Source organism: Trifolium pratense, linkage group LG1 (genome assembly GCF_020283565.1).
Source record: "Trifolium pratense cultivar HEN17-A07 linkage group LG1, ARS_RC_1.1, whole genome shotgun sequence".
NCBI lineage: Eukaryota > Viridiplantae > Streptophyta > Magnoliopsida > Fabales > Fabaceae > Trifolium > Trifolium pratense.
This window is the reverse complement of record NC_060059.1, coordinates 49,661,183-49,733,271: the sequence shown is the minus strand read 5'-3', so window position 1 is coordinate 49,733,271 and position 72,089 is coordinate 49,661,183. Positions and strand designations below refer to the sequence as shown.

The 72,089-nt window shown below is 32.9% G+C and overlaps 4 protein-coding genes and 4 long non-coding RNA genes across 19 annotated transcripts; 2 read left to right on the top strand and 6 right to left on the bottom strand.

Annotated features, from left to right (window-relative positions):
• Positions 1-13,501: 13,501 nt before the first annotated feature.
• Positions 13,502-16,011, top strand: LOC123896883. Its single transcript, XR_006804665.1, has 2 exons — positions 13,502-13,719; positions 15,232-16,011. It is a non-coding gene; the product is annotated as an uncharacterized LOC123896883 (long non-coding RNA).
• Positions 16,012-20,260: 4,249 nt separating this feature from the next.
• LOC123902994 (putative defensin-like protein 234) lies at positions 20,261-20,917 on the bottom strand. Its single transcript, XM_045952843.1, has 2 exons — positions 20,767-20,917; positions 20,261-20,551 (listed from the first exon to the last, which is right to left on the bottom strand). Exons 1-2 carry the CDS (start codon positions 20,837-20,839, stop codon positions 20,340-20,342), a joined length of 285 nt encoding a protein of 94 aa, XP_045808799.1. The 5' UTR covers positions 20,840-20,917; the 3' UTR covers positions 20,261-20,339.
• A 1,641-nt stretch (positions 20,918-22,558) lies between these two features.
• On the bottom strand, positions 22,559-23,215 carry LOC123902982 (putative defensin-like protein 234). The gene is made up of 2 exons (XM_045952829.1): positions 23,065-23,215; positions 22,559-22,849 (listed from the first exon to the last, which is right to left on the bottom strand). Exons 1-2 carry the CDS (start codon positions 23,135-23,137, stop codon positions 22,638-22,640), a joined length of 285 nt encoding a protein of 94 aa, XP_045808785.1. The 5' UTR covers positions 23,138-23,215; the 3' UTR covers positions 22,559-22,637.
• A 1,641-nt stretch (positions 23,216-24,856) lies between these two features.
• On the bottom strand, positions 24,857-25,513 carry LOC123902988 (putative defensin-like protein 234). The gene is made up of 2 exons (XM_045952836.1): positions 25,363-25,513; positions 24,857-25,147 (listed from the first exon to the last, which is right to left on the bottom strand). Exons 1-2 carry the CDS (start codon positions 25,433-25,435, stop codon positions 24,936-24,938), a joined length of 285 nt encoding a protein of 94 aa, XP_045808792.1. The 5' UTR covers positions 25,436-25,513; the 3' UTR covers positions 24,857-24,935.
• A 1,640-nt stretch (positions 25,514-27,153) lies between these two features.
• LOC123902992 (putative defensin-like protein 234) lies at positions 27,154-27,810 on the bottom strand. The gene is made up of 2 exons (XM_045952841.1): positions 27,660-27,810; positions 27,154-27,444 (listed from the first exon to the last, which is right to left on the bottom strand). Exons 1-2 carry the CDS (start codon positions 27,730-27,732, stop codon positions 27,233-27,235), a joined length of 285 nt encoding a protein of 94 aa, XP_045808797.1. The 5' UTR covers positions 27,733-27,810; the 3' UTR covers positions 27,154-27,232.
• A 15,563-nt stretch (positions 27,811-43,373) lies between these two features.
• LOC123885327 lies at positions 43,374-46,572 on the bottom strand. 2 transcript variants are annotated; one of them, XR_006801134.1, is made up of 6 exons: positions 46,098-46,572; positions 45,808-45,939; positions 44,965-45,072; positions 44,510-44,570; positions 43,876-43,987; positions 43,374-43,687 (listed from the first exon to the last, which is right to left on the bottom strand). It is a non-coding gene; the product is annotated as an uncharacterized LOC123885327 (long non-coding RNA). The 2 variants fall into 2 exon arrangements; XR_006801132.1 differs by having other exon boundaries at positions 43,374-43,987.
• Positions 46,573-49,252: 2,680 nt separating this feature from the next.
• On the top strand, positions 49,253-52,237 carry LOC123903075. 11 transcript variants are annotated; one of them, XR_006807804.1, is made up of 4 exons: positions 49,253-49,630; positions 49,805-49,875; positions 50,131-50,899; positions 51,965-52,237. It is a non-coding gene; the product is annotated as an uncharacterized LOC123903075 (long non-coding RNA). The 11 variants fall into 11 exon arrangements; XR_006807810.1 differs by having other exon boundaries at positions 49,253-49,875; positions 50,582-50,664; positions 50,835-50,899; XR_006807806.1 differs by having other exon boundaries at positions 49,253-49,875; positions 50,131-50,208; positions 50,582-50,899.
• A 7,267-nt stretch (positions 52,238-59,504) lies between these two features.
• Positions 59,505-60,123, bottom strand: LOC123902580. The gene is made up of 2 exons (XR_006807665.1): positions 60,063-60,123; positions 59,505-59,847 (listed from the first exon to the last, which is right to left on the bottom strand). It is a non-coding gene; the product is annotated as an uncharacterized LOC123902580 (long non-coding RNA).
• Between the last annotated feature and the right edge of the window lie 11,966 nt (positions 60,124-72,089).

Here is a 72,089-nt window from a genome sequence, read left to right as displayed (position 1 = left end):
TTCTCCAAATAAGAACTCCACTTCGAACAATGCTACTCAATCTTAAACAATCCACTTCAAGAACATCTCTATTCGTCCTTACTTCTCGCGTTCGAAACATCTTGGAGAGACAAAATCTTCTCCCCCACTTATCTCAAACCCACCTTTACACTTCCACTAGAACATTCGGTGTAAGCACCTAACCGTCCTATCGATTCCAAATCTATTACTCCCAAGAGAAATCTAATACCGACATCATTCACATGCATGTCGTATGCAAAGGGTAAACATAAGATATGATACCTAAGCATCTACTCAAAACCCCGGTGCAGTCCTCTTGACATACACATCACTACAAAATACATAAACACATTATTCCCATCTATGCTAATGTAACGACCTACGTAACAACTAGCATACATAATTACTACCACATGTCTATACATACATTTATAACTAAACTATATGTAAGACAATGAAACATCCATGTACACAAGACATCGAGTCAAGTACATGCATTACATTTCGTTTGTTCGCATACTTACAACATCTACTCAAACATGTATAAAACATAGCATGTTCTCAAACAAGTTCTCATCATGAGAATACATCCACATAGTTCAATTAAAGAACCACACTAACTACTAGTAATCAATCTACCACATGTTATAAACAAACATATAACAACACACATTAGGATCTACTTACATCCTACTCCTTTCTCACTCTAGTGAAAAATTCATTTTCACTTACTCAAAAGAAAATAATCTTATGTTTTCAACAAAATCCTCATCACATGCAGTTTTACATCATGCTGGATCATTAACATTACAGTTTTACATCATGTCGGATCATCAACTATTAGCAATAAGCATCTACAAACCAAAAGTTCAAACCACACAAATTTTTAAAACTTTAAGCATAAAAATGCTCAACCACTACTTGACTTGATAACTTATAACAATGATAAGTATCAATCGCGTCAAGTACACACAACAAGAAAAGACAGACACAACTGGCACACACGCTCACTCGATCTGACTGCACAGAACGGCTCTGATTGACACATAACCTCACAGTCCGAAGACAACTGCTCTGATACCACTTTGTAACACCCAAACCCGTTATTTAATTAACTCTGCCTTTATAAAATCTTTTTCGAAAATACGCAGCGGAAAAATTGAAAATATGATTATAGAGCGCTGGTTTGAATATCACAAACTTCATTCAAAGATAATACTAATACATTTATCTAGTAAAATATTCGAATGAACTAAAAACAAAACCTCGCATCGAACGATGCGTTATTAGTTATACAAAACGGATACTTTTCAAATGAAAGCTTAAGACCAACAGAGTATACTAAGAGGACTACATGCATATACATATAAAAACCCCTTTTTCCCGTGTCTCAATCAGAGCAGAGCTTCACCATTGCACTCGGACGAGGCTAACACATAACCTGTCAACCTGGACCCCCAAAGGTCCAGCAATTAACACAAAGCAGAGAGTTAGAAAACATAAACATAAATATAAGTGTGAGTAGTATACTACACACTTCACACGCTATCATACATTTCTAACTCACGCACATACATCGTCAAATACGACTACCAATTAATCATTCATTTACAAACACACCAATCATATAGTTTCACGTCTTCTCGGACACTACCAAAGTGTTCATTTTATAGTCATGACGGACTCTACACTTGTTCATTTTATAGTCATGACGGACTCTACTCACATATCAAGTCATGGCAACAATCACAGTATTAAACAATTAGTAAATACCAACGCTTAACACATACGGAAAACACATTACAATCCAACCAGATAATGTCACATAACAATTATCAAATACATGTGCATTTACCCTAATGCATCTAATGCCAATTATCCAATGTCATGTCATTCCTAGACACGACTAATGCATGTGGTACCAATTTTACATTGTTCAGATTTCAGTCATGACGGACTGTTCAGATTATAGTCATGCACGGACTGTTCAGATTATAGTCATGCACGGACTGTTCAGATTATAGTCATGCACGGACTGTTCAGATTATAGTCATGTACGGACTCTACATCAGCAGTTTTACATCTTGTTGGATGCGTCGGAACTTACCGAACCACCTTATCTCCCTTGGATAAGCTCAATAACAGTTTTATATCATGTAGGATATGGCTATCATCAACCATCTCTCCCATAAAGAGGAGTCACACAGTTTTATATCATGTTTGGATATGGGTTCCAGATCTCGGATAACATAATCCCATCTTCGACCACTTTTCATAAACCATTTTCATCAATTATTGGAATTCACATGATTCCCATAACACAATTATTCATGAATGCATGATTACTTTTAAACACATCAAATACATGACGCTATCTAGCTCGAAGCTATTCATATGATAATTATATGCATAACCATTTTTATACACATAAGGTTTCATTTACACTTATGTCATAAAACACACATCAATAATCCAATTGCATACATCATCACAAAAGCATAAGATCAAGTCATATTCCTAACACATATTCATGATCATCACAATCATATTTATTCTCTAAGATTACTCAACTAATCTCATACAATATGTGCATTATCCCTATTATAATCATATATGTCTATTACAACAATTAACATACATAATATAACATGTTAGAACCCTCAAAGCCATACAAATTCCAAAACAGCAAAGTGCTGTGCTGACACGGTGGCTAAGCGAGACTTAGCGAGCTGTAGCGAGCAGTTCGCTGAGCGAAGGCTTAGCGAGCTTCAGCGAACCACACCAGTGGGTTACCTGCTCGTGGCGAGCTTCAGCGAGCTGTAGCGAACAGCTCCTGTCAAGAACACGTTTTTCACTCAAAATCACCCAAAAATCCCATTTTTCATGTTATAAATCCCAAATAAGTTTATATTCAAGTGCAACAAGCATATCTAAACACAAAAGGATGATTCATTTCACCGATCTACCATTTTTACTACGAAAAAGTAAAGATTTAACACTTTTACTCAAAACTCTCAAGAACACAATGTTCTTGAGTTTAATCCTTTATAAATCCCGTTTTTATCCATTAGATTCGTTCATACATCAAGATAAGAGCATGTTAAACATGTTATGAACCTACGAATCGATTTCCATTACGAAAAATCCATTCAAACTAAACGAAAATGGGGTGGAGGAAGTTCGGGTGAGGAGAAATCGACATTCTCCCCTTCCTCGAGTCACCCACGAATATGAAATCTACTCTCTTACCTTAATCCGACGAAAGCTCGACGATTACTCCTCGAATCTCTCCTCCGAGCTCTTGCCCTAGCTCTCCTCTTCTCTTCCTTCTCTCTACTCCATAAGAACAAGAGAAAAATGAGTTCTTTCTCTCTCCAAGGGCTCATATAGCGCCCCCCACCTTAAGTCCAAGGCCCATTGGGCCTCAAGCCCAGTAGCTTGGCCCAACTCGCGTTAACTCTCACTAACTCGCGCGTTAACTAAAACTCTCGATAAATAACTTAAAGTTATTATCTTACTTAAAAACCACGTCACCAAATAATTAAACACTTAAATAGTGAATAATAAATTTGGGTCGTTACAACTCTCCCCTACTTAAACGATTTTCGCCCTCGAAAATTACCCGACTAAAACACAACTCCGGATAAACTCCCTCATCCGACTTTTCTAATTCCCAACTTGCATTCTAACCAATGGGTTTCCTCATACTACCTTAACCAAAACATACAAAACACCTCATGCAAATTCGCCCATGATGGCGGCAAAGCAATCCTATACGTCACTTTTCCGAATCATTTTACTTCCCTCGGTATTCCTTTATACCCTCTTCGGTCAAAATAACACTTCTTCCGGATTCACACCAACAAAACATACAAACTCCAAACCAAACCAAGTTTGACAAAATCAGTCAATCCCAATCGACACAATCTCGTCTACTCATCAACAATAGATCAAGGACAGCTAATCCCTTGATTTGTCGATAGATAGTCAACAATCGTGATGATGGCATAAACCATTCTCATCAAACTACTTAAAACTTTCTCTTAACATCTTACGGTACTCGCAGCACCACTCCAAAACAAAACCACTTAACCCAAAATACTCCGAAAGACCCTTCCGTTGCATATTTCACAACTTTTCAAATTCCATAAGTTCTTAACTGCGTCGAATCTCACTCCAACCATTCATTCGGTAGCACAACTTCTACACTCATCTGTTGTCCAACTTCTCAAAGTTCTTAACACATTCCAAAAATATATTATCTCCAACCGTCAAATTCTTTTCCTTCGCAACTCCCAAATCGTTGCGTCGAACCCCATCATAACTGTTTTATTTTCCAAACAATCTCTTATCCAAATTTCTAGGTTCCTTAACACGACATTTCCAATGTCACTTTTCCGTCGAGGTACTTTTATCCAAAATATTACCTTAAGTCACTCGTCAACTAACTATCATTTCATCGTCCATGATGAAAATATCCAAAATATTTTATTTCCTTACCACACAGTATTACTATACTACTCCTACATATACGATGTTCCCAACATCACTTAGTCTCCACCGACTTTTCCATTCCAAGAAATGACTACTCGGTTCAAACATACTCAACCTTTATGAATCCTTCCTAGGCTCTTCTTGATCACCTAGTAATTCTGTATTTAAATCTCAGCTACTATCAAAAGTTGATTTCCAAACAACCATGATCTCCGTCTTGTTGATTCCAACACAACTCTCATCAGATTCCTCTTAAAACTTTTCATCAACAAAGCTTCCATCTTTATCACTCTTCCTCCTCTTTGAGGATGAACCATCAAGTGAAAGACAACCAAACAATGGAACATTCTTGCTACGAGTTCCGCTAGAAACACCACCAGTCCCACTTATTGTAATCGGGTTTTCAGTTCCCTAACCACACCTTCAATCCTTGACATCAATCTCCCACTTAACTTAACCCTCAAGGTATCCACCATTCGCATACTCGTCGTATGATCATCACTAGGTTTTCTTACCCTCGACGCACACGTCTTCTCCGTTTCCCAGCAACGGTGTTCACTTAACATTCAATCTGCTCCATCGTTCCCCAATGGCCACATTCTCCCTACATCTAAACAACTTCATTTCGACTCACTCCGAAATGATCATCTGATACTTCCTCCAAAATATTCTCCAAATAAGAACTCCACTTCGAACAATGCTACTCAATCTTAAACAATCCACTTCAAGAACATCTCTATTCGTCCTTACTTCTCGCGTTCGAAACATCTTGGAGAGACAAAATCTTCTCCCCCACTTATCTCAAACCCACCTTTACACTTCCACTAGAACATTCGGTGTAAGCACCTAACCGTCCTATCGATTCCAAATCTATTACTCCCAAGAGAAATCTAATACCGACATCATTCACATGCATGTCGTATGCAAAGGGTAAACATAAGATATGATACCTAAGCATCTACTCAAAACCCCGGTGCAGTCCTCTTGACATACACATCACTACAAAATACATAAACACATTATTCCCATCTATGCTAATGTAACGACCTACGTAACAACTAGCATACATAATTACTACCACATGTCTATACATACATTTATAACTAAACTATATGTAAGACAATGAAACATCCATGTACACAAGACATCGAGTCAAGTACATGCATTACATTTCGTTTGTTCGCATACTTACAACATCTACTCAAACATGTATAAAACATAGCATGTTCTCAAACAAGTTCTCATCATGAGAATACATCCACATAGTTCAATTAAAGAACCACACTAAGTACTAGTAATCAATCTACCACATGTTATAAACAAACATATAACAACACACATTAGGATCTACTTACATCCTACTCCTTTCTCACTCTAGTGAAAAATTCATTTTCACTTACTCAAAAGAAAATAATCTTATGTTTTCAACAAAATCCTCATCACATGCAGTTTTACATCATGCTGGATCATTAACATTACAGTTTTACATCATGTCGGATCATCAACTATTAGCAATAAGCATCTACAAACCAAAAGTTCAAACCACACAAATTTTTAAAACTTTAAGCATAAAAATACTCAACCACTACTTGACTTGATAACTTATAACAATGATAAGTATCAATCGCGTCAAGTACACACAACAAGAAAAGACAGACACAACTGGCACACACGCTCACTCGATCTGACTGCACAGAACGGCTCTGATTGACACATAACCTCACAGTCCGAAGACAACTGCTCTGATACCACTTTGTAACACCCAAACCCGTTATTTAATTAACTCTGCCTTTATAAAATCTTTTTCGAAAATACGCAGCGGAAAAATTGAAAATATGATTATAGAGCGCTGGTTTGAATATCACAAACTTCATTCAAAGATAATACTAATACATTTATCTAGTAAAATATTCGAATGAACTAAAAACAAAACCTCGCATCGAACGATGCGTTATTAGTTATACAAAACGGATACTTTTCAAATGAAAGCTTAAGACCAACAGAGTATACTAAGAGGACTACATGCATATACATATAAAAACCCCTTTTTCCCGTGTCTCAATCAGAGCAGAGCTTCACCATTGCACTCGGACGAGGCTAACACATAACCTGTCAACCTGGACCCCCAAAGGTCCAGCAATTAACACAAAGCAGAGAGTTAGAAAACATAAACATAAATATAAGTGTGAGTAGTATACTACACACTTCACACGCTATCATACATTTCTAACTCACGCACATACATCGTCAAATACGACTACCAATTAATCATTCATTTACAAACACACCAATCATATAGTTTCACGTCTTCTCGGACACTACCAAAGTGTTCATTTTATAGTCATGACGGACTCTACACTTGTTCATTTTATAGTCATGACGGACTCTACTCACATATCAAGTCATGGCAACAATCACAGTATTAAACAATTAGTAAATACCAACGCTTAACACATACGGAAAACACATTACAATCCAACCAGATAATGTCACATAACAATTATCAAATACATGTGCATTTACCCTAATGCATCTAATGCCAATTATCCAATGTCATGTCATTCCTAGACACGACTAATGCATGTGGTACCAATTTTACATTGTTCAGATTTCAGTCATGACAGACTGTTCAGATTATAGTCATGCACGGACTGTTCAGATTATAGTCATGCACGGACTGTTCAGATTATAGTCATGCACGGACTGTTCAGATTATAGTCATGTACGGACTCTACATCAGCAGTTTTACATCTTGTTGGATGCGTCGGAACTTACCGAACCACCTTATCTCCCTTGGATAAGCTCAATAACAGTTTTATATCATGTAGGATATGGCTATCATCAACCATCTCTCCCATAAAGAGGAGTCACACAGTTTTATATCATGTTTGGATATGGGTTCCAGATCTCGGATAACATAATCCCATCTTCGACCACTTTTCATAAACCATTTTCATCAATTATTGGAATTCACATGATTCCCATAACACAATTATTCATGAATGCATGATTACTTTTAAACACATCAAATACATGACGCTATCTAGCTCGAAGCTATTCATATGATAATTATATGCATAACCATTTTTATACACATAAGGTTTCATTTACACTTATGTCATAAAACACACATCAATAATCCAATTGCATACATCATCACAAAAGCATAAGATCAAGTCATATTCCTAACACATATTCATGATCATCACAATCATATTTATTCTCTAAGATTACTCAACTAATCTCATACAATATGTTCATTATCCCTATTATAATCATATATGTCTATTACAACAATTAACATACATAATATAACATGTTAGAACCCTCAAAGCCATACAAATTCCAAAACAGCAAAGTGCTGTGCTGACACGGTGGCTAAGCGAGACTTAGCGAGCTGTAGCGAGCAGTTCGCTGAGCGAAGGCTTAGCGAGCTTCAGCGAACCACACCAGTGGGTTACCTGCTCGTGGCGAGCTTCAGCGAGCTGTAGCGAACAGCTCCTGTCAAGAACACGTTTTTCACTCAAAATCACCCAAAAATCCCATTTTTCATGTTATAAATCCCAAATAAGTTTATATTCAAGTGCAACAAGCATATCTAAACACAAAAGGATGATTCATTTCACCGATCTACCATTTTTACTACGAAAAAGTAAAGATTTAACACTTTTACTCAAAACTCTCAAGAACACAATGTTCTTGAGTTTAATCCTTTATAAATCCCGTTTTTATCCATTAGATTCGTTCATACATCAAGATAAGAGCATGTTAAACATGTTATGAACCTACGAATCGATTTCCATTACGAAAAATCCATTCAAACTAAACGAAAATGGGGTGGAGGAAGTTCGGGTGAGGAGAAATCGACATTCTCCCCTTCCTCGAGTCACCCACGAATATGAAATCTACTCTCTTACCTTAATCCGACGAAAGCTCGACGATTACTCCTCGAATCTCTCCTCCGAGCTCTTGCCCTAGCTCTCCTCTTCTCTTCCTTCTCTCTACTCCATAAGAACAAGAGAAAAATGAGTTCTTTCTCTCTCCAAGGGCTCATATAGCGCCCCCCACCTTAAGTCCAAGGCCCATTGGGCCTCAAGCCCAGTAGCTTGGCCCAACTCGCGTTAACTCTCACTAACTCGCGCGTTAACTAAAACTCTCGATAAATAACTTAAAGTTATTATCTTACTTAAAAACCACGTCACCAAATAATTAAACACTTAAATAGTGAATAATAAATTTGGGTCGTTACAGATGTCGTGTTTTAGCACATATAGTAAGGAGTTGAAGGCTATGCCTAAAGTAAGTGTCAGAGAGCATTTTGTAGTGCCCAAAAGATAAGAGTGAGTAAGTATTTGCTAAGGAATTTGGATTCATGGAATGGAAGAGTCGGTAGAGACTAGTTTTGTTAGATGCATCGTGGATGTTGATGTGGTATGGTCACAATCGGTGACAATGAAGTAAAGGATTTTAAATTGTTTCATCATGGATGATGGAACGGTAGTGACTTGGTGCATAACTTAAAATGTATTTGGACGAGAATTTTGGAAATTTTCTAGAGATGTCATATTGGGATTAGACAAGGAGTCATGAGTAAGAATACTAAGACAAAGGTTGATTAGAATTTAATGGATAGAATTAGATTGTATGACGAATATTTGGAGCTTTGTAGATTAAATTCAAGAGTTTGATTTTGGTATCGAACGTACTAAGGGAGAGTTTAAAGATAGCTGTCCATAGAGAGATGATGATTGGTAGAGGTCAGGGGTGAATAAGAATTCGATGAGTGAATAAACGGAGAAGAGTATGCTTGTTTCAATGCAAAATGATGAGGAACATCGATAGATGGATTATGGGCGAATTGAAGATGTCGTTTGGAATCAACGAGATAGAGGTTATGATTGTTTGGAGAACCAATTTTAGGCGGTAGCCTAATTTTGAAGTAGCGAATTGCTAAGGGATTAAGGAGAAGTGGTATTGGAAAATGTTTGCGTTAAGGAATGCAAATATTGGTTGAGAGATTACTTGGGAACAGAGTAGTCGTATTGGATTCGACTCAATGTGAGAAAAGGAATTTGACGGTTAGAGACGGTAGTTTTTAGCATGTGTCAATGAAGTTTGAGAATGTTGGTCATCAAGTGATTGTTGGAATTGAAATATCGAGTGATAAGTTGGAATAAGATTCGAATATGAATAAGTGATGTAACACGGTTAAGTGATTCATGAGGGAATCAAAGATTTATGAGAATTATGGAGTTGTGGAAGTATTCCACGGAAGTATCTTTCGGAGAGTTCGAATGGTTATACCTGTTTTGGGGTAGAGTTGTGAGTACCGTAGAATGTGAGTCTGTGGATGTTTCGTGCGAGGTTGACGTTTTAGAGGTTTGATAAGAATGGTTTATGCCGATATCATGATTGTTGACTATCTATCGACAAATTGAGGAACTGGCCGTCCTTGATCTCTTGTTGATAAATGGACAAAAATTGTGTTGGATGGGATAAACTAATTTTGTCAAACTTAGTAATGTGTAGCGTTTTGAGCGTTTTGTTGGAGGGTCGGATACAGGAGTTATCCGGAGTTGTTTTAGTTGCGTAATTTTCGAGGGCGAAAATCTTTTAAGTAGGGGAGAGTTGTAACGACCCAAATTTATTATTCACTATTTAAGTGTTTAATTATTTGATGATGTGGTTTTTAAGTAAGATAATAACTTTATGTTATTTATCGAGAGTTTTAGTTAACGCGCGAGTTAGTGAGAGTTAACGCGAGTTGGGCCAAGCTATTGGGCTTGAGGCCCAATGGGCCTTGGCATGTGAGGGGCGCCCATATAGGGCAAGGTAGAGAGAGAAAGCTCATATTTTTCATTGTTCTTGAGAAAGCTAGAGAGAAGGGAGAGCAAGAGGAGAGCTAGGGCAAGAGCTTGGAGGGGAGATTCAAGGAGCAATCTTCGTGAGTTCGTCGGTCTAAGGTAAGAGAGTAGATTTCATATTCGTGGGTGATACGAGGAAGGGGAGAATGTCGATTTCTCCTCACTCGAACTTCCTCCACCCCATTTTCGTTTTAGCTTAGGACGGATTTTCTTGATGGAAATCGTTCCTAAGGTTCTTAATATGTTTAACATGCTTTTAACATGATTAATGAACGAAAATAATGGTTAAAAACGAGTTTATGAAAGATTAAACTCAAGAACTTTGTGTTCTTGAGAGTTTTGATGAAAAATTGTTCAATCTTTACTTTTTCGATGTTTATGATGTAGATCTGAGAAATGAACTGTCCTTTTGTGTTTAGATATGTTTGTTATGCTTGAATACAAACTCTTTTGGGATTTATAACATGAAAAATGGGATTTTTGGGTGATTTGGTGTAGAAAACGCAAGTTTTGAACTGTCCTGACAGGAGACACTCGCCAAGCCTTCGCTCAGCGAACGTGTGGCGAACAGCTCGCCACAGCTCGCAGCAGCTCGCCACGAGCAGGTGTCTTCCTGGCGATGTTTGCTTAGGCTCGCCAAGCCTTCGCTCAGCGAATAGTTCGCTGATGCTCGCCGATGCTCGCCATGAGTCAGTGACTTCCTGGTGAGGTTCGCTATGTCTCGCTGAGCCTTCGCTCAGCGAAGGCCTCTGTGACAGCAATTTTTGTTGATGATTGTAAGTGTAATTAGGCACTTGTAACATGGATTTAAGGTATTCTAACATACAATTAGGTGTTTATAACCATGATTAATTGTATTGTAATGATAATTGTTGATTATATGTGTGGAAATATAATTGTGTTGATGATGTTTGTTTAAATGTCAAAGAAGTATATTAAGGTGTTAATCAACTTAATAAAGAAGGATATTAGAGTATGTTATTCTAATAAAGAAGGATATTAAGGTATAGTGTTATCTTAATAAAGAAGTAATGTTGGATAGTGTTCCACATTAGTAAAGGAAGAGCTTAATGCTAATTAAAATGATTGTGAGTGAATTTATGAAAAACATATACATGCATTCATGAATATATGTGATATTGGATATTCCAATAAAGAAGGATATCGGATTATATTTATCCGATAAAGAAGGATATTAGAGGTGAGATACTCTAATAAAGAAGATGGTACCACATGCATTAGAAATGTCTAGGGTGACATTCATGAAGTTGAAGCATTAGAGTCGCATTAGGCTATGTGTGCATTTTATGATAACTGATATGTGACACATGTTTGGCTAATTGTGGTATTTGATAATTGATAACTGATTGTGTGAGTATTCGATTATATGTGTTTATGTACTTATAATGGAATGATAGATGTTGATGAATATGTATAGATGTGTGATATATGCATGAATATTGAGAAGTGTTTAAGTACCATTTACTTACACTTGTATATTTTGAGTATGTTGTCTAACTCTCTTTTATGTGTTATGTGCTGGACCGTTGGGGGTCCAGATTTTACAGGTTATGTGTGTTTCGTTGTTCGAGTCTTTGGTGAAGCCCCGCTCTGATTGTGACACAGGAAAGAGGGTTGTATATAGTATATAGAGTCATTCATGACTCATGTATTTAGATTGGAAAAATGTTTCTTTTATAAGGAAATTTATATTGTATAACTTAAATTGCAATTTTCCGTTGCGTATTTTGAAAAAGATTTAATAAAGGTAGAATTACTAAAATAATGGGTTCAGGTGTTACACTCCATATTTAGCGTTGAATACTGTAAAGCATGTAGGAGAATTTTGACAATTTCCACTCAATGTCATACTTTGGCGACAAAATTTGAAATCATCTTTTTGCACCACAACTACAACATTGTATACATCAAAACAAAATCATAAAAGTTAGATCATTAAGAATGTTAATATGATTGCATGTAATTTGCTAAAGGTGCAAACAAATTTTTACATAAGAATTAAACTCTTTGAGAATAACTTACACACTTTAAGAAAGTTATCTATGAATAATAAGAACATAAAAAATTCTAATATTAAAATTAATAATGGAAAGTGATATGTTTACCTGAGCCGTAGTTGAGGTTGAAGAGAGCAAATAAAATTCCAACGGCTAAGAGAATGCTTCCTACTTTCATCATGATGATATTCTCAAATGAAACCCTAAAGATGCTGAGACAATGTGCAGAATGAGGAATTACGCTCTCTCACACATACACACAAAAATATATAGACATCGCTAACCACTCATATAGTAACTCTATATTATTTGCCAAATATAAATGTTCAGTGTATATTAGTCAATTAGTTCGGTCCACGTTTAAAAATATTTAGTAAATTTTTTATTATTATATTCTTTTGATAACATTAAATAGTAAGAAATTAAATTTTAAATATTTTAGGCCTTGATTGTAGTCCTTAAAAATATATTTCTTCGACTTTATTTTATATATAGGGTGGTACTGGTAGTCTCTTTGTTGCTCCCTTATTTACCGAAAAAATAAATAAATTTCAAACCAAATAAATAATTGGAATGGAAGAGTACTAACGCGGTAAAATTTGAAAAATTTAATTTAAAATTTTATAAATTTTAATTTTTAATAAATTATTTAATAATTACCACATAATTAAAAACATTATTGTTGAACCAAAATGGATTCTAGAACAATGTCTCTAAGGTGTTTATTGTAACGACCCGTTTTTCGTAAAATATATTCTATATGTTTTATTTTATTGTTTGACTTTCAAAAGAATTTTCTCGTAATCGAAGATTATTTATTTTGCGCGAGCGTAAGTTAGCGAACGAGATTGTGTGAGTTGGGCCTAGAGGGGGCGAAGATTTGGGCTTAGAAATGAATAGTGTTGGGCTTGGTTTGTCATGAGATTTTTATGAGCAAGTGGGCTAGGCAAGTTGCAAGACCAAGTGATCTAGTGTGTGTGCATGTAGTGAGCTTGGTTTGAGTGGTGGCTATGATCTTTCCTTGTTGAGCAAGAAGAATCAAGTGACCAAGAATTAAGCTCACAAGATATTTATGATCATGAATAGGAAATCACAATTTCATTCATTCATTTTTCTTTCCAAAACCGTGAGCCTCCTTTGCTTACTCCTAACCGTCACCAATTTTTCATTCCTTAGCCAAATTCAATTATTAGAAGCTTGTTGGAACCATGAGGGTTCATAGATCATCATCCCTAAGTTAGGGCAAGCAAGAGAGCAAAGCAAGAGGGTGCTAGGACTTGAGAAAGGGAGGAACTCATGAGAGCTAGAACATGAGGAGCTTGAGGATTCACCAAATTTCTAAGGTAAGAGATTAGAATTCATGATTCTTGAGTGGCAAGGAGAGGGGAGATTGTCTATGTCTCCATTCCCGAACTCTCCCACTCAATTTCTTTTAGACTTTTGATTAAGCTTTTGTATGTGAGTGTGATGTTCCTCATCATCACTTTGTATGTGTTAATCACTAGCTTGATTTCATGAAAAATATGTATGTGTTTGAATCATGTTTGAAAAGTTTATGAAAGTTGCTTAAAATCCAAGAAATTGGCATGATTTTGATTGTTTGAGGTATTTGGAGGTTTGTAAGGGATGATTAATGTTCCTTGATACCATATATGTTTGAAATAACTGTTTATAAGAATTTATAACATGTTTGAATGAATTTTTGAGCTGATTCAATGTTAAACTGCCTTAGAAAACTCAAGAACAGATATTATTTTCTGGTGTAGTTCGCTAAGCGACCAGGAGTTCGCTATAGCGAACATGTTCGCTGAAGCTCGCCAATGCTCGCCATGAGCAGGTGACTTCCTGGTGAGGTTCGCCATGTCTCGCTGAGCCTTCGCTCAGCGAAGGCCTCTGTGACAGCAATTTTTTGTTGATGTTTGTAAGTGTAATTAGGCACTTGTAATATGGTTTAAGGGTATCCTTACATGATTGTTGATACATGTTGATGCTGTTAATGCTTATTGTTAATCGTTATATGATTGATAAACGTGTATGCAATAAGTTGCAATTTAAAGTGAGTAATGTGATGTTTTGGCATTAATTTGTAATGTTAAGTGAATGTGTTAGGATTGTGTTCCCGCATTCATAAAAGAGTAGCTTCGAGCTAAAGAATATCATATGGTTGATATGTGCATAAATACATGCATTCATGATTGTATGTGAACATTGGAAACTTGGGTTCCAATAACGAAAATGGATTATGTGTCCATAATGAAGCCGAGGATCGGATTAGATGAATCCATGAGTCCAGAGCTGCTAACCAACAGGATATAAAACTGTGTTGGCTTATCCAAGGGAGATAAGATGGTTCGGTAAGTTCCGACATATCCAGCAAGATATAAAACTGTTCTTGGTCCACCGTTGGTGAGACACCTTGGTACCACATGCATTTAGTCATGTCTAGGGATGGCATGACAGTGAATTAATTGGCATTAGATGCATTAGGGTAAATGTGCATATTAATTGATAAGTGATAAATGTCATATGATTGACTAAGGTGTTGTCTGATGTTTATAATAGCTTTGTGCTAATTGATTGAACGTGTCTTGAACAAGTGTAGAGTCCGTCATGACTATAAAATGAACAAGTGTAGAGTCCGTCATGACTATAAAATGAACAAGTGTAGAGTCCGTCATGACTATAAAATGAATGATTAATTGGTAGTTGTATTTGTTGATGTATGTGTGTGAGTTAGAATATGTATGATAGTTCGAAAGTGTAAGACCTTTCTTATACTCATATGATATGCGATTATGTTTTCTAACTCTCTGCTTTGTGTTATTTGCTGGACCTTTGGGGGTTCAGATATCCAGATTGACAGGTTATATGTTAGCTTGTCCGAGTAGCGTGGTGAAGCTCCGCTCTGATTGTGACACGGGGAGAAAAGGGGTTTTGTACATATATATATATATATATAAATTCCTTTAGAAAATCACTCTGTAATTGCTTATGTTTTCATATAAGAATTATTCTTGGTGAAAAGTATTGGTTTTGTATCACTTATAACGCATCGTGTTGATGCGGAGGATTTTGTATTTTGTGTTATTCAAACCAGCGCTTTATAATCAGATTTTCAATTTTTCCGCTGCGTATTTTCGAAAAAGATTTTATAAAGGTAGAGTTAATTAAATAACGAGTTTGGGTGTTACATTTATGACAACAATGTGTAATAGAACGATTGGATACTGATGACAGTCACTTATTTGTTAATTTAATTGGAATTTTTTTAGTAGTTTTATAAGTTTTTAGGAAAAATGCATGGTCAAAGAGAAGAATATTGGAAGAAATTAACATAGCAGAAAGTTTGAAGACAAAAGACCACAAAAAGAATAGACTTAGAAAAATATTGCCAATTTTGAAGGCTTCTCACACCAGGAGCTACTGTATTTCTCGCGGCACGATCCAATTCAAATCGCAGCGCAATTTACTACAGCAGGACAGATATGACACGTGCTGATGCAATCAGTTTTTTTATTTTATCCCTTGAATGATGATGTGGCGACATGGTACAGGGCTATTCCTTTTATTGGTGTCACGTGATTGCTCCTTCTAAGCATATAAATAATAAGCTATTTTAACCTAAGGAACACACGCATTAACACAGAGACTTGGAGAGAGAGTTTCACGCCGTCACCGAGAGAAGCAGCAATTGAACTATTGGAAGCTTTATTCTAAGGTGCTTTTCACAATTAAATTATGTATAATTTTCAGAATTTAATTGTTATGTTGAGCATGAGTAGCTAAATCTCTATTGATTAGAATTAGTAGATGATCTTCCTTGAATTGATTTGAACCATGTAAATTGTTGAGGATCCTTGGGACCTTTTTAATATTATTGTTATTCAGTTATTTTTGTGCTTAATGTTTTTTATGAATTGACGAATTTATGAATTGAATTTAGGAATCGAATGATTACTAACCATAACTTTTGAAACCCGAATCTGAAATAATTGTTTGGTCAATAGTCGTTTTAGAGATATCGGATTATTGTACTATGATAAGGAGAATTAACGAGCATAAATCTTTCTATGAATTTGAATTGACCTAAGACATTAGGAAATTATTTTTATGGAAAAGGGTTCTTAGTCATTAACACTGGTCTGAACTATTTAGTTAATTTATCGTGACAATAAGAGTGAAAAGGTAGCCTAGGACCGCATTTACCAAATCATGAAGAGGAAGTGAATCGAAAATTCTAATCATCTCTTTAACCGTTTTGAAATCATCACTTTTAATTTTAATTGTTTTATAAACCAACTTTGCTTAGCGAATCCCCTGCATTTACATTCCTAAATACGATACAATTGTCTTGTCGAGATTGAAACAATCCCTGTGGATACGAATTTAATTTATTACTTAACGATAAATTAGTACACTTGCTAATTTTGTCATCAGATACTCTGATGTATGTTCTAGTGTGCAGGACCATAGATTAAAAATTTACTTCTAAAAGTATAGTTATGCACCTAATTGTTCGTGCACATACACTCTTGTTTGTTTTGAATGATGTCAAAAATAAGATTAAAATAGATTGATTTGATTAAGACAATTTTAGAATCACAATTTTCTAAATCGGTTTTCAAAAATGCATTGAACTTAGCTTATTTTTCAAATATCAGCATTATTTAACCAATGCATACATGGTATGAACTAGTGCATGTCTTCCGGATTTCATGCACCGATTCGTGGCTCATTTGAACTGGTTCATAGCTTGGTTTCTAAAAACCCGAGACATTCTTGCACCGGTGCATGAATTAGTTCACGGGGATCTTGAACTATGCATGGCCTGCTTGCATCGATGCATAAGTTGTTCAAGATTTTATATTATTAATAATTTGTCTCTGAACAAGTTCATACTTTTCGAATGCACCGGTTCATGTGCCTGTTACACCACTTACTAATGTTTATACTTACAGTAAAATATTATTAAGATATCAATAGGATTTATAATTTATATTTTTTTTATTATTATTAATTTAAGTGCATTGATGCCGATTTTACAATTGTTCCTGACAGGATTCGAACTTCACACCTTAAGATTATAATTTACATTTTTTTTAGTCAATTAGCCTAGTGAGTAGTGACTATAATTTCACCTTTAAATTGAGTGGATAGTCTGGGGTTCAAAAATATATCAATTTCCTACAAACTTAGATTTGCACTTGTTATCTTGTTGATATTTCTTATATTTTTACAAATGCCTTTTCAATCAATATATAAAGGCATTAGTCTTTAGTTTCTTTAGGTTTTGTTGCTTTTTCTTTTTCATTTGATAAAAGGGTTGAAAAGATAAGAGTTGAGAGTTTAATAATCTCACCCGCCAACATTTCTCACAATTAAACTATTTATATATTTATTGAAATGAAAATAAAAAAAGATAATAAGATCGTACCAAAACTCAAAACATAACAACACAATTATTGGGACGTCAAGACATTATTTATTAAATTACATTAATTTTTAACAATATTAATAAAGTTTTTATAAAACATTGACAAAGAAAATTCTTATTAATAATAATGATACTATTGACCAGTGTACAACTTGAATTCAACTTCCATGAGATTATAAGTTCAACCTCTCGCCACACTAAGTTGATAACATAGTGCACTATTTGAGATTCTAACAAGGAGTTTTACCATCTGTATAATCACAATTAATACAGCATGAACAAGTGTGGCTTTTACCAGCATCTTGACAATTACAATTGTGAGTGGTGGTGCTTGCTCCATATTTAGCATTGAATACTGTAAAGCATGTAGGAGAATTTTGACAATTTCCACTCAATGTCATACTTTGGCGACAAAATTTGAAATCATCTTTTTGCACCACATCTACAACATTGTATACATCAAAACAAAATCATAAAAGTTAGATCATTAAGAATGTTAATATGATTGCATGTAATTTGCTAAAGGTGCAAACAAATTTTTACACAAGAATTAAACTCTTTGAGAATAACTTACACACTTTAAGAAAGTTATCTTTGAATAATAAGAACATAAAAAATTCTAATATTAAAATTAATAATGGAAAGTGATATGTTTACCTGAGCCGTAGTTGAGGTTGAAGAGAGCAAATAAAATTCCAACGGCTAAGAGAATGCTTCCTACTTTCATCATGATGATATTCTCAAATGAAACCCTAAAGATGCTGAGACAATGTGCAGAATGAGGAATTACGCTCTCTCACACATACACACAAAAATATATAGACATCGCTAACCACTCATATAGTAACTCTATATTATTTGCCAAATATAAATGTTCAGTGTATATTAGTCAATTAGTTCGGTCCACGTTTAAAAATATTTAGTAAATTTTTTATTATTATATTCTTTTGATAACAGTATATAGTAAGAAATTAAATTTTAAATATTTTAGGCCTTGATTGTAGTCCTTAAAAATATATTTCTTCGACTTTATTTTATATATAGGGTGGTACTGGTAGTCTCTTTGTTGCTCCCTTATTTACCGAAAAAAAAAAAAAATTTCAAACCAAATAAATAATTGGAATGGAAGAGTACTAACGCGGTAAAATTTGAAAAATTTAATTTAAAATTTTATAAATTTTAATTTTTAATAAATTATTTAATAATTACCACATAATTAAAAACATTATTGTTGAACCAAAATGGATTCTAGAACAATGTCTCTAAGGTGTTTATGATAACAATGTGTAATAGAACGATTGGATACTCTGATGTATGTTCTAGTGTGCAGGACCATAGATTAAAAATTTACTTCTAAAAGTATAGTTATGCACCTAATTGTTCGTGCACATACACTCTTGTTTGTTTTGAATGATGTCAAAAATAAGATTAAAATAGATTGATTTGATTAAGACAATTTTAGAATCACAATTTTCTAAATAGGTTTTCAAAAATGCATTGAACTTAGCTTATTTTTCAAATATCAGCATTATTTAACCAATGCATACATGGTATGAACTAGTGCATGTCTTCCGGATTTCATGCACCGATTCGTGGCTCATTTGAACTGGTTCATAGCTTGGTTTCTAAAAACCCGAGACATTCTTGCACCGGTGCATGAATTAGTTCACGGGGATCTTGAACTATGCATGGCCTGCTTGCATCGATGCATAAGTTGTTCAAGATTTTATATTATTAATAATTTGTCTCTGAACAGGTTCATACTTTTCGAATGCACCGGTTCATGTGCCTGTTACACCACTTACTAATGTTTATACTTACAGTAAAATATTATTAAGATATCAATAGGATTTATAATTTATATTTTTTTTATTATTATTAATTTAAGTGCATTGATGCCGATTTTACAATTGTTCCTGACAGGATTCGAACTTCACACCTTAAGATTATAATTTACATTTTTTTTAGTCAATTAGCCTAGTGAGTAGTGACTATAATTTCACCTTTAAATTGAGTGGATAGTCTGGGGTTCAAAAATATATCAATTTCCTACAAACTTAGATTTGCACTTGTTATCTTGTTGATATTTCTTATATTTTTACAAATGCCTTTTCAATCAATATATAAAGGCATTAGTCTTTAGTTTCTTTAGGTTTTGTTGCTTTTTCTTTTTCATTTGATAAAAGGGTTGAAAAGATAAGAGTTGAGAGTTTAATAATCTCACCCGCCAACATTTCTCACAATTAAACTATTTATATATTTATTGAAATGAAAATAAAAAAAGATAATAAGATCGTACCAAAACTCAAAACATAACAACACAATTATTGGGACGTCAAGACATTATTTATTAAATTACATTAATTTTTAACAATATTAATAAAGTTTTTATAAAACATTGACAAAGAAAATTCTTATTAATAATAATGGTACTATTGACCAATGTACAACTTGAATTCAACTTCCATGAGATTATAAGTTCAACCTCTCGCCACACTAAGTTGATAACATAGTGCACTATTTGAGATTCTAACAAGGAGTTTTACCATCTGTATAATCACAATTAATACAACATGAACAAGTGTGGCTTTTACCAGCATCTTGACAATTACAATTGTGAGTGGTGGCGCTTGCTCCATATTTAGCATTGAATACTGTAAAGCATGTAGGAGAATTTTGACAATTTCCACTCAATGTCATACTTTGGCGACAAAATTTGAAATCATCTTTTTGCACCACATCTACAACATTGTATACATCAAAACAAAATCATAAAAGTTAGATCATTAAGAATGTTAATATGATTGCATGTAATTTGCTAAAGGTGCAAACAAATTTTTACACAAGAATTAAACTCTTTGAGAATAACTTACACACTTTAAGAAAGTTATCTATGAATAATAAGAACATAAAAAATTCTAATATTAAAATTAATAATGGAAAGTGATATGTTTACCTGAGCCGTAGTTGAGGTTGAAGAGAGCAAATAAAATTCCAACGGCTAAGAGAATGCTTCCTACTTTCATCATGATGATATTCTCAAATGAAACCCTAAAGATGCTGAGACAATGTGCAGAATGAGGAATTACGCTCTCTCACACATACACACAAAAATATATAGACATCGCTAACCACTCATATAGTAACTCTATATTATTTGCCAAATATAAATGTTCAGTGTATATTAGTCAATTAGTTCGGTCCACGTTTAAAAATATTTAGTAAATTTTTTATTATTATATTCTTTTGATAACAGTATATAGTAAGAAATTAAATTTTAAATATTTTAGGCCTTGATTGTAGTCCTTAAAAATATATTTCTTCGACTTTATTTTATATATAGGGTGGTACTGGTAGTCTCTTTGTTGCTCCCTTATTTACCGAAAAAAAAAAAAATTTCAAACCAAATAAATAATTGGAATGGAAGAGTACTAACGCGGTAAAATTTGAAAAATTTAATTTAAAATTTTATAAATTTTAATTTTTAATAAATTATTTAATAATTACCACATAATTAAAAACATTATTGTTGAACCAAAATGGATTCTAGAACAATGTCTCTAAGGTGTTTATGATAACAATGTGTGATAGAACTATTGGATACTCTGATGTATGTTCTAGTGTGCAGGACCATAGATTAAAAATTTACTTCTAAAAGTATAGTTATGCACCTAATTGTTCGTGCACATACACTCTTGTTTGTTTTGAATGATGTCAAAAATAAGATTAAAATAGATTGATTTGATTAAGACAATTTTAGAATCACAATTTTCTAAATAGGTTTTCAAAAATGCATTGAACTTAGCTTATTTTTCAAATATCAGCATTATTTAACCAATGCATACATGGTATGAACTAGTGCATGTCTTCCGGATTTCATGCACCGATTCGTGGCTCATTTGAACTGGTTCATAGCTTGGTTTCTAAAAACCCGAGACATTCTTGCACCGGTGCATGAATTAGTTCACGGGGATCTTGAACTATGCATGGCCTGCTTGCATCGATGCATAAGTTGTTCAAGATTTTATATTATTAATAATTTGTCTCTGAACAGGTTCATACTTTTCGAATGCACCGGTTCATGTGCCTGTTACACCACTTACTAATGTTTATACTTACAGTAAAATATTATTAAGATATCAATAGGATTTATAATTTATATTTTTTTTATTATTATTAGTTTAAGTGCATTGATGCCGATTTTACAATTGTTCCTGACAGGATTCGAACTTCACACCTTAAGATTATAATTTACATTTTTTTTAGTCAATTAGCCTAGTGAGTAGTGACTATAATTTCACCTTTAAATTGAGTGGATAGTCTGGGGTTCAAAAATATATCAATTTCCTACAAACTTAGATTTGCACTTGTTATCTTGTTGATATTTCTTATATTTTTACAAATGCCTTTTCAATCAATATATAAAGGCATTAGTCTTTAGTTTCTTTAGGTTTTGTTGCTTTTTCTTTTTCATTTGATAAAAGGGTTGAAAAGATAAGAGTTGAGAGTTTAATAATCTCACCCGCCAACATTTCTCACAATTAAACTATTTATATATTTATTGTAATGAAAATAAAAAAAGATAATAAGATCGTACCAAAACTCAAAACATAACAACACAATTATTGGGACGTCAAGACATTATTTATTAAATTACATTAATTTTTAACAATATTAATAAAGTTTTTATAAAACATTGACAAAGAAAATTCTTATTAATAATAATGGTACTATTGACCAATGTACAACTTGAATTCAACTTCCATGAGATTATAAGTTCAACCTCTCGCCACACTAAGTTGATAACATAGTGCACTATTTGAGATTCTAACAAGGAGTTTTACCATCTGTATAATCACAATTAATACAACATGAACAAGTGTGGCTTTTACCAGCATCTTGACAATTACAATTGTGAGTGGTGGCGCTTGCTCCATATTTAGCATTGAATACTGTAAAGCATGTAGGAGAATTTTGACAATTTCCACTCAATGTCATACTTTGGCGACAAAATTTGAAATCATCTTTTTGCACCACATCTACAACATTGTATACATCAAAACAAAATCATAAAAGTTAGATCATTAAGAATGTTAATATGATTGCATGTAATTTGCTAAAGGTGCAAACAAATTTTTACACAAGAATTAAACTCTTTGAGAATAACTTACACACTTTAAGAAAGTTATCTATGAATAATAAGAACATAAAAAATTCTAATATTAAAATTAATAATGGAAAGTGATATGTTTACCTGAGCCGTAGTTGAGGTTGAAGAGAGCAAATAAAATTCCAACGGCTAAGAGAATGCTTCCTACTTTCATCATGATGATATTCTCAAATGAAACCCTAAAGATGCTGAGACAATGTGCAGAATGAGGAATTACGCTCTCTCACACATACACACAAAAATATATAGACATCGCTAACCACTCATATAGTAACTCTATATTATTTGCCAAATATAAATGTTCAGTGTATATTAGTCAATTAGTTCGGTCCACGTTTAAAAATATTTAGTAAATTTTTTATTATTATATTCTTTTGATAACAGTATATAGTAAGAAATTAAATTTTAAATATTTTAGGCCTTGATTGTAGTCCTTAAAAATATATTTCTTCGACTTTATTTTATATATAGGGTGGTACTGGTAGTCTCTTTGTTGCTCCCTTATTTACCGAAAAAAAAAAAAATTTCAAACCAAATAAATAATTGGAATGGAAGAGTACTAACGCGGTAAAATTTGAAAAATTTAATTTAAAATTTTATAAATTTTAATTTTTAATAAATTATTTAATAATTACCACATAATTAAAAACATTATTGTTGAACCAAAATGGATTCTAGAACAATGTCTCTAAGGTGTTTATGATAACAATGTGTGATAGAACTATTGGATACTCTGATGTATGTTCTAGTGTGCAGGACCATAGATTAAAAATTTACTTCTAAAAGTATAGTTATGCACCTAATTGTTCGTGCACATACACTCTTGTTTGTTTTGAATGATGTCAAAAATAAGATTAAAATAGATTGATTTGATTAAGACAATTTTAGAATCACAATTTTCTAAATAGGTTTTCAAAAATGCATTGAACTTAGCTTATTTTTCAAATATCAGCATTATTTAACCAATGCATACATGGTATGAACTAGTGCATGTCTTCCGGATTTCATGCACCGATTCGTGGCTCATTTGAACTGGTTCATAGCTTGGTTTCTAAAAACCCGAGACATTCTTGCACCGGTGCATGAATTAGTTCACGGGGATCTTGAACTATGCATGGCCTGCTTGCATCGATGCATAAGTTGTTCAAGATTTTATATTATTAATAATTTGTCTCTGAACAGGTTCATACTTTTCGAATGCACCGGTTCATGTGCCTGTTACACCACTTACTAATGTTTATACTTACAGTAAAATATTATTAAGATATCAATAGGATTTATAATTTATATTTTTTTTATTATTATTAGTTTAAGTGCATTGATGCCGATTTTACAATTGTTCCTGACAGGATTCGAACTTCACACCTTAAGATTATAATTTACATTTTTTTTAGTCAATTAGCCTAGTGAGTAGTGACTATAATTTCACCTTTAAATTGAGTGGATAGTCTGGGGTTCAAAAATATATCAATTTCCTACAAACTTAGATTTGCACTTGTTATCTTGTTGATATTTCTTATATTTTTACAAATGCCTTTTCAATCAATATATAAAGGCATTAGTCTTTAGTTTCTTTAGGTTTTGTTGCTTTTTCTTTTTCATTTGATAAAAGGGTTGAAAAGATAAGAGTTGAGAGTTTAATAATCTCACCCGCCAACATTTCTCACAATTAAACTATTTATATATTTATTGTAATGAAAATAAAAAAAGATAATAAGATCGTACCAAAACTCAAAACATAACAACACAATTATTGGGACGTCAAGACATTATTTATTAAATTACATTAATTTTTAACAATATTAATAAAGTTTTTATAAAACATTGACAAAGAAAATTCTTATTAATAATAATGGTACTATTGACCAATGTACAACTTGAATTCAACTTCCATGAGATTATAAGTTCAACCTCTCGCCACACTAAGTTGATAACATAGTGCACTATTTGAGATTCTAACAAGGAGTTTTACCATCTGTATAATCACAATTAATACAACATGAACAAGTGTGGCTTTTACCAGCATCTTGACAATTACAATTGTGAGTGGTGGCGCTTGCTCCATATTTAGCATTGAATACTGTAAAGCATGTAGGAGAATTTTGACAATTTCCACTCAATGTCATACTTTGGCGACAAAATTTGAAATCATCTTTTTGCACCACATCTACAACATTGTATACATCAAAACAAAATCATAAAAGTTAGATCATTAAGAATGTTAATATGATTGCATGTAATTTGCTAAAGGTGCAAACAAATTTTTACACAAGAATTAAACTCTTTGAGAATAACTTACACACTTTAAGAAAGTTATCTATGAATAATAAGAACATAAAAAATTCTAATATTAAAATTAATAATGGAAAGTGATATGTTTACCTGAGCCGTAGTTGAGGTTGAAGAGAGCAAATAAAATTCCAACGGCTAAGAGAATGCTTCCTACTTTCATCATGATGATATTCTCAAATGAAACCCTAAAGATGCTGAGACAATGTGCAGAATGAGGAATTACGCTCTCTCACACATACACACAAAAATATATAGACATCGCTAACCACTCATATAGTAACTCTATATTATTTGCCAAATATAAATGTTCAGTGTATATTAGTCAATTAGTTCGGTCCACGTTTAAAAATATTTAGTAAATTTTTTATTATTATATTCTTTTGATAACAGTATATAGTAAGAAATTAAATTTTAAATTTTTTAGGCCTTGATTGTAGTCCTTAAAAATATATTTCTTCGACTTTATTTTATATATAGGGTGGTACTGGTAGTCTCTTTGTTGCTCCCTTATTTACCGAAAAAAAAAAAATTTCAAACCAAATAAATAATTGGAATGGAAGAGTACTAACGCGGTAAAATTTGAAAAATTTAATTTAAAATTTTATAAATTTTAATTTTTAATAAATTATTTAATAATTACCACATAATTAAAAACATTATTGTTGAACCAAAATGGATTCTAGAACAATGTCTCTAAGGTGTTTATGATAACAATGTGTAATAGAACGATTGGATACTCTGATGTATGTTCTAGTGTGCAGGACCATAGATTAAAAATTTACTTCTAAAAGTATAGTTATGCACCTAATTGTTCGTGCACATACACTCTTGTTTGTTTTGAATGATGTCAAAAATAAGATTAAAATAGATTGATTTGATTAAGACAATTTTAGAATCACAATTTTCTAAATAGGTTTTCAAAAATGCATTGAACTTAGCTTATTTTTCAAATATCAGCATTATTTAACCAATGCATACATGGTATGAACTAGTGCATGTCTTCCGGATTTCATGCACCGATTCGTGGCTCATTTGAACTGGTTCATAGCTTGGTTTCTAAAAACCCGAGACATTCTTGCACCGGTGCATGAATTAGTTCACGGGGATCTTGAACTATGCATGGCCTGCTTACATCGATGCATAAGTTGTTCAAGATTTTATATTATTAATAATTTGTCTCTGAACAGGTTCATACTTTTCGAATGCACCGGTTCATGTGCCTGTTACACCACTTACTAATGTTTATACTTACAGTAAAATATTATTAAGATATCAATAGGATTTATAATTTATATTTTTTTTATTATTATTAATTTAAGTGCATTGATGCCGATTTTACAATTGTTCCTGACAGGATTCGAACTTCACACCTTAAGATTATAATTTACATTGTTTTTAGTCAATTAGCCTAGTGAGTAGTGACTATAATTTCACCTTTAAATTGAGTGGATAGTCTGGGGTTCAAAAATATATCAATTTCCTACAAACTTAGATTTGCACTTGTTATCTTGTTGATATTTCTTATATTTTTACAAATGCCTTTTCAATCAATATATAAAGGCATTAGTCTTTAGTTTCTTTAGGTTTTGTTTCTTTTTCTTTTTCATTTGATAAAAGGGTTGAAAAGATAAGAGTTGAGAGTTTAATAATCTCACCCGCCAAAATTTCTCACAATTAAACTATTTATATATTTATTGAAATGAAAATTAAAAAAGATAATAAGATCGTACCAAAACTCAAAACATAACAACACAATTATTGGGACGTCAAGACATTATTTATTAAATTACATTAATTTTTAACAATATTAATAAAGTTTTTATAAAACATTGACAAAGAAAATTCTTATTAATAATAATGGTACTATTGACCAATGTACAACTTGAATTCAACTTCCATGAGATTATAAGTTCAACCTCTCGCCACACTAAGTTGATAACATAGTGCACTATTTGAGATTCTAACAAGGAGTTTTACCATCTGTATAATCACAATTAATACAACATGAACAAGTGTGGCTTTTACCAGCATCTTGACAATTACAATTGTGAGTGGTGGCGCTTGCTCCATATTTAGCATTGAATACTGTAAAGCATGTAGGAGAATTTTGACAATTTCCACTCAATGTCATACTTTGGCGACAAAATTTGAAATCATCTTTTTGCACCACATCTACAACATTGTATACATCAAAACAAAATCATAAAAGTTAGATCATTAAGAATGTTAATATGATTGCATGTAATTTGCTAAAGGTGCAAACAAATTTTTACACAAGAATTAAACTCTTTGAGAATAACTTACACACTTTAAGAAAGTTATCTATGAATAATAAGAACATAAAAAATTCTAATATTAAAATTAATAATGGAAAGTGATATGTTTACCTGAGCCGTAGTTGAGGTTGAAGAGAGCAAATAAAATTCCAACGGCTAAGAGAATGCTTCCTACTTTCATCATGATGATATTCTCAAATGAAACCCTAAAGATGCTGAGACAATGTGCAGAATGAGGAATTACGCTCTCTCACACATACACACAAAAATATATAGACATCGCTAACCACTCATATAGTAACTCTATATTATTTGCCAAATATAAATGTTCAGTGTATATTAGTCAATTAGTTCGGTCCACGTTTAAAAATATTTAGTAAATTTTTTATTATTATATTCTTTTGATAACAGTATATAGTAAGAAATTAAATTTTAAATATTTTAGGCCTTGATTGTAGTCCTTAAAAATATATTTCTTCGACTTTATTTTATATATAGGGTGGTACTGGTAGTCTCTTTGTTGCTCCCTTATTTACCGAAAAAAAAAAAAATTTCAAACCAAATAAATAATTGGAATGGAAGAGTACTAACGCGGTAAAATTTGAAAAATTTAATTTAAAATTTTATAAATTTTAATTTTTAATAAATTATTTAATAATTACCACATAATTAAAAACATTATTGTTGAACCAAAATGGATTCTAGAACAATGTCTCTAAGGTGTTTATGATAACAATGTGTAATAGAACGATTGGATACTCTGATGTATGTTCTAGTGTGCAGGACCATAGATTAAAAATTTACTTCTAAAAGTATAGTTATGCACCTAATTGTTCGTGCACATACACTCTTGTTTGTTTTGAATGATGTCAAAAATAAGATTAAAATAGATTGATTTGATTAAGACAATTTTAGAATCACAATTTTCTAAATAGGTTTTCAAAAATGCATTGAACTTAGCTTATTTTTCAAATATCAGCATTATTTAACCAATGCATACATGGTATGAACTAGTGCATGTCTTCCGGATTTCATGCACCGATTCGTGGCTCATTTGAACTGGTTCATAGCTTGGTTTCTAAAAACCCGAGACATTCTTGCACCGGTGCATGAATTAGTTCACGGGGATCTTGAACTATGCATGGCCTGCTTGCATCGATGCATAAGTTGTTCAAGATTTTATATTATTAATAATTTGTCTCTGAACAGGTTCATACTTTTCGAATGCACCGGTTCATGTGCCTGTTACACCACTTACTAATGTTTATACTTACAGTAAAATATTATTAAGATATCAATAGGATTTATAATTTATATTTTTTTTATTATTATTAATTTAAGTGCATTGATGCCGATTTTACAATTGTTCCTGACAGGATTCGAACTTCACACCTTAAGATTATAATTTACATTGTTTTTAGTCAATTAGCCTAGTGAGTAGTGACTATAATTTCACCTTTAAATTGAGTGGATAGTCTGGGGTTCAAAAATATATCAATTTCCTACAAACTTAGATTTGCACTTGTTATCTTGTTGATATTTCTTATATTTTTACAAATGCCTTTTCAATCAATATATAAAGCAATTAGTCTTTAGTTTCTTTAGGTTTTGTTTCTTTTTCTTTTTCATTTGATAAAAGGGTTGAAAAGATAAGAGTTGAGAGTTTAATAATCTCACCCGCCAACATTTCTCACAATTAAACTATTTATATATTTATTGAAATGAAAATAAAAAAAGATAATAAGATCGTACCAAAACTCAAAACATAACAACACAATTATTGGGACGTCAAGACATTATTTATTAAATTACATTAATTTTTAACAATATTAATAAAGTTTTTATAAAACATTGACAAAGAAAATTCTTATTAATAATAATGGTACTATTGACCAATGTACAACTTGAATTCAACTTCCATGAGATTATAAGTTCAACCTCTCGCCACACTAAGTTGATAACATAGTGCACTATTTGAGATTCTAACAAGGAGTTTTACCATCTGTATAATCACAATTAATACAACATGAACAAGTGTGGCTTTTACCAGCATCTTGACAATTACAATTGTGAGTGGTGGCGCTTGCTCCATATTTAGCATTGAATACTGTAAAGCATGTAGGAGAATTTTGACAATTTCCACTCAATGTCATACTTTGGCGACAAAATTTGAAATCATCTTTTTGCACCACATCTACAACATTGTATACATCAAAACAAAATCATAAAAGTTAGATCATTAAGAATGTTAATATGATTGCATGTAATTTGCTAAAGGTGCAAACAAATTTTTACACAAGAATTAAACTCTTTGAGAATAACTTACACACTTTAAGAAAGTTATCTATGAATAATAAGAACATAAAAAATTCTAATATTAAAATTAATAATGGAAAGTGATATGTTTACTTGAGCCATAGTTGAGGTTGAAGAGAGCAAATAAAATTCCAACGGCTAAGAGAATGCTTCCTACTTTCATCATGATGATATTCTCAAATGAAACCCTAAAGATGCTGAGACAATGTGCAGAATGAGGAATTACGCTCTCTCACACATACACACAAAAATATATAGACATCGCTAACCACTCATATAGTAACTCTATATTATTTGCCAAATATAAATGTTCAGTGTATATTAGTCAATTAGTTCGGTCCACGTTTAAAAATATTTAGTAAATTTTTTATTATTATATTCTTTTGATAACAGTATATAGTAAGAAATTAAATTTTAAATATTTTAGGCCTTGATTGTAGTCCTTAAAAATATATTTCTTCGACTTTATTTTATATATAGGGTGGTACTGGTAGTCTCTTTGTTGCTCCCTTATTTACCGAAAAAAAAAAATAATTTCAAACCAAATAAATAATTGGAATGGAAGAGTACTAACGCGGTAAAATTTGAAAAATTTAATTTAAAATTTTATAAATTTTAATTTTTAATAAATTATTTAATAATTACCACATAATTAAAAACATTATTGTTGAACCAAAATGGATTCTAGAACAATGTCTCTAAGGTGTTTATGATAACAATGTGTAATAGAACGATTGGATACTCTGATGTATGTTCTAGTGTGCAGGACCATAGATTAAAAATTTACTTCTAAAAGTATAGTTATGCACCTAATTGTTCGTGCACATACACTCTTGTTTGTTTTGAATGATGTCAAAAATAAGATTAAAATAGATTGATTTGATTAAGACAATTTTAGAATCACAATTTTCTAAATAGGTTTTCAAAAATGCATTGAACTTAGCTTATTTTTCAAATATCAGCATTATTTAACCAATGCATACATGGTATGAACTAGTGCATGTCTTCCGGATTTCATGCACCGATTCGTGGCTCATTTGAACTGGTTCATAGCTTGGTTTCTAAAAACCCGAGACATTCTTGCACCGGTGCATGAATTAGTTCACGGGGATCTTGAACTATGCATGGCCTGCTTGCATCGATGCGTAAGTTGTTCAAGATTTTATATTATTAATAATTTGTCTCTGAACAGGTTCATACTTTTCGAATGCACCGGTTCATGTGCCTGTTACACCACTTACTAATGTTTATACTTACAGTAAAATATTATTAAGATATCAATAGGATTTATAATTTATATTTTTTTTATTATTATTAATTTAAGTGCATTGATGCCGATTTTACAATTGTTCCTGACAGGATTCGAACTTCACACCTTAAGATTATAATTTACATTTTTTTTAGTCAATTAGCCTAGTGAGTAGTGACTATAATTTCACCTTTAAATTGAGTGGATAGTCTGGGGTTCAAAAATATATCAATTTCCTACAAACTTAGATTTGCACTTGTTATCTTGTTGATATTTCTTATATTTTTACAAATGCCTTTTCAATCAATATATAAAGGCATTAGTCTTTAGTTTCTTTAGGTTTTGTTGCTTTTTCTTTTTCATTTGATAAAAGGGTTGAAAAGATAAGAGTTGAGTGTTTAATAATCTCACCCGCCAACATTTCTCACAATTAAACTATTTATATATTTATTGAAATGAAAATAAAAAAAGATAATAAGATCGTACCAAAACTCAAAACATAACAACACAATTATTGGGACGTCAAGACATTATTTATTAAATTACATTAATTTTTAACAATATTAATAAAGTTTTTATAAAACATTGACAAAGAAAATTCTTATTAATAATAATGGTACTATTGACCAATGTACAACTTGAATTCAACTTCCATGAGATTATAAGTTCAACTTCTCGCCACACTAAGTTGATAACATAGTGCACTATTTGAGATTCTAACAAGGAGTTTTACCATCTGTATAATCACAATTAATACAACATGAACAAGTGTGGCTTTTACCAGCATCTTGACAATTACAATTGTGAGTGGTGGCGCTTGCTCCATATTTAGCATTGAATACTGTAAAGCATGTAGGAGAATTTTGACAATTTCCACTCAATGTCATACTTTGGCGACAAAATTTGAAATCATCTTTTTGCACCACATCTACTGTAACGCCCCAAAAATTAGAATTCATTTTATTTAATTATTTAGTTGTTGTGGTGTTTGACGATGTTTATGTGGTGTTGATTGACGATGTTTATTTAATTATTTTGTGACGAATAATTAAATAATTGATAGATAAAAATAATGGCGTTGCTAATTAGAAAATAAAATAAAGAGGTGTTGGGAGCATAGAGGAGGGAGTATGTTAGAATAGTAGCATATATAGTTTCATGATTTTGATTCCACTCAAAAGGCTCACGCCTAGTTTCTCTGCTTTAGTGGCCTTCAATGACCAATAATTTCATTGCATTGTTGACAATTAAATGGAAATGGAAATCTAGCTCTCTCATTTGATTTGATAGTATTAATCAAAATTAAGAGAAATAATTCGGAGTTATTATCATTTATATGCTATGAATGGAATTCTAATTCAAAAGACAAATTGTAACCTTCTTTGATCCCTTTCCATTCCCAACTTGTGATACTTCCATTAGCTAATAGTATCACATACTAGCTATTTGATGTCTCTTTCAAAACTAGTCTCCTTTGTCATCTCAAGTGATCATCATGCTTTATTATAAGCTTCATTCTCCTTCAGTTCAATGGGTGTAAGTTCTCTTTGACGAGTGTCTCTATTCTATTTTCTATTGGTTTCATGAAAACCCCAATAATGGTATATTTTCGTTTTTAATAAAGCTGTCACCGTAGAATTTCATTTTCTCCTTCGTTCACCGTCGGATCGCATTCATTTTTGGTCAGCATGTTCACGACACACGATTCTTCATTTTCAACGGTCGGATCGTTAAAACAATGTCTAGAGTGATCGGAATCCTGGTTCTAATACTGACCACGAATTTAGAGTAAAATTGCTTGGAATGAAAGCGCTTGAGGTAAGGGAGCTTTATACTCTTGAAATTCTGAATTCAATAGGAATATTTGATGTACTTATTATGTGTGTGCTTAAGTTGTTGCTCTTATGCTTCCCTTTTCTATGATGTTGATGTTGATGTTGATGTTATTGTTGTTATTGTCGTCGTTGTTGTTTTGATTTGAGAGGAATCTAAATCCGATTCTGATTTCCTTGTATTATGATTTGTGTGTTCCATTTCGTGAATAAGAGGTACTTTGGGGTTCAAGGGTGGTGTTGATTATTTTGTAAAAGAAAAACACTAAAATCGGATGAATTGTGGTTTTGGCCTATTAATAAACAAAACTCAGTTTTCATAATAATTTAAGTGTCCAAATCAGTTTAAGAGAGTTGTTACAATTTTGGGATTGTTCTTGAGTTGTTAAGAGTTGAATTTTCGGAATTGAATGATTCTCAATTTTAAAACGTTTTCGAGTATTCTAATGTGTTTTAAACGTGTCTATAAATCTTTTAAAATTTTGGGATTCATAAGGGTTGAAAACTAATCAAAACCGAGAGCTTTTGCATGATTTTAATGGTGTTGTTGTTGAATTTCAAAGAGAACTTTAGTCTCCTTTTTATATATGATTCGATCGCCGAGTTTAAAAAGTAATACGGCGAAACTTTCTAAAATTTAATGACGATCAAAACGGTATAAAGAACGTCGAGTTTCGTTGAATATTGAGGGAGATACGTCCGGGTCGGGTAACCAAGTCACGTGACCCGTTTGCAGAAAACGGGTGGAGAAAACAATGAACAGTGCCGCGCGTCACGCCCAGTCGCGAGTTTGGCGCGTGCGAGTGCAAGAAGATATTTTTTTAAAAGTTATTTTTATAGAAAAATAGTAAATAATTTTCTTGAAATTTTGGTACCTCTTTGGTAATTTTTGGACACTCGTAGCTATTTTTAATTAATTATTTGGAGTAAAAAGGTGATTAAAAATATTATAATTTCGTGAAAATTTCCCAAAATTTTATGTAGGGTATTTTGAATATTTTGGAACCCTCTGGTGTATTTCACTCTCCCTGGTTTTATATGCTATTAAGATTTGAATTTATTTCTTAATTTTTATTAATTAAATTGACTTAAAATTCGTACGTTTCGTCGGTAAACTAAATCAAGATGATTTGAATTATGAGTACTGTTGAAAAGGAGTAATAGGTTGTTGTTTTGGAGAGGAGTGAATGATTAATTGAGTTATGGAGTTTTAGTTGGTGTTGTAAACGAAGTTGCTAATAATTGTTGTGTATCGGTGTTGTTTTAAGTCGTTGCTCGTTTATAGTAATTGTGTTGTTTGAATTGTTGTTTGGTTGAATAATGATGTTGAGCTACGTGGTTATAACGATGTTGAATTATCTATATTAATAATGTTGAAGTTGTGCCGAAATCATGATGTTGTAATTGTTGTTGTTGTAGTTGCTTATAAACGTTGTTTATTGATGTTGTTATAATGATGATGAAGTTGTCTATCGAAGTTGTTAAATGATGTTTTCTATTGACGTTGCTTATTATAACATGACATGCATTCATTCATGTGTTCAATGACGTTGCTTATTGAAGTTGTATAAATGAGGTTGAAAATGACGTTGCTTAATGAAGTTGAAAATGATGTTGTTTATAATGATGTTGATCCTCCATGATGTAAAACTGAAAATGACGTTGTTATTGGTACCACATGCATGTAGCGAGTCTAGGAGCATTGCATGCATTTTAATTATATTGATCATTTAAATGATGTTGTTTATTTCTATTTATTTAATTGTTAATTGATGATTGTGGTTGACTGATGAATGTGCGCGGCCATCCGCTTAGGTGGTCTTGTTGTTGTTTATGATGTTGCTAATTATTACGTTGTTTTAATTCAGTTACTTTCTTGATGTATTGTCGCTCACCTTTACATTCCCCCTTCTGGCTTGGCCCTACGGTGTGCAACCGTAGATTTTCAGGTAGGAGATGAATCATAGATGATGTGTTCGGATCGCTGTTGCTTTGCTATTTATTTGGAGTCGCTCTGTTAGGATGTTGTTGGGAGAAACTTTTATTTAATTATGTTGTTAAATTTTTATAACAATTGAACTATGTCACTTGATTCAGTATTTTCAATTCGGACTTTGAAACTTATATTATTTTTGTATTTTCCGCTGCATGATTTTTAATCATTTGAGGAATTAGTTAATTGGAGTAAGTGTGACATCCTTATTAAATAAATGAAATTAACTTTTTTTGAAAATAAAAATAAAGGGGTAAATTAAGGGTGTTACAAAGTGGTATCAGAGCAGGTCGGTCTAGTCAGACCAAGATGACGATCTTTTGTTTTGCAGGTGACATGTGTGTAAACACTGTCGATGTTTCTTACCCTTGCGAGCGAAGGAAAGAGTTGGCGGTTAGTACAAGCAGTCCGACGTCTCAACAGAGTGCTACAGATGAGCTTAAAATAAGTGGGGGAGACAACCAATTGTTTTGGACAAGACAGTGTTGTTTCCCAAATCTGGAGAGAACGGGAGTTTGAGGATGGTAACTGCTAGATGAGTGGTAGAATTAGACGCTAAAATGCTTATAACGTCTGTAACAATGGAAGTGGAGAGAGAAGCATGAATCGTCGACATATCAATGGTGCATGATTTCTCATATGATATTAGCGACGTACCGTCAGGAAGAGAAGTAGAGTTCACCAATGGCCTAGTACCTGGCATTAGACCACTTTCAGTGGCGTCCTACATAATGTCTACGACAGGGTTGAGATAATTGAAGAAGCAATTAGAAGAGTCGTTGGAGAAGAAGTTCGTTTGACCAAGCATATCGTTGTGGGGAGCGCCAACACTGTTAGTGAAGGAGCATGATGGGAGTAAGAGACTTTGTGTTGACTATCATCAGTTGAACAAGGTTGTCATCGAAAAAAAAAATATTCCCTTTCGTGAATTGATGATTTGATGGACCAATTAGTTGGAGCATGTGAAAATGACTTGAGATCGGGATATCCTCATATCAGAGAAGGCAACAGAAGCGTGGTGGAATAACAGTAGACCCGTCTAAAGTGAGTGCAGTGTTGTAGTGGGAAGCCCTAAGTCATCAGTAGGAGAGAAAAGAAACTTGTTGGGATTGATTGGTTACTATCGGAGATTCGTCGGAGGTTTTTCGAGGATAGCTTTACCGCTGACTCATTTTTCTCGAATATGACGAGCCTTCATTTGGAACAGGACTTGTGAGGAAAGTTTCCAAGAGTGGAAGCAAAGTTTGACATCAACGCCAATGTTGATTTTAATTGACGCGAATGAATCGTTGAAGTGTATTGTGATACATCAAAGATGATCTTGGGTGGAGTTATGATGCAGAAGGGATAAGTAGTTGTGCATCCTCGAGGAAGTTGAAAATCAACAAGAGGAACTACCCGACTGACGAATTAGAGTTGGCAGCCGCTACGGTTGTGTTGAAAGTTCGGAGACGTTATCTGTATGGCTCAAGTTTGAAGTCTTCAGCGACCACAAAATTTTGGAGTACTCATTTGATTAGAAGGAGTTGAATATGAAGCAGATGAGGTGGTTGAAATTTCTAAAGGGTTATGATTTTGAGTTGAACTACCACCCTGGTGAAGCAAATGTAGTGGCAGATGCGTTGATCAGGAAGACGTTGCATATGTTAGCACTCGTGGCAAGAGAGATAAGACTAATCGAGGGATTTAGAGACCATAGTCTAGTATGTGTACGGAAGCCAAGAAATGTGAAACTAGGAATGTGGGAGTTAACCAGTGCTATGTTGGAAGAAACCAGAGAAGGTCAGAAGTGAGACTTGAGGTTAGTCGACCTGTTTAGAATTAATTAACTTGGGTAAAAGAAGTGAGTTACGAAGTTGCTGAGAATGGGGTCATGAGATTCAAGAACAGAGTTGAATAATAGAAGCCAATAAGATTGTTGAAGCCGCTGAATATTCCAGAGAGGAAGTTGGGATAGTTGCTTGCCATTGATAGAGTTTACTTACAATGACAGCTACCATTCTAGCATCGGAATGGAACCGTTTGAAGCCTTGTATGTGAGAAGGTGTAGGACACCTTTGTGTTGGAACGAATCCAGTGAGCGAGTAGTGTTGGGGCCTGAAATGATTAGGCAGACTACTGAAAAGGTGAAAAGGATTCAGTAGAAAATGAAGGCATCCCAGGATCGACAAAAGAGTTATTACGATCAAAAGAAGAGGGCAATAGAGTTCCGAGAGGGACATCATGTGTTTATGAGAATGACTGTGATGACATGTGTTGGACAAACTTTGAAGTCCAAAAAGCTCGTTCCGCGGTTTATTGGGCCGTACTATATATTTAAGAGGATAGGGGCGTGGCCTATCAGATTGCATTGCCACCACCATCAAATCTTCATGGTGTTTTTCAAGTGTTGCAGCTATGGGAATGTATTTTCGATTTGTCGTACGTGATTTAATCCGATGATGTGCAAGTGAGAAGGTATCTGACCGTGGAATTCGTGTAGTTGCAAATCGAAGATAGAGAGGTGAAGTACCTAAGGAACAAAGAAATCATTACAGTGAAGGTAGTCTAGAGAGGACCTACCAGTATGTATGCTATACGGGAGTTGGAGAGAGTCAGATGAAGAAATTTTATCCAGCGTTGTTTCCTTAAGTAAATTTTCGAGGATGAAAATTCTATAAGTGGGGGAGAGTTGTAACGCCCCAAAAATTAGAATTCATTTTATTTTATTATTTAGTTGTTGTGGTGTTTGACGATGTTTATGTGGTGTTGATTGACGATGTTTATTTAATTATTTTGTGACGAATAATTAAATAATTGATAGATAAAAATAATGGCGTTGCTAATTAGAAAATAAAATAAAGAGGTGTTGGGAGCATAGAGGAGGGAGTATGTTAGAATAGTAGCATATATAGTTTCATGATTTTGATTCCACTCAAAAGGCTCACGCCTAGTTTCTCTGCTTTAGTGGCCTTCAATGACCAATAATTTCATTGCATTGTTGACAATTAAATGGAAATGGAAATCTAGCTCTCTCATTTGATTTGATAGAATTAATCAAAATTAAGAGAAATAATTCGGAGTTATTATCATTTATATGCTATGAATGGAATTCTAATTCAAAAGACAAATTGTAACCTTCTTTGATCCCTTTCCATTCCCAACTTGTGATACTTCCATTAGCTAATAGTATCACATACTAGCTATTTGATGTCTCTTTCAAAACTAGTCTCCTTTGTCATCTCAAGTGATCATCATGCTTTATTATAAGCTTCATTCTCCTTCAGTTCAATGGGTGTAAGTTCTCTTTGACGAGTGTCTCTATTCTATTTTCTATTGGTTTCATGAAAACCCCAATAATGGTATATTTTCGTTTTTGATAAAGCTGTCACCGTAGAATTTCATTTTCTCCTTCGTTCACCGTCGGATCGCATTCATTTTTGGTCAGCATGTTCACGACACACGGTTCTTCATTTTCAAAGGTCGGATCGTCAAAACAATGTCTAGAGTGATCGGAATCCTGGTTCTAATACTTACCACGAATTTAGAGTAAAATTGCTTGGAATGAAAGCGCTTGAGGTAAGGGAGCTTTATACTCTTGAAATTCTGAATTCAATAGGAATATTTGATGTACTTATTATGTGTGTGCTTAAGTTGTTGCTCTTATGCTTCCCTTTTCTATGATGTTGATGTTGATGTTGATGTTGTTGTTGTTATTGTCGTCGTTGTTGTTTTGATTTGAGAGGAATCTAAATCCGATTATGATTTCCTTGTATTATGATTTGTGTGTTCCATTTCGTGAATAAGAGGTACTTTGGGGTTCAAGGGTGGTGTTGATTATTTTGTAAAAGAAAAACACTAAAATCGGATGAATTGTGGTTTTGGCCTATTAATAAACAAAACTCAGTTTTCATAATAATTTAAGTGTCCAAATCAGTTTAAGAGAGTTGTTACAATTTTGGGATTGTTCTTGAGTTGTTAAGAGTTGAATTTTCGGAATTGAATGATTCTCAATTTTAAAACGTTTTCGAGTATTCTAATGTGTTTTAAACGTGTCTATAAATCTTTTAAAATTTTGGGATTCATAAGGGTTGAAAACTAATCAAAACCGAGAGCTTTTGCATGATTTTAATGGTGTTGTTGTTGAATTTCAAAGAGAACTTTAGTCTCCTTTTTATATATGATTCGATCGCCGAGTTTAAAAAGTAATACGGCGAAACTTTCTAAAATTTAATGACGATCAAAACGGTATAAAGAACGTCGAGTTTCGTTGAATATTGAGGGAGATACGTCCGGGTCCGGTAACCAGGTCGCGTGACCCGTTTGCAGAAAACGGGTGGAGAAAACAATGAACAGTGCCGCGCGTCACGCCCAGTCGCGAGTTTGGCGCGTGAGGGCGCGTGCGAGTGCAAGAAGATATTTTTTTAAAAGTTATTTTTATAGAAAAATAGTAAATAATTTTCTTGAAATTTTGGTACCTCTTTGGTAATTTTTGGACACTCGTAGCTATTTTTAATTAATTATTTGTAGTAAAAAGGTGATTAAAAATATTATAATTTCGTGAAAATTTCCCAAAATTTTATGTAGGGTATTTTGAATATTTTGGAACCCTCTGGTGTATTTCACTCTCCCTGGTTTTATATGCTATTAAGATTTGAATTTATTTCTTAATTTTTATTAATTAAATTGACTTAAAATTCGTACGTTTCGTCGGTAAACTAAATCAAGATGATTTGAATTATGAGTACTGTTGAAAAGGAGTAATAGGTTGTTGTTTTGGAGAGGAGTGAATGATTAATTGAGTTATGGAGTTTTAGTTGGTGTTGTAAACGAAGTTGCTAATAATTGTTGTGTATCGGTGTTGTTTTAAGTCGTTGCTCGTTTATAGTAATTGTGTTGTTTGAATTGTTGTTTGGTTGAATAATGATGTTGAGCTACGTGGTTATAACGATGTTGAATTATCTATATTAATAATGTTGAAGTTGTGCCGAAATCATGATGTTGTAATTGTTGTTGTTGTAGTTGCTTATAAACGTTGTTTATTGATGTTGTTATAATGATGATGAAGTTGTCTATCGAAGTTGTTAAATGATGTTTTCTATTGACGTTGCTTATTATAACATGACATGCATTCATTCATGTGTTCAATGACGTTGCTTATTGAAGTTGTATAAATGAGGTTGAAAATGACGTTGCTTAATGAAGTTGAAAATGATGTTGTTTATAATGATGTTGATCCTCCATGATGTAAAACTGAAAATGACGTTGTTATTGGTACCACATGCATGTAGCGAGTCTAGGCGCATTGCATGCATTTTAATTATATTGATCATTTAAATGATGTTGTTTATTTCTATTTATTTAATTGTTAATTGATGATTGTGGTTGACTGATGAATGTGCGCGGCCATCCGCTTAGGTGGTCTTGTTGTTGTTTATGATGTTGCTAATTATTACGTTGTTTTAATTCAGTTACTTTCTTGATGTATTGTCGCTCACCTTTACATTCCCCCTTCTGGCTTGGCCCTACGGTGTGCAACCGTAGATTTTTAGGTAGGAGATGAATCATAGATGATGTGTTCGGATCGCTGTTGCTTTGCTATTTATTTGGAGTCGCTCTGTTAGGATGTTGTTGGGAGAAACTTTTATTTAATTATGTTGTTAAATTTTTATAACAATTGAACTATGTCACTTGATTCAGTATTTTCAATTCGGACTTTGAAACTTATATTATTTTTGTATTTTCCGCTGCATGATTTTTAATCATTTGAGGAATTAGTTAATTGGAGTAAGTGTGACATCCTTATTAAATAAATGAAATTAACTTTTTTTGAAAATAAAAATAAAGGGGTAAATTAAGGGTGTTACATCTACAACATTGTATACATCAAAACAAAATCATAAAAGTTAGATCATTAAGAATGTTAATATGATTGCATGTAATTTGCTAAAGGTGCAAACAAATTTTTACATAAGAATTAAACTCTTTGAGAATAACTTACACACTTTAAGAAAGTTATCTATGAATAATAAGAACATAAAAAATTCTAATATTAAAATTAATAATGGAAAGTGATATGTTTACCTGAGCCGTAGTTGAGGTTGAAGAGAGCAAATAAAATTCCAACGGCTAAGAGAATGCTTCCTACTTTCATCATGATGATATTCTCAAATGAAACCCTAAAGATGCTGAGACAATGTGCAGAATGAGGAATTACGCTCTCTCACACATACACACAAAAATATATAGACATCGCTAACCACTCATATAGTAACTCTATATTATTTGCCAAATATAAATGTTCAGTGTATATTAGTCAATTAGTTCGGTCCACGTTTAAAAATATTTAGTAAATTTTTTATTATTATATTCTTTTGATAACAGTATATAGTAAGAAATTAAATTTTAAATATTTTAGGCCTTGATTGTAGTCCTTAAAAATATATTTCTTCGACTTTATTTTATATATAGGGTGGTACTGGTAGTCTCTTTGTTGCTCCCTTATTTACCGAAAAAAAAAAATTTCAAACCAAATAAATAATTGGAACGGAAGAGTACTAACGCGGTAAAATTTGAAAAATTTAATTTAAAATTTTATAAATTTTAATTTTTAATAAATTATTTAATAATTACCACATAATTAAAAACATTATTGTTGAACCAAAATGGATTCTAGAACAATGTCTCTAAGGTGTTTATGATAACAATGTGTAATAGAACGATTGGATACTCTGATGTATGTTCTAGTGTGCAGGACCATAGATTAAAAATTTACTTCTAAAAGTATAGTTATGCACCTAATTGTTCGTGCACATACACTCTTGTTTGTTTTGAATGATGTCAAAAATAAGATTAAAATAGATTGATTTGATTAAGACAATTTTAGAATCACAATTTTCTAAATAGGTTTTCAAAAATGCATTGAACTTAGCTTATTTTTCAAATATCAGCATTATTTAACCAATGCATACATGGTATGAACCAGTGCATGTCTTCCGGATTTCATGCACCGATTCGTGGCTCATTTGAACTGGTTCATAGCTTGGTTTCTAAAAACCCGAGACATTCTTGCACCGGTGCATGAATTAGTTCACGGGGATCTTGAACTATGCATGGCATGCTTGCATCGATGCATAAGTTGTTCAAGATTTTATATTATTAATAATTTGTCTCTGAACAGGTTCATACTTTTCGAATGCACCGGTTCATGTGCCTGTTACACCACTTACTAATGTTTATACTTACAGTAAAATATTATTAAGATATCAATAGGATTTATAATTTATATTTTTTTTATTATTATTAATTTAAGTGCATTGATGCCGATTTTACAATTGTTCCTGACAGGATTCGAACTTCACACCTTAAGATTATAATTTACATTTTTTTTAGTCAATTAGCCTAGTGAGTAGTGACTATAATTTCACCTTTAAATTGAGTGGATAGTCTGGGGTTCAAAAATATATCAATTTCCTACAAACTTAGATTTGCACTTGTTATCTTGTTGATATTTCTTATATTTTTACAAATGCCTTTTCAATCAATATATAAAGGCATTAGTCTTTAGTTTCTTTAGGTTTTGTTGCTTTTTCTTTTTCATTTGATAAAAGGGTTGAAAAGATAAGAGTTGAGAGTTTAATAATCTCACCCGCCAACATTTCTCACAATTAAACTATTTATATATTTATTGAAATGAAAATAAAAAAAGATAATAAGATCGTACCAAAACTCAAAACATAACAACACAATTATTGGGACGTCAAGACATTATTTATTAAATTACATTAATTTTTAACAATATTAATAAAGTTTTTATAAAACATTGACAAAGAAAATTCTTATTAATAATAATGGTACTATTGACCAGTGTACAACTTGAATTCAACTTCCATGAGATTATAAGTTCAACCTCTCGCCACACTAAGTTGATAACATAGTGCACTATTTGAGATTCTAACAACACTAGTAGAAAAAAGCTTTTTTACATCTGGCGAAAATCACTTTTTACATCTGAAAAATGTCAGATGTAGGCGCACGAGACTTAGTAAGTATATACGTTTTACATCTGGCGTAGTCAGATGTAAAAAAACACTTTTTACCTCTGACCAAGGCGAAAATCAAATATTATTTTTTTAAAATTAAATTGGACCTTTTACATCTGACCAAGTCCACCAGGTGTGAAATCTTAACTTTATTTAATTTTTTTTTTCAAAAACCTGCTTTTTTTTATATATATTTTAAATCCTTTTTTTTATTATTAAAAAAATATAACCCACAATGCCAACAATATAACATAACTTGCATCAAGAACATAATACTAAAATTCAACATTCAACATCCATAGCCAAATTCAACATTCAACATATATATATAGTAATAATGTCATTAAAGTACAACCATTGAAATCCAAAATACAAAACATCATAATAATTAATACTAATTCAACCAAAATACAAATCAAAACATCATCATAATTAATACTAATCCATTGTAACTTCACACAAACCTAGCTAGCTAGCTCCTAATATTTCTCATCGGCATCATCATAATCTACCTCAGGATTATATAGGTCAAGAAAACAAGTTGCCCAGCGGTCTCGCAAATCATACAGCTCCTTAGAACATAGCAAGCAAGTAATAACATCTGAAAACAGGCACACTCGAAGAACAATCCATGGGAAAGCAGAAATCGAAATTACCTGCATCAATCTATATCCTAGAGTATCCAAAGTCTATAACCTAGAGTATCCAAAGTCTTCTGCATCAATGTCCTAAAACAAGCTAGCATATAAAACAAAGCATTATAAAAGAAAATAAAAGTGATTCAATATAACCATTAACGGTGTAGGTGTTGTATCGCCGACACATATCGGTACTCCTTCAATCTGAAGTTTAAATACTACGCAGAGCATAAACAATTCTAAAAAACATACTAACCGAATTCAAATTAAACACTTACCCTTACCAACATAGCTTTCTCTTGCTATGAAAAATCCCATAAACTGTGGGAGCCTTTGTAAGCCAATTCATCATGAAATTGTACGCATCCTCAACTGATACAACTAACCACACTGCAAAATTTTAGTTTCATAAGTTGACTATAAAATAAAACTAGTGTAGCTCCTATTACACCACTAATTGTAACCAGTTTGGCCAAACAGAGTTAGTTAACTATAAAGACGATAGATAATATATATCCAACCATCAAATATTTCAATTTTTCTAGAGTAACCAACCAAATCAAAATGCAGCAACATGGGAAGCATAACAACTAGTACTAAACATTAGTCTTGAGCCATTTATATATTAATTATCTAAAACAATAATATTGAAGTTTCAGCTTTTGCAGTAAAACTAGATAAATATATTTGAGGATGTTTTTGTAATTTTTATTCATTCAGAGACTATAAAAATTATATCAAATAAAAGCGTTCATTCGGGGTTTAGAAATTCATTCAGCGTTCACTTTATGAAAACATGATCATCATAATCATTCATTCAGGGTTTAGAAATTCAAATTAACATTGTAACATTGAAACATTATAATAAAGAAAAATAATGAATTGAGGGTAAAATGAAAATTGAAAACTTACTTGTTTCTTCAGCTTTTCTTGAAGCCATAGTAAAATCATGAACACCACTTCTTGAATAATTCTCCATGATGATCAACAATCAAAATCAACAACAATAGTCAATAGAAGAAAAACAAGAAATCTAAAAGGCCAATCTTTGTTCTTCAAAATTGATCACAGAGTGAAAAACAATGAAACCCAAAATTGCATTTTTCTTCGAAGCTAAAGAATGAAAAGAGAAAATAGCCTACTGCATAACTAATATAAGATTGATAATTAATATAAGATTACTCTAGCAAACTGCATAACTACAACTACATGCAAACATGGATAATATTATGCCTTGACACAGATGGAACGAACATCATCTTCACTTACTATAATACTATATGATAAAACAAAACAATAATTCAAACTAAAATTGATCAAAACAACTTATGCATTGAAGAAACAAGCTAAGTATGCAAAGTACTCACAGGCCTGATGGCCAAAAAGTCCTTTTGCATTTGAGACTTTTGGTAAATAGTTTTCTGATAATCTGAACTTTGACCAATCATCTCCAACTCACTTTCATTCCAAAATATCTATAAAAAAAAAAATCACAAATCACATGAAAAAATTTATGAGTAACCATATATTAAATATTTGAAAACATAAAATTGACATTTGAACAAGTAAATTGGTACATTATAAACATGAACCAGAAAAAAACCACAGTTTCTACACTTCCACAAGAATACATTAGCAGCTGGAAATCACAAATAGACACACTATATAGGTGATGTAGTTCTGCATATACTACTTTTTCATGATAAGGATTACTAGTCCAAATGCTTTTTAAGAAACAAATAACATAAATTCCTAAGAAAGCTTTAACAATACATTAATTCTTAAGAACTTTTATTCACACATAAAATTGATTTATATAATGATGGCCAGTGAAGCATTCAATATCTTAATTAAGTATTTGGTTATTGGATAGTGACACATCACATAAAAGTATAGTAATTGAAATTTTCTTCTTCGTTGTCTTATCCTTTCATTATACTCTCGAGACTAGTAGCATACAAAGTGAGTTTAGAACTAAATAAGAAACAAAGTAAGAAGCAAAAGATAGGACATACAAAAACAATATGATTCTTGTGAGTCTCCTAAAACAAACATGTATGCTAGAGGAATTCCAAAACGAAGACACCTAAAATCAACTAAGAAACAGTTCCTCATAAAAACATGATTAAGCTCATGTAATGGAAATACAAAACTCCTCTATAAAGAACTATACATCATGTTATTAGAAAGGACAATTTTAACAATCTTACACTTCTAAAAGAAACTCTTCTATAACTCCCTCACACTTTAGCATGTCACATTCAAACACTCCAAACTGAAGCTTTCGTTGTGGTTCCAAGGCTTCACCAACATCACTTCCAAACTAAATAGCAGAGGATAGACTTTCCACACCATAGATAGTAACCATGAAAAATGCAAAACAAACAGGACATTAAAACAAAGTAAATCACAGTGAGGAGGCACAACAACAGAAAAATCAAAACAAAAAAAATAAATAATAACTTTAGAACAACCAAAGTGCATTAGAACAAATGGTTACCTTTGACGAACGAAGAATCGGCGAATCGGCATCGACGAAATCGGTTGAAGTGGAAGAATGAACCTTCGATGGTGGTACCAATTCTTCAAGAGATTTTGCGCGAACTGATGTCTGGAATTTGGGGATGAATTGACACTGGGTTAAGGATTTGGGGACGAATCCATACTAGGGTTTGAGATTTAGGGAGAATCGCCAATTGATATCGGGATCGTCACGGTTGAAGGATGAGTTGACGGTTTGCGATGTTGCGTTTCCCTTACGAGTGAGAGAAGGTTTGATTTAGAGCTAGGGTTGGAGATTACGAGTGAGAGAGAGGACGGATGAGAGTGAGAGAGAGAGGACGGCTGAGAGTGAGAGAGGGAGACGGCGGTGCTTGGAGGAGACGGCGGAGAGTCGATTTGGGGTTGCAGCTGGGTTCGATCGATTTGGAGAAGATGGTGTTTGGTGATATCGCGTAAGATGTGTTTGGTGAGAAGATAAGATTTGCCTTTCTTTTACTTAATTGGTTCTATTTTTTTTTTTTTTATTCATACTGACTTTTTACATCTGTGGCTATATATGGCCAGATATATTTATATTTTAGATAATTTTCGCCATAATTACAGGATTGCCACCGCGTTCAGTTATGCTTCTGGTACATTGAAACCAGATGTAAAACGTTTTGTATATATATTTTTTACATCTGTGGATATTGAAATCAGATGGAAAGACTACTCCATATAGCGTTTCACATCTGACATATGTTCCTCAGATGTAAAATGCTTATGTAATATGTCATTTTTCTACTAGTGCAAGGAGTTTTACCATCTGTATAATCACAATTAATACAGCATGAACAAGTGTGGCTTTTACCAGCATCTTGACAATTACAATTGTGAGTGGTGGCGCTTGCTCCATATTTAGCATTGAATACTGTAAAGCATGTAGGAGAATTTTGACAATTTCCACTCAATGTCATACTTTGGCGACAAAATTTGAAATCATCTTTTTGCACCACATCTACAACATTGTATACATCAAAACAAAATCATAAAAGTTAGATCATTAAGAATGTTAATATGATTGCATGTAATTTGCTAAAGGTACAAACAAATTTTTACATAAGAATTAAACTCTTTGAGAATAACTTACACACTTTAAGAAAGTTATCTATGAATAATAAGAACATAAAAAATTCTAATATTAAAATTAATAATGGAAAGTGATATGTTTACCTGAGCCGTAGTTGAGGTTGAAGAGAGTAAATAAAATTCCAACGGCTAAGAGAATGCTTCCTACTTTCATCATGATGATATTCTCAAATGAAACCCTAAAGATGCTGAGACAATGTGCAGCATGAGGAATTACTCTCTCTCACACATACACACAAAAATATATAGACATCGCTAACCACTCATATAGTAACTCTATATTATTTGCCAAATATAAATGTTCAGTGTATATTAGTCAATTAGTTCGGTCCACGTTTAAAAATATTTAGTAAATTTTTTATTATTATATTCTTTTGATAACATTAAATAGTAAGAAATTAAATTTTAAATATTTTAGGCCTTGATTGTAGTCCTTAAAAATATATTTCTTCGACTTTATTTTATATATAGGGTGGTACTGGTAGTCTCTTTGTTGCTCCCTTATTTACCGAAAAAAAAAAAATTTCAAACCAAATAAATAATTGGAACGGAAGAGTACTAACGCGGTAAAATTTGAAAAATTTAATTTAAAATTTTATAAATTTTAATTTTTAATAAATTATTTAATAATTACCACATAATTAAAAACATTATTGTTGAACCAAAATGGATTCTAGAACAATGTCTCTAAGGTGTTTATGATAACAATGTGTAATAGAACGATTGGATACTCTGATGTATGTTCTAGTGTGCAGGACCATAGATTAAAAATTTACTTCTAAAAGTATAGTTATGCACCTAATTGTTCGTGCACATACACTCTTGTTTGTTTTGAATGATGTCAAAAATAAGATTAAAATAGATTGATTTGATTAAGACAATTTTAGAATCACAATTTTCTAAATAGGTTTTCAAAAATGCATTGAACTTAGCTTATTTTTCAAATATCAGCATTATTTAACCAATGCATACATGGTATGAACCAGTGCATGTCTTCCGGATTTCATGCACCGACTCGTGGCTCATTTGAATTGGTTCATAGCTTGGTTTCTAAAAACCCGAGACATTCTTGCACCGGTGCATGAATTAGTTCACGGGGATCTTGAACTATGCATGGCCTGCTTGCATCGATGCATAAGTTGTTCAAGATTTTATATTATTAATAATTTGTCTCTGAACAGGTTCATACTTTTCGAATGCACCGGTTCATGTGCCTGTTACACCACTTACTAATGTTTATACTTACAGTAAAATATTTTTAAGATATCAATAGGATTTATAATTTATATTTTTTTTATTATTATTAATTTAAGTGCATTGATGCCGATTTTACAATTGTTCCTGACAGGATTCGAACTTCACACCTTAAGATTATAATTTACATTTTTTTTAGTCTATTAGCCTAGTGAGTAGTGACTATAATTTCACCTTTAAATTGAGTGGATAGTCTGGGGTTCAAAAATATATCAATATGCTACAAACTTAGATTTGCACTTGTTATCTTGTTGATATTTCTTATATTTTTACAAATGCCTTTTCAATCAATATATAAAGGCTCTTTAGTTTCTTTAGGTTTTGTTGCTTTTTCTTTTTCATTTGATAAAAGGGTTGAAAAGATAAGAGTTGAGAGTTTAATAATCTCACCCGCCAACATTTCTCACAATTAAACTATTTATATATTTATTGAAATGAAAATAAAAAAAGATAATAAGATCGTACCAAAACTCAAAACATAACAACACAATTATTGGGACGTCAAGACATTATTTATTAAATTACATTAATTTTTAACAATCACTACAAGAAAAAAGTCACTTTGCGACACTTCCATTGCGACATTTTGGTCATAACCGTCGCAATGTGTTAATTTTAGGATTTTTGTGACAGTCTATGCGACAGTTGTTGAACCGTTGCAATGTTTTGCTTTCAAAAGTGCCAATACTGTTTCCCCTTAGCGCTTATTGAATTTGTTTGGCTCCAATAATCATTATATTATAAAAAAAAATTAATTACTCGCCAAAAAAAAATACAAACAAAACATCCACTCACTGAAACAAAACAAACAGGAACACGTTCAATGTTGAAAAATCCCCAAATCCCTAATACAAACACTCTCATTATCGTTCCCGTCGAGAGAAGCGTACGAGTTCTTCATTCTTTCTCCAAACTCTTCACCTTAAATCACTCTACCTCTCCAATCCCTTTATCGTTTCCATCGAGAGAAGTGAGAAGTGTGTTTTGCAAATTCGTCCAATTTTCGTTTTCTACAAGTTCGTGTTTTCCTTTTCTTCGTTGTTCTTATTTTCGTTTCTTTTCTGACTTCGTTTGTGTTGATGACAGCATGGTTCGTTGAGAGTTGTAGCTCGAGCACAAATTGAGGGTTTAGCGTGGTTCCTAATTAGGGTTTTTGTTCTTATCTTTTATGTGTTCTTATCTTTTTTGTTTCTCTCAGATTTAGGGTTTTTGTTTCTCTTTGTCTTTGATTATGATTATGATGATTTAGGGATTTTGTATTTTAAATTGATTTTGTTATTTTCTTACTTTTTTTTCTCTTTTTTTTTATTGGACTGTTGGTAGTGATAGCAAATTCTGAGCTGTGAAGTCTAGGGTAGTAGCTGCAGAGATGAACAAGTGATTTATTGTTGCAGGTTAGTTGCTTGCCATATTTGTTATGTTGTTATGTCTTGAATGACTCATGATGTTGAACATATGCTTAGAAATTATTTTTAGGATCATAGATTTAATTTCAGTATGACTAAATTTGAATGGAATAATGTCTAATGTCTTATTTATTTAAGGATTTGTGTCTAGTAAATATACTAGTAATAGTTGATATTTGAGTGGAAAATATCATTGAAGATAGTCCTAGTTATAGATTCTCATAAAAGCTATGCTTATTGCAGGGGAGAAGTCAAATATGCTTATTGCAGGGGAGAAGTCAAATATGCTTATTGCATATGTAATTGAACTTATGTTCATAGGTTAGGTTGTCTTCTGGTGCATCTTATGTGTTAAGTTCTTAATGCAACTTACATCAAAGGAATGCACATATATCCTTCCATACATCGATCATATACTTTTCAGCAATCTAGAACATAATTTGTTTTATAAATCATTATTTTGAGTGGAGAATACTTTACATGGTCTATCTAATTGAATTAATTGTGTTTCTAGAATGAACAGAGTCATTAAGTTTCTTTTGATTGACAAGTTTTGCATCTGATTGTATAATTGCATTATGAGTTTATGTTATTGTCTTGTGTTGTTTTTTGTTATTTCAAATGTGAACATAAGGTGTGATATTGTCTTGTTTTAACAAATGGGTGAATAAGAAAATTGGACTCTGTAATTTAGGTGTTTGTCGAGGACTAATTGTTGGCAATTAGTCCATTGCACAATTGTAATTATATCATGGAATAACTTCTTTCGAGCTTCAGGTTCGTTCAATCCTTAATCCTTTTTAGATTCATCTTCAAATTCGTTCAATCCCGAAAACATATCGTAGTATGACAAGATACTGAAATATGATAAGACGTTCACATAAAATTTATTGCATATTACTAATTTTCTTTTATAAAATTTGCTTGTTTCAGGTATCACTGCTTAGGAGATATATAATTTGGATATGTAATAGTAGCAGTAGATCAAGGGAAACTGTTTACAAGTAATGAGGTATTGTGAATTCATACTTTGCCAATTTATACAAGTAATGCCAATGTATCAACTTCAGCTTGTGTAAACCATGCTGCATATGATTCTTATGAAGTTGCGAGTCACAATGCTTATTTTTGTTCATTCTCGCGAGTGCAAAGGTCTTCATATAGTAGAGCCTTTTAGGAGTTTTGGAGGAAAACAATGTTGGAGGATCACCCTTTGATTTTCATCAGACAATGATTATACTAGGAGGTATGATGTGCGTGTGCTGATGGACTTTGGGTGTAGCATCTAATTCATGATCTATAGCTATTTAAAAAGCTAAGCCAAAGTTAGAAAAAACCTAACATCATACATGATGCTATCCTCTAAGCCATAAGTAGAACGCAACCACTGCACAAACCAAAATCAAGAGCAATGCACTGCAGCCACTACAAGAACAAAAAATTCTTTAAAAAAAACCTCATCCTCTAAACATGACATAGCTGTAGAGATAAAACCACACCAGAAAAATCAACACACCCGATCCCAACAACGTGTTTTGAACCTGATAGAACCCAATAGAATTAAGCCTTAGTTAGCACATATTTTTTCTATTTGTTAGTTCTATTTGTTGGTTTGGTTGAGTTCAAGAATGATTATTAGTTAGATCATAGATGCTAGTTTATCTTTAAGAAGCTTTATGTTTTTAATCTTATTTAGTTTGTGAAGCGTCATTGAGTTGTGTTACATGTGAGGTGTGTATGGTAGTAAGATTAGTAGATAAATTTTAATGAAGTATTAAATGCATTAAGGGACTTACTAGCATGATGTAGGTATTGAATGCATTATAGGGATTGCTTTGGTATTTCTTTAGTTGATTTATATGCTAAATGGAGATAATGTATGGGTGCACCGCTATTCTGTTATGAGTTCATTTATTTGACGAGCTTAAAAAAGAGATGCTATTATGTTATGGTTGAAGCAACTATTATCTTGTGGAATTATGTCATGGACTAAGACTAAGTCAATCAGTGCAATTCCATTTGTTTTTGTTTTTCTTTTTAAGTATCCTAATATATACTTGTGTTTTTTTTTCTTCAGGTAACTAAATTAGAAGAGTCAAGAAATGGTAGACGTTCCGAGTCTAGCTAGCACTAATTAAGGATCATGAAGCAACATCACGTACCAGAGAATATTTAGTTGTTTTGTGAACTTATTTTGATGTAATGTTTTGTATGTTTAGCCATTTTACTAATGTTTATGCGTTAGTTTTTAAATGTTTGAACGACATAACTTTTTTATTCTTTTGGAGTTTCAAGTACTTGATGTATGGATGTTCTCTCTATTGAATGAATTATATAAATGAGATTAAGTTATTGATATTTGTTTGTAACTTTTATTTAAGCCATTAAAAAGAATAAAATATTTTAGTAAAAAAAAGAATAAAATATGTTTTAAATTAATATTTAAAAATAAATAAAAATTTGCGACGGTTTTATAACCGTTGCAACCTCTGCTATTAAATCCAGTGTTTTGTGGGGAAAAACGTAGGGACGGTTTGCAACCGTTGCAACATCAATTGCGACGGTTGTTACGACGGTTTTTAGAACCGTTGCAAAGTTCACTTGCGACACACAAATCAGCAACGGTTTGACAACCGTCGCAAATGTACAATTGCAACAGTTTCAACTGTCGCAAATTGCAATTTTAACCATCGCAAAGCACTTGTTTTCTTGTAGTGAATATTAATAAAGTTTTTATAAAACATTGACAAAGAAAATTCTTATTAATAATAATGGTACTATTGATCAGTGTACAACTTGAATTCAACTTCCATGAGATTATAAGTTCAACCTCTCGCCACACTAAGTTGATAACATAGTGCACTATTTGAGATTCTAACAAGGAGTTTTACCATCTGTATAATCACAATTAATACAGCATGAACAAGTGTGGCTTTTACCAGCATCTTGACAATTACAATTGTGAGTGGTGGCGCTTGCTCCATATTTAGCATTGAATACTGTAAAGCATGTAGGAGAATTTTGACAATTTCCACTCAATGTCATACTTTGGCGACAAAATTTGAAATCATCTTTTTGCACCACATCTACAACATTGTATACATCAAAACAAAATCATAAAAGTTAGATCATTAAGAATGTTAATATGATTGCATGTAATTTGCTAAAGGTACAAACAAATTTTTACATAAGAATTAAACTCTTTGAGAATAACTTACACACTTTAAGAAAGTTATCTATGAATAATAAGAACATAAAAAATTCTAATATTAAAATTAATAATGGAAAGTGATATGTTTACCTGAGCCGTAGTTGAGGTTGAAGAGAGTAAATAAAATTCCAACGGCTAAGAGAATGCTTCCTACTTTCATCATGATGATATTCTCAAATGAAACCCTAAAGATGCTGAGACAATGTGCAGCATGAGGAATTACTCTCTCTCACACATACACACAAAAATATATAGACATCGCTAACCACTCATATAGTAACTCTATATTATTTGCCAAATATAAATGTTCAGTGTATATTAGTCAATTAGTTCGGTCCACGTTTAAAAATATTTAGTAAATTTTTTATTATTATATTCTTTTGATAACATTAAATAGTAAGAAATTAAATTTTAAATATTTTAGGCCTTGATTGTAGTCCTTAAAAATATATTTCTTCGACTTTATTTTATATATAGGGTGGTACTGGTAGTCTCTTTGTTGCTCCCTTATTTACCGAAAAAAAAAAATTTCAAACCAAATAAATAATTGGAACGGAAGAGTACTAACGCGGTAAAATTTGAAAAATTTAATTTAAAATTTTATAAATTTTAATTTTTAATAAATTATTTAATAATTACCACATAATTAAAAACATTATTGTTGAACCAAAATGGATTCTAGAACAATGTCTCTAAGGTGTTTATGATAACAATGTGTAATAGAACGATTGGATACTCTGATGTATGTTCTAGTGTGCAGGACCATAGATTAAAAATTTACTTCTAAAAGTATAGTTATGCACCTAATTGTTCGTGCACATACACTCTTGTTTGTTTTGAATGATGTCAAAAATAAGATTAAAATAGATTGATTTGATTAAGACAATTTTAGAATCACAATTTTCTAAATAGGTTTTCAAAAATGCATTGAACTTAGCTTATTTTTCAAATATCAGCATTATTTAACCAATGCATACATGGTATGAACCAGTGCATGTCTTCCGGATTTCATGCACCGACTCGTGGCTCATTTGAACTGGTTCATAGCTTGGTTTCTAAAAACCCGAGACATTCTTGCACCGGTGCATGAATTAGTTCACGGGGATCTTGAACTATGCATGGCCTGCTTGCATCGATGCATAAGTTGTTCAAGATTTTATATTATTAATAATTTGTCTCTGAACAGGTTCATACTTTTCGAATGCACCGGTTCATGTGCCTGTTACACCACTTACTAATGTTTATACTTACAGTAAAATATTATTAAGATATCAATAGGATTTATAATTTATATATTTTTTATTATTATTAATTTAAGTGCATTGATGCCGATTTTACAATTGTTCCTGACAGGATTCGAACTTCACACCTTAAGATTATAATTTACATTTTTTTTAGTCAATTAGCCTAGTGAGTAGTGACTATAATTTCACCTTTAAATTGAGTGGATAGTCTGGGGTTCAAAAATATATCAATTTCCTACAAACTTAGATTTGCACTTGTTATCTTGTTGATATTTCTTATATTTTTACAAATGCCTTTTCAATCAATATATAAAGGCTCTTTAGTTTCTTTAGGTTTTGTTGCTTTTTCTTTTTCATTTGATAAAAGGGTTGAAAAGATAAGAGTTGAGAGTTTAATAATCTCACCCGCCAACATTTCTCACAATTAAACTATTTATATATTTATTGAAATGAAAATAAAAAAAGATAATAAGATCGTACCAAAACTCAAAACATAACAACACAATTATTGGGACGTCAAGACATTATTTATTAAATTACATTAATTTTTAACAATATTAATAAAGTTTTTATAAAACATTGACAAAGAAAATTCTTATTAATAATAATGGTACTATTGACCAGTGTACAACTTGAATTCAACTTCCATGAGATTATAAGTTCAACCTCTCGCAACACTAAGTTGATAACATAGTGCACTATTTGAGATTCTAACAAGGAGTTTTACCATCTGTATAATCACAATTAATACAGCATGAACAAGTGTGGCTTTTACCAGCATCTTGACAATTACAATTGTGAGTGGTGGCGCTTGCTCCATATTTAGCATTGAATACTGTAAAGCATGTAGGAGAATTTTGACAATTTCCACTCAATGTCATACTTTGGCGACAAAATTTGAAATCATCTTTTTGCACCACATCTACAACATTGTATACATCAAAACAAAATCATAAAAGTTAGATCATTAAGAATGTTAATATGATTGCATGTAATTTGCTAAAGGTACAAACAAATTTTTACATAAGAATTAAACTCTTTGAGAATAACTTACACACTTTAAGAAAGTTATCTATGAATAATAAGAACATAAAAAATTCTAATATTAAAATTAATAATGGAAAGTGATATGTTTACCTGAGCCGTAGTTGAGGTTGAAGAGAGTAAATAAAATTCCAACGGCTAAGAGAATGCTTCCTACTTTCATCATGATGATATTCTCAAATGAAACCCTAAAGATGCTGAGACAATGTGCAGCATGAGGAATTACTCTCTCTCACACATACACACAAAAATATATAGACATCGCTAACCACTCATATAGTAACTCTATATTATTTGCCAAATATAAATGTTCAGTGTATATTAGTCAATTAGTTCGGTCCACGTTTAAAAATATTTAGTAAATTTTTTATTATTATATTCTTTTGATAACATTAAATAGTAAGAAATTAAATTTTAAATATTTTAGGCCTTGATTGTAGTCCTTAAAAATATATTTCTTCGACTTTATTTTATATATAGGGTGGTACTGGTAGTCTCTTTGTTGCTCCCTTATTTACCGAAAAAAAAAAATTTCAAACCAAATAAATAATTGGAACGGAAGAGTACTAACGCGGTAAAATTTGAAAAATTTAATTTAAAATTTTATAAATTTTAATTTTTAATAAATTATTTAATAATTACCACATAATTAAAAACATTATTGTTGAACCAAAATGGATTCTAGAACAATGTCTCTAAGGTGTTTATGATAACAATGTGTAATAGAACGATTGGATACTCTGATGTATGTTCTAGTGTGCAGGACCATAGATTAAAAATTTACTTCTAAAAGTATAGTTATGCACCTAATTGTTCGTGCACATACACTCTTGTTTGTTTTGAATGATGTCAAAAATAAGATTAAAATAGATTGATTTGATTAAGACAATTTTAGAATCACAATTTTCTAAATAGGTTTTCAAAAATGCATTGAACTTAGCTTATTTTTCAAATATCAGCATTATTTAACCAATGCATACATGGTATGAACCAGTGCATGTCTTCCGGATTTCATGCACCGACTCGTGGCTCATTTGAACTGGTTCATAGCTTGGTTTCTAAAAACCCGAGACATTCTTGCACCGGTGCATGAATTAGTTCACGGGGATCTTGAACTATGCATGGCCTGCTTGCATCGATGCATAAGTTGTTCAAGATTTTATATTATTAATAATTTGTCTCTGAACAGGTTCATACTTTTCGAATGCACCGGTTCATGTGCCTGTTACACCACTTACTAATGTTTATACTTACAGTAAAATATTATTAAGATATCAATAGGATTTATAATTTATATATTTTTTATTATTATTAATTTAAGTGCATTGATGCCGATTTTACAATTGTTCCTGACAGGATTCGAACTTCACACCTTAAGATTATAATTTACATTTTTTTTAGTCAATTAGCCTAGTGAGTAGTGACTATAATTTCACCTTTAAATTGAGTGGATAGTCTGGGGTTCAAAAATATATCAATTTCCTACAAACTTAGATTTGCACTTGTTATCTTGTTGATATTTCTTATATTTTTACAAATGCCTTTTCAATCAATATATAAAGGCTCTTTAGTTTCTTTAGGTTTTGTTGCTTTTTCTTTTTCATTTGATAAAAGGGTTGAAAAGATAAGAGTTGAGAGTTTAATAATCTCACCCGCCAACATTTCTCACAATTAAACTATTTATATATTTATTGAAATGAAAATAAAAAAAGATAATAAGATCGTACCAAAACTCAAAACATAACAACACAATTATTGGGACGTCAAGACATTATTTATTAAATTACATTAATTTTTAACAATATTAATAAAGTTTTTATAAAACATTGACAAAGAAAATTCTTATTAATAATAATGGTACTATTGACCAGTGTACAACTTGAATTCAACTTCCATGAGATTATAAGTTCAACCTCTCGCAACACTAAGTTGATAACATAGTGCACTATTTGAGATTCTAACAAGGAGTTTTACCATCTGTATAATCACAATTAATACAGCATGAACAAGTGTGGCTTTTACCAGCATCTTGACAATTACAATTGTGAGTGGTGGCGCTTGCTCCATATTTAGCATTGAATACTGTAAAGCATGTAGGAGAATTTTGACAATTTCCACTCAATGTCATACTTTGGCGACAAAATTTGAAATCATCTTTTTGCACCACATCTACAACATTGTATACATCAAAACAAAATCATAAAAGTTAGATCATTAAGAATGTTAATATGATTGCATGTAATTTGCTAAAGGTACAAACAAATTTTTACATAAGAATTAAACTCTTTGAGAATAACTTACACACTTTAAGAAAGTTATCTATGAATAATAAGAACATAAAAAATTCTAATATTAAAATTAATAATGGAAAGTGATATGTTTACCTGAGCCGTAGTTGAGGTTGAAGAGAGTAAATAAAATTCCAACGGCTAAGAGAATGCTTCCTACTTTCATCATGATGATATTCTCAAATGAAACCCTAAAGATGCTGAGACAATGTGCAGCATGAGGAATTACTCTCTCTCACACATACACACAAAAATATATAGACATCGCTAACCACTCATATAGTAACTCTATATTATTTGCCAAATATAAATGTTCAGTGTATATTAGTCAATTAGTTCGGTCCACGTTTAAAAATATTTAGTAAATTTTTTATTATTATATTCTTTTGATAACATTAAATAGTAAGAAATTAAATTTTAAATATTTTAGGCCTTGATTGTAGTCCTTAAAAATATATTTCTTCGACTTTATTTTATATATAGGGTGGTACTGGTAGTCTCTTTGTTGCTCCCTTATTTACCGAAAAAAAAAAAATTTCAAACCAAATAAATAATTGGAACGGAAGAGTACTAACGCGGTAAAATTTGAAAAATTTAATTTAAAATTTTATAAATTTTAATTTTTAATAAATTATTTAATAATTACCACATAATTAAAAACATTATTGTTGAACCAAAATGGATTCTAGAACAATGTCTCTAAGGTGTTTATGATAACAATGTGTAATAGAACGATTGGATACTCTGATGTATGTTCTAGTGTGCAGGACCATAGATTAAAAATTTACTTCTAAAAGTATAGTCATGCACCTAATTGTTCGTGCACATACACTCTTGTTTGTTTTGAATGATGTCAAAAATAAGATTAAAATAGATTGATTTGATTAAGACAATTTTAGAATCACAATTTTCTAAATAGGTTTTCAAAAATGCATTGAACTTAGCTTATTTTTCAAATATCAGCATTATTTAACCAATGCATACATGGTATGAACCAGTGCATGTCTTCCGGATTTCATGCACCGACTCGTGGCTCATTTGAACTGGTTCATAGCTTGGTTTCTAAAAACCCTAGACATTCTTGCACCGGTGCATGAATTAGTTCACGGGGATCTTGAACTATGCATGGCCTGCTTGCATCGATGCATAAGTTGTTCAAGATTTTATATTATTAATAATTTGTCTCTGAACAGGTTCATACTTTTCGAATGCACCGGTTCATGTGCCTGTTACACCACTTACTAATGTTTATACTTACAGTAAAATATTATTAAGATATCAATAGGATTTATAATTTATATTTTTTTTATTATTATTAATTTAAGTGCATTGATGCCGATTTTACAATTGTTCCTGACAGGATTCGAACTTCACACCTTAAGATTATAATTTACATTTTTTTTAGTCAATTAGCCTAGTGAGTAGTGACTATAATTTCACCTTTAAATTGAGTGGATAGTCTGGGGTTCAAAAATATATCAATTTCCTACAAACTTAGATTTGCACTTGTTATCTTGTTGATATTTCTTATATTTTTACAAATGCCTTTTCAATCAATATATAAAGGCTCTTTAGTTTCTTTAGGTTTTGTTGCTTTTTCTTTTTCATTTGATAAAAGGGTTGAAAAGATAAGAGTTGAGAGTTTAATAATCTCACCCGCCAACATTTCTCACAATTAAACTATTTATATATTTATTGAAATGAAAATAAAAAAAGATAATAAGATCGTACCAAAACTCAAAACATAACAACACAATTATTGGGACGTCAAGACATTATTTATTAAATTACATTAATTTTTAACAATATTAATAAAGTTTTTATAAAACATTGACAAAGAAAATTCTTATTAATAATAATGGTACTATTGACCAGTGTACAACTTGAATTCAACTTCCATGAGATTATAAGTTCAACCTCTCGCCACACTAAGTTGATAACATAGTGCACTATTTGAGATTCTAACAAGGAGTTTTACCATCTGTATAATCACAATTAATACAGCATGAACAAGTGTGGCTTTTACCAGCATCTTGACAATTACAATTGTGAGTGGTGGCGCTTGCTCCATATTTAGCATTGAATACTGTAAAGCATGTAGGAGAATTTTGACAATTTCCACTCAATGTCATACTTTGGCGACAAAATTTGAAATCATCTTTTTGCACCACATCTACAACATTGTATACATCAAAACAAAATCATAAAAGTTAGATCATTAAGAATGTTAATATGATTGCATGTAATTTGCTAAAGGTACAAACAAATTTTTACATAAGAATTAAACTCTTTGAGAATAACTTACACACTTTAAGAAAGTTATCTATGAATAATAAGAACATAAAAAATTCTAATATTAAAATTAATAATGGAAAGTGATATGTTTACCTGAGCCGTAGTTGAGGTTGAAGAGAGTAAATAAAATTCCAACGGCTAAGAGAATGCTTCCTATTTTCATCATGATGATATTCTCAAATGAAACCCTAAAGATGCTGAGACAATGTGCAGCATGAGGAATTACTCTCTCTCACACATACACACAAAAATATATAGACATCGCTAACCACTCATATAGTAACTCTATATTATTTGCCAAATATAAATGTTCAGTGTATATTAGTCAATTAGTTCGGTCCACGTTTAAAAATATTTAGTAAATTTTTTATTATTATATTCTTTTGATAACATTAAATAGTAAGAAATTAAATTTTAAATATTTTAGGCCTTGATTGTAGTCCTTAAAAATATATTTCTTCGACTTTATTTTATATATAGGGTGGTACTGGTAGTCTCTTTGTTGCTCCCTTATTTACCGAAAAAAAAAACAATTTCAAACCAAATAAATAATTGGAATGGAAGAGTACTAACGCGGTAAAATTTGAAAAATTTAATTTAAAATTTTATAAATTTTAATTTTTAATAAATTATTTAATAATTACCACATAATTAAAAACATTATTGTTGAACCAAAATGGATTCTAGAACAATGTCTCTAAGGTGTTTATGATAACTGTTGGATATTTGAATTGGCTTAATTTTGCTAAAACAAATATACTAACAAGATGTTGGAAAACATGTTACAACATCATATCTATTCAAGGAAATCTCGCGCATTTATGAGAGCATCTGCTATATATGGAAATCCACTTAAAGAGCACGCTCAATGGAGATTTGATCTGATCAGGAGTTTTAAGGATAAGACAAACTTAATGAAATAGCTGGATGACTTATCCTATCATATAAAGTCCTTTAAACACTTTTGGAAAGTCTTGATATATCCTTAATGAAGATTGAAAAAGTATCAGATCATCCTTTATGATTCTCAAGGAGCGTCTGAGCATTTGTGAAGAAAGAGGAGCGTGCCTAATCATTATATATACGAAGACCAAGCTCAAGACTAAGTATCTCATTGAAAAATATTAGTTACACATATTGAGTCTTTGTTGAGTCTTTTATTGTTTGATTGTAATTCTTGCTTGTGGATTCTATAACACGAGTTAAGAAGTAGTTTATTATTTTAAGGTGACTCCTAAGCTTTGAAGTACAGAGTTTACCGTGTGTGATTCACTTGAAGCTTTTAAGCAAAAGTGAAGTGTTGTCTTGGCAAGTTGTCGCCACATCATTCCCCTAACATTATATAATCAACACAGGTTGTGTTGTGTGAGTGGAAGTGAGATGGGATCTCATGTCTAGGAGTTCTTAGGCAGAAGTTGCATGAGTAGTGTCGAGGTTATAAGGCGTAAACCAAGGGTTTGCTGGAGGTCTTAGTTTAACGCGTAAATCCTAGGGTTTGCTGGAGGTCTTAGTAACTAGAGCTATTAGTGGATTTCCTTCCTGGATTGGTATCCCCCAGAGTAGGCAGTTGGCTGAACTGGGTTAACAATTACTTGTGTCATTTATTCTCTGTCAGTTTTTTATATGTTATATAAGATGTGCCAACAATAGAAAACAACATTATTCACAAAGTAGTTGTTGGGACATCTTAGGCAACATCATTCTAGTGATACCAGAATTTCAATTGGCATCAGAGCAGGCACCCTGTTCTGTTATTTTGGGTGAGCTCCAGGGAGAGTACTTTCTGGTACAATGGATAAAGAAGGAGGGTCAGAGTCTAAACCCCCTTTACTGACAGGTCCTGAGAACTATGATTATTGGAAATCTCGTATGGAGGCTTTCATAAAATCAATTGACAGCAGGACATGGAAGGCTGTGTTACGTGGATGGGAACCACCAATGGTTCTTGACAAAGATGGCAATAAAACTGATGTTAAGAAGCCACATGATGAATGGACAAAAGATGAGGATGATCTGGCACTTGGCAACTCCAAAGCCTTGTATGCTATTTTCAATGGTGTGGATGCTAACATGTTCAGGCTTGTAAAGAGATGTATTACTGCTAAGCATGCCTGGGAAATTCTGAGAAAGGCTCATGAAGGAACGTCAAAAGTGAAGCTATCTAAGCTTCAGATGCTCAAAACTAATTTTGAGAATCTCAGAATGAAGGAGGAAGAAACCATTCATGACTTTCAAATGAATGTGCTTGATTTCGCAAATTCATTTGATGCGCTTGGAAAACCTATCTCAGATGAGGAGTTAGTTGGAAAAATACTCAGATCTTTGCCTAAAAGATTTGATATGAAGGTGACAGCCATTGAGGAGGCTCATGATCTCTCCAGCCTAAACTTAGATGAACTCATAGGATCTCTTCAGACCTATGAAATTGGCTTGAACAGGAGGAATGAAAAGAAAGATAAGAATCTAGCCTTTTCCTCAAAAAGCACTGCTGATGACTTACAAGTTGAATCTGAAGGAGAAGAAAGCTTAGCTGAGTCTATGGCTATGCTTGGGAGACAATTCAACAAGTTGATGAAGAAAGTAGATCAAAGATCCAAGCCAAATGGTCGATTCAACAACAACAAACAGTCCAGTTCTCAGAAAAAGGCAAATGAAGATGAAAGAGGAGTTAGATGTCATGAATGTGAAGGTTTTGGCCATATCAGACCTGAATGTCCAACCTTTCTAAAAAGGCAAAAGAAAAGTCTTGTGGTTTCATGGTCTGATACAGATTCAGAGGAGGAAGAATCTGCCAAATTTGTTAATGCTTTAACAGGGGTTTGTGTATCTGACTCAGAATCATGTGATGAGGAGGTAACTTATGAGGAACTAGCTGCTACTTATAAAGATCTTCATAATAGAAGTATAGAAGTTTGCAAAGCATTAGAGAAACAAAAGAAGATCAATGGTAAACTACAAGCTGAGAGAAATGACTTACTCATGAACATTGATAATCTCAACATTAAGGTTGAAGATCAGAGTAGTCAAATTCAACAGTTGGAAATGGAGAAGTCTAACCTCCTGTGTAAAGTTGCTGAACAGAGTGAAGAAGTAACCAAATTAAATGCTGATTTGGATCAAGTCACAAAAGTGGCTAAAATGATGACCAAAGGTACTGATGCCTTTGAGGAAATGTTACAGAGACAAAACTATGGGAAACCTAAGCCCATTGGTTTTGAACATGAAAGAGTAAAGCAGCAGATGAAGTTCAACAATGCTACTATACATACTCCAATCAGCAGCACGTTTGTATCAGGAGGATTGTCGCAACATCTGATGGGACATCCTATGCCCAGGTTCTATAACTGGACATGTCATCATTGTGGCAGGAAAGGACACATTAGGCCTTTCTGCTATAGGCTGCACGAATATCCAAGGAGAGTTCATTAAGAATTCTATACTCCTGTCATTCCTAATGTTACAACAAGACAGGAATGGAGAGAAAAGAAGAAGATCACAGGTCTAATAGCTCATACATCCTTGAGAGCTTCTTCAAGAGAAACATGGTACTTTGATAGTGGCTGTTCTAGACACATGACAGGTGTTGAACACTATCTTGAAGACTTGAAGTCATATGCTACCAGTTTTGTAACCTTTGGAGATGGAGCCAAAGGAGAGATCAAGGGAGTTGGTAAACTTGCAAACCATGGCTTACCAAAGCTAGATAATGTGCTGCTTGTAAAAGGGCTTAAAGCTAATCTAATCAGCATAAGCCAACTTTGTGATCAAGGCATGAAAATTAACTTCACAAAAGCTGAATGCCTAGTTACAAACGAGCAAGGAGAGCTGTTGATGAAATGAGTAAGGTCAAGAGACAACTGCTATCTCTGGATCCCTAAAGAAGAAGATGTACCAACATGTCTTATTAGTAAAGAAGATGAGGTAAAGTTGTGGCACCAAAAACTTGGCCACCTGCACCTCAAAGGCATGAAGAAGGCAATAGCTAAAGAGGCAATCAGAGGTCTTCCAAAACTCAAAATTGAGGAAGGAAGTATATGTGGAGAATGTCAAATAGGGAAGCAGACAAAGATGTCGCATCCAAAGTTGCAACATCTTACCACAACAAGGGTTCTAGAATTACTGCACATAGACCTGATGGGGCCAATGCAAGTGGAGAGCCTTGGAGGAAAAAGGTACGCGTTTGTCATGGTAGATGACTTTTCAAGGTTCACATGGATTGAATTTCTAAAAGACAAATCTGAAAGTTTTGATGCATTCAAAGAACCTTGTCTTCAACTCCAAAGAGAAAAGAACTCTGCTATTGTTAGGATACGAAGTGATCATGGTAAAGAGTTTGAGAATGCAAGCTTTCTTGAATTCTGCATCTCTGAAGGAATCAAGCATGAATTCTCAGCTCCAATCACACCTCAACAAAATGGTGTTGTTGAGAGGAAGAACAGGACAATACAAGAGTCAGCCAGAGTGATGTTGCATGCAAAACATCTTCCATATCAATTCTGGGCTGAGGCTATGCATACTGCTTGTTATATTCACAATCGTGTCACACTCAGAACTGGAACTTCTACTACACTATATGAACTGTGGAAAGGCAGAAAACCAACTGTCAAACACTTTCATGTGTTTGGAAGTAAGTGCTATATCCTATCTGATAGAGAGCACAGAAGAAAAATGGATCCTAAAAGTGAAGAAGGATTGTTTCTTGGATACTCAACAAACAGCAGGGCCTACAGAGTTTACAACCAGAGAACTAAGGTAGTAGTAGAATCTATCAATGTTGTGATAGATGATTTAACACCTGCTAAAACATCTGATACTGAAGATGATGTTGCAACAACTTTGCCAACATCTGAAGAAGCTGTAGCAGAAAAGGAATCAGATTCAGATGATGAATCAACCATTCCTACACCTCGTCCTGTGAGTAAAGTTCCTTCAATAAGAATACAGAAGAACCATCCCAAGGATCTCATCATAGGAAATCCTAACCAGGGAATTGCTACAAGAAGGACAAATGAAGTGGTTACTAATTCATGTTTTGTCTCAAAGGTTGAGCCTAAAAATGTAAAAGAGGCTCTCACTGATGAGTTCTGGATAGAAGCCATGCAAGATGAGTTAACTCAGTTTAGAAGAAGTGATGTGTGGGATCTTGTTCCTAGACCCAATGGTGTTAATGTCATAGGCACAAAATGGGTGTACAAGAACAAGTCAGATGAAAATGGTGTTGTAACAAGAAACAAGGCAAGATTAGTGGCTCAAGGGTATACTTAGGTTGAAGGTCTTGATTTTGATGAAACATTTGCGCCAGTAGCAAGACTGGAATCTATTAGGCTACTTCTTGGTATAGCATGCATCTTCAAATTTAAGTTGTACCAAATGGATGTCAAGAGTGCCTTTCTTAATGGGTACTTACATGAAGAAGTTTATGTGGAGCAGCCAAAAGGTTTTGTAGATCCTGCTAATCCTGATCATGTGTACAAGCTGAAGAAGGCTCTTTATGGCCTGAAACAGGCTCCAAGGGCCTGGTACGAAAGGCTGACAAATTTTCTTGTTAGTCAAGGATACAGAAAAGGAGGCCATGACAAAACCTTGTTCGTTAAAGAACAAGAAGAGAAGCTGATGATTACCCAGATTTATGTTGATGACATAGTATTTGGTGGAATGTCTGAAAAGATGGTGCAACATTTTGTACAACAAATGCAATCAGAGTTTGAAATGAGTTTGGTAGGTGAGCTGACATATTTCCTTGGTCTGCAAGTCAAACAAATGGAAGACACCATATTTGTTTCTCAAAGCAAGTATGCGAAGAATATGATCAAGAAGTTTGGAATGGACACTGCAGCACACAAAAGAACTCCAGCTGCTACACATCTGAAGCTAACCAAAGATGAGAATGGCATTGATGTTGATCAAAGCCTATACAGGAGCATGATTGGCAGTCTCTTGTATCTTACAGCTAGTAGACCAGACATCACCTTTGCTGTGGGTGTTTGTGCAAGATATCAAGCCAAGCCAAAGATGAGCCACCTTGTACAAGTCAAAAGGATTCTGAAGTATATAAAGGGCACCAGTGATTATGGGATTCTGTACTCCCAGACAAAGAATTCTACTTTGGTAGGGTATTGTGATGCAGATTGGGCTGGAAGTGCTGATGATAGGAAGAGTACCTCAGGAGGATGCTTCTTTTTGGGTGACAACTTGATCTCATGGTTCAGCAAGAAGCAAAATTGTGTGTCTCTATCCACTGCAGAGGCTGAATACATAGCTGCAGGTAGTAGTTGTTCACAGTTGATGTGGATGAAACAGATGCTGAAAGAATATAATGTCGACCAAGATGTCATGACATTACATTGTGACAACTTGAGTGCAATCAATATATCAAAGAATCTGTTGGAACAAAATTGGTTTAAAAATGTTAGCCCCTAAATCTATAAAGGTTTTGATGATAACAAAGTATTAATAAACAATTGGAAGGACTACAAATTTATTTTAAGTGCGCAGATATAAGCATCAGATAAGCTCTGAGTGAAGCTCAGAGGATGTGAATTCAGAAGTTCACAAGCGCTCAGAAGATGTTGGACTTCAGAAGTTACAACCTTCAGATGATGAAGTCTTCAGAACTTCTTGAGTGACTAAAGCTTCATCAACCTCTGAAGATCTTTTTGAAAGCTGTGAAGATTCCCTTTGCAAGTCAACTCTTCTACCAATGAAGAAAAGGACCTTTCAAGCCTGATCAGTTCAGCTACTCTCGTTTTGTCTGTCCTCACTTGAGAACGTGGGTCTTCAGACTTGTTAGCTGAATAAGGAAAGTCTACTCTGCAATAGTCAAAGTATCTGAAACTCTTACTCAGTTTAGATACAAACAAACTGCATCAAGACAGACTGCTTGAAGACAAAAGATTATCAACTCCAACGGTTCTTTTTGCAACGACTCTTTTCTGGTGGTATATATACTAGAAGGATCAGTTGCATTAATAACAACAATTATTAAGGATTGAACGTGCGCTGAACAAACTCTGAATTCTGTGTATACAAGCTCTGAACCTCTTATCAAGTGTTTTTTGCACTTTAGTCAAATACTCTGTACTCTTTGTATTTGCTCTCTTAGGTTCTTCTAAGAGCATCTGTATACTTTCATATACTTTACTATTACTTGAGGAAACTTAAGCTTGTGTGCTTAAGTGTGAAGTCTTAAGCTTGTGTGCTTGAGCATTGTTGTGAAGTCTCTTGCTTGTGTGCTTGAGCAGGTGTAATCTTGTGTGATTATAGTGAAATCCCTTGGAAGTGCAAGGGGACTGGACTACTCTCGTTTTGTGAGAGGAACCAGTATAAATTGCCTGTGTACTTTCTCTCTCTATCTTGTTATTATTTGTGTTATTTATCCGCTGCTAACTTAGTTGAGTTAAGAACCTGGAAAAGTTTTAACTTAGCTAAAACACAATTCAACCCCCCCCCCCCCCTTCTTGTGTTTTCACACCTTCAATTGGTATCTAGAGCTCTGGTCTGTTACTTTCACTTAACAGTGAGACAGTAAAGATCTTGTGAGAACACTATGTCTGGAGGAGACGATAGTAGTACTAGAACTACCGGTGAAGCCAGTGAGGCCAGTGGTGCTGGTGGTGGTCCTAGAAATGCTTTTGGTTTTGACTATTTAAGTAATGAATCACATGAACATAGTGGCAATAGAAAAGCTCCTATATTCAATGGTGATGCATCTTTATTTGAGTGGTGGAAGGAAAGACTGTATAGCAATATTACTGCTATTGATCATGAGTTGTGGGATTTGGTTGAGCTGGGAGTAACTTTTGAAAACTTAAATGAACATGGAAGATTGTCCATTGAGCATAGAAAGTTACTCACACCAGCTAACTTAAAAACCTACACTAAGCATCATAGAGTAAAGGACATTGTTGTTGGTGCTATTAGACATGAGGATTATGTCAGAATAGAGAACAAGTCTACTGCTAAATCTATGTTTGACTCTATGTGTGCTACCTATGATGGTAATGAAAAGGTTCAAGAGGCTAAGGCTAGTCTCTTGATAAGGCAATATGAACTATTCACTATGCAACAAGATGAAAACATTGAGACTATGTTTACAAGGTTTCAAATCCTTGTATCTGGTCTTAAAGCTCTTAAGAGAAGTTATTCCACCTATGACCATGTTCAGAAGATTCTGAGAAGTCTTCCTATTGCTTGGAGACCTAAGGTCACTGCAATAGAGGAAGCTCAAAATCTCAAGACTCTGAGTCTTGAGGCTCTGATAAATCTCAGAAGCCATGAGATGGTTCTGAATGCTGATTCAGAAGCTAAGAAGAAGTCCAAGTCTGTGGTTTTACAGTCAACTAGGACTCCTTCTAAAGCTCTTAAGACTCAGTTTCTTGACATTGAAGAGGAATCTTCTGCAGATGGTCAAGAGGAGGAAATGGGTGAAGATGAGTTTGCTTTATTCACCAAGTTTCAGCAATGGAACAGATTTAACAAAAGAAATTTCAGAGGTAACAGCTCCAGAAATTTTGTCAGCAAAAAGGATGATCAGAAGAACTGCTTCAACTGTAAGAAGCCATGACACTTTATTGCTGATTGTCCAGAAATGTCTGCTAAAGACAAAAGCAAAAGATACAGCTCAAAGAAGCAACAATTCAAGAGCAAATTGAAAAAGAGTCTGATGGCTACTTTTGAAGAGCTATCATCTGAGGAAGAAGTTGAGGAAGAAGAAGAGGCAAATCTAGCCCTGATGGCTTCAACTGACTCAGATGCAGACTCAGAAGATGAATCAGAATCAGATTCAGAAGTAATTGATGAGGTATTTTCTGACTGCTCTAAATCTCAACTTATAACTGCACTTAACAAGGTCATTGAGAAACATCTCAGAGTGTTAAGTAAACAAAAAGTTTTACAAGAAAAGCTTAACACTCTGACTGAACAAGCAGAACATTTTCAAGGTCTATATCAAGAAACTCTGAATAGAGTAAATGACTTTGAAAAGGGTTATGCTGTTTGTCACAAACCTATTGATGAGCAGGAAATAGCTCTTCAACAGTTTGTGCATCTCAACCTTGGGAAGAGCAAAGCTGCTAATAGAATTTATAATGTTTTGAGACATAGAGGAGAAGGACTTGGCTATGAATATGGTAGAACATATTCAAAGCTGAAGACCTTTGCCAAAAAGGTTGGAAAATCTTGGGTTTATTATGTTGTTCCACCAAGTGAAGAGGGAAAGAATCCTGGTATTGCTGAAAATAACAATGATGATCTGAGTGATTTAGAAGCTGACAGCTCAGAGGAACCCAGTTCCTCAGGATCTGGAAAGAAAAGTTCAGAAGATAGAAGTTGTTCAGAACCTGAGAACATCAGTTCAGAAGTTCTGAAAGTTTCAACATCTGAGACTTCAAATTCTGGATCCAAAGGAACTTCAGTACCTAAAGCTAGTCAATCTAAAAGATCAGAAGTTTTTAAAAGAAAAAATTCTAAATCTCAGATGAAGTACAGGACTCAGATTATTTATGATTCTAGAGTCAGTAGATATAATCAATCAGAACATGGGATTGGTGATAAATACAAACCCTGGAATCATAAACAATCCAAATCCTGGAATAATAACAGATTTCAAAAGAAAAGGTTTCAAAAAGGTTATTATTCCAAACCAAGATCTCTCTCTAACACTAGACAACATAGTAAGCATTTATGGACTAACAAGCGTGGACCCAGAAGATGGGTACCAAAAGCTGAAATAATGTATCATTCAGATTTACCAACTAGGAAAGAATATGTCCTACCTAGAGTATGGAAACAAGTCCTATGCAAAGGAAGAAGGGCTTATGTCCTAGACAAATGGCTGACAAGTTCTCAAGTTAACAATCAGAACTTGAAAAATGAATAGGAAGAATACTTGGATGACTTTATCATTAACTGTGATGAAGAATTCTATCGCAATGATTAAAGTTGTTTCTCATACAGCCTGCCACTCAAAGAAGTATCATGAATCATTCATGGTATCTGGATAGTGGATGCTCAAGGCATATGACTGGTGACAAACAACTATTTTCTAAGCTGACTATGAAAGAAGGAGGATCTGTTGGCTTTGGAGGTAATCAAAAAGGAAAGATAATAGGTACAGGTACAGTAGGTAATTCTTCCCTATCTATTAATGATGTTTGGTTAGTAGATGGACTCAAACATAACTTATTGAGCATAAGTCAATTTTGCGACAATGGTTATGTAGTTGTCTTTAATAAGGAATCATGTACTGTATCTAAACAATCTGATAACTCCATTATATTCAAAGGTCTGAGAAAGAACAATGTTTATAAAATTAATCTTTCTGATTTGAATGAACAAAAAGTGATGTGTCTTTTGACCTTGAGTGAGGAAAAATGGATCTGGCATAAGAGGTTAGGCCATGCTAACTGGAGGTTAATCTCTAAGCTTAGTAAGCTTGACCTTGTCAGAGGTTTACCAAAAATCAAATATCACTCAAACACACTTTGTGGTTCTTGTCAAAAAGGAAAAATTACAAAATCATCTTTTAAACCTAAAAACATTGTTTCTACCTCAAGACCATTGGAACTTCTTCACATTGATCTTTTTGGGCCAGTTCACACTGCCTCTATCAATGGAAAGAAGTATGGATTAGTAATTGTTGATGATTACAGTAGATGGACTTGGGTAAAATTCTTAAGAACAAAAGATGAAGCTTATGATGAGTTTAGCATCTTCTGCAAACGAATTCAAAATGAAAAAGGCTACATTATTTTAAAAGTTAGAAGTGATCATGGTGGAGAATTTGAAAATGAACCTTTTGAAAACTTTTGTGAAAAATATGGCATCTTGCATGAATTCTCTTCTCCTAGAACTCCTCAACAAAATGGGGTTGTAGAAAGGAAGAATAGAACTCTGCAAGAAATGGCCAGAACCATGATGCATGAAACTAATGTAGCAAAATTTTATGGGCAGAAGCTGTAAACACAGCATGTTATGTTCAAAATAGAATCTATATCAGATCTAAATTGAACAAAACTGCTTATGAATTGTTCAAAGGAAGAAAGCCTGACATTTCTTATTTTCATCAGTTTGGATGTACATGTTATATCTTAAACAACAAAGTCCATCTAAAGAAATTTGATGCTAGAGGTTATAAGGGTATCTTTATAGGATATTCTGAACGCTCAAAAGCATACAGACTGTATATTTCTGAAACACACACTGTGGAAGAAACTATGCATGTCAAATTTGATGACAAAGAGCCTGACCAAGTGTCAGAGCTTGTGGAAGGTTTGTCTAGATTTCAGGTATCAGAGGATCAATATTCAGATATTCCAAACTACTCAGAACATCCATTCTCTGAAGAACCTCTGAACATAATAGTTCCTACAGACTCTGAACAACAAAGAACTGAAGCAACTGCTGAACCTGATGTTGATGAGTCTGAAGATGATGAGCCCCCAAGAAATACCTTCAAATACAAATCATCACATCCAGAGGAACTGATCTTAGGCAACAAGGATAGTCCAAGGAAGACAAGATCTCAACTGAGAAATGAGGAATCTTTAGTTGGTCTTATCTCAATGATGGAACCTTCAAAGATTGATGAAGCTCTAAAAGATGATGCTTGGATTGTAGCAATGCAAGAAGAGCTTAATCAATTTCAAAGGAATGATGTATGGACTCTAGTGCCCAAACCTTCACACAAGAACATTATTGGAACAAAATGGGTATTCAGAAACAAGCTGAATGAACAAGGTGAAGTGGTAAGAAACAAGGCTAGATTGGATGCACAAGGTTATAGTCAACAAGAGGGGATTGACTATACTGAAACCTTTGCACCAGTTGCTAGACTTGAAGCAATCAGGTTACTTCTATCTTATGCTGTTAATCATGGAATAACTTTGTATCAAATGGATGTGAAGAGTGCCTTCTTAAATGGTTTTATTTCTGAAGAAGTGTATGTTAAGCAACCTCCTGGTTTTGAAGATGTCTCAAACCCAGAACATGTTTTTAAATTGAAGAAATCACTGTATGGTCTGAAACAAGCTCCAAGAACTTGGTATGATAGACTCAGTAATTTCCTTCTTGAAAAGGGTTTTGAGAAAGGGAAGGTTGACTGCACACTCTTTAGAAAAACAA

What these genes read in the sequence shown, in the direction of transcription:
- LOC123902992 (XM_045952841.1), bottom strand. Translation starts at nt 27,732, where the DNA reads ATGATGAAAGTAGGAAGCATTCTCTTAGCCGTTGGAATTTTATTTGCT. An exon ending in CAACCTCAACTACGGCTCAG is followed by an intron (nt 27,445 to 27,659) that starts GTAAACATATCA and finishes ACAATGTTGTAG; the next exon opens with ATGTGGTGCAAAAAGATGAT.
- LOC123902994 (XM_045952843.1), bottom strand. Translation starts at nt 20,839, where the DNA reads ATGATGAAAGTAGGAAGCATTCTCTTAGCCGTTGGAATTTTATTTGCT. An exon ending in CAACCTCAACTACGGCTCAG is followed by an intron (nt 20,552 to 20,766) that starts GTAAACATATCA and finishes ACAATGTTGTAG; the next exon opens with ATGTGGTGCAAAAAGATGAT.
- LOC123902982 (XM_045952829.1), bottom strand. Translation starts at nt 23,137, where the DNA reads ATGATGAAAGTAGGAAGCATTCTCTTAGCCGTTGGAATTTTATTTGCT. An exon ending in CAACCTCAACTACGGCTCAG is followed by an intron (nt 22,850 to 23,064) that starts GTAAACATATCA and finishes ACAATGTTGTAG; the next exon opens with ATGTGGTGCAAAAAGATGAT.
- LOC123902988 (XM_045952836.1), bottom strand. Translation starts at nt 25,435, where the DNA reads ATGATGAAAGTAGGAAGCATTCTCTTAGCCGTTGGAATTTTATTTGCT. An exon ending in CAACCTCAACTACGGCTCAG is followed by an intron (nt 25,148 to 25,362) that starts GTAAACATATCA and finishes ACAATGTTGTAG; the next exon opens with ATGTGGTGCAAAAAGATGAT.